The sequence below is a fragment of the Manis pentadactyla genome, chromosome 2, assembly GCF_030020395.1.
Source record: "Manis pentadactyla isolate mManPen7 chromosome 2, mManPen7.hap1, whole genome shotgun sequence".
In the NCBI taxonomy this organism is placed as follows: domain Eukaryota; kingdom Metazoa; phylum Chordata; class Mammalia; order Pholidota; family Manidae; genus Manis; species Manis pentadactyla.
This window is the reverse complement of record NC_080020.1, coordinates 183,658,921-183,731,009: the sequence shown is the minus strand read 5'-3', so window position 1 is coordinate 183,731,009 and position 72,089 is coordinate 183,658,921. Positions and strand designations below refer to the sequence as shown.

Genomic DNA, 72,089 nt, shown 5'->3' with positions numbered 1-72,089 from the left:
AATCTACTGAATCTGAGAAAGAATAGGAAAGGCTATGGCAGTTGAAACATGGACAAGCTCATTTACCCATTGTCCAAGATTTATGTTGTAGAAGTTTTACCTTGGACATTATACTCCATACAAGTACAGCCAAGAAGACAGGGGCTCCTTCCCAGAATCACTCAGTCTGGGATCACAGTTTAACCCCAAAAGGGGCAGGATGCAGATTTCTCACCATTTCCCACAGACCCTTATTGCAAAAGCTCTATAGCAAGCAAGCATAGCAGAAAGAATCTGGTCTCTCTTCTCCAACTCAGCCTTCACATCCAGAAACTAGATCACTCATACATTGCTGGAGGGAACTTTATTGGTACAGACACTCTGGAAATCAGTTTGGCAGTTTCTTAAAAACCTAAACATAACAATTGCCATCCTGGGCATTTATCCCAGGAAATGAACACATATGTTCAAACCAATACCTGTATTCATGTTTATAGCAGCTTTATTTGTAATAGTTCAAAACTGGAAACAACCCAAATGTCCTTCAACAGTTGAATGGTTAAACAAGCTGGTACATCCATACAGGGGATTATTCCTCAGCAATGAAAAGGAACAAACTGTTGATCACCCAACAGTCTGGATGAGTTATGCTGAATGGAAAAAAATAGTCCCATAAGGTTATATAATGTATTCTTTCATTTATATAACATTCTTGAATGGTAATTCTTCAAATAACAGTATCATAGAAGTAAAGAGTACAACAGTGGTTTCCAGCATTAAGGAGGGCTGGGGGCAGGAGGGAGGTGGGTGTGTCTTTAAAAGGGAACATGAGGGATCCTAGTGATGAAATGTTCTGTATCTTGACTGTACCAACATCAATATCCTGATTGTGATATTGTACTATAGGTTTGCAAGATTTTTTGTGGGGAAAACTGAGGAGGGATACATAGGATCTCTCTGTATTATTTCTTGCAGCTGTATGTGAATCTACAATTACCTCAAAATAAAAAGCTTAGTTTTTTAAAAGTTGGAAAGGATTTGAATAGACATTTGTCCAAAGAAGATATACAGATGGCTAATAAGTACACGAAGTGATTCTCAAGATCATGAGTCATTAGGGAAGTGTTAATGTAGACCTCGATGAGATAGGAGAGCTGTAACCAAAAGCCAGGCAATAAGTGTTGGAGAGGATGCGGAGAAATTGGAACCCTTATCTGTTGTTGGTGGGAATGTAAATTAGTGCAGGCACTTTCAAAAACAGTTTGGCACTTCTTCAAAATCATAAACATAGAGTTATCTCATGACTAGTAATTCTAATCCTAGGCATATATCCATGAAAAATGAAAATATACATTCACCAAAAACTTTTTTCAGCAATAAAAAGGAATGACTGATACATGCCACAACATAGATGAACCTTGAAAACATTTTAAATGAAAGAAGCCAGTCACAGAAAACCACATATTACATGTATTACATTTAAAATTACATTTATATGAAATGCCCAGAATAGGCAAATCTATAGATTCAAAGTAGATTAGTGGTTGCCTAGGGGCAACCTGTGTGACCGCCAGTGGATATGGGAAGTCTTTTGAGGAGAATGAAAATGTCTAAAATTAGATTGTGGTAATGGTTGCACAAATCTAGGAACTTCCTAAGAACACTAACGTTTTACCCTTTAAATGGGTCGGTAGTATGGTATGTGAATTGTATCTCAATAAAGCTAAAAAAAAAAAATCAAGCTTGAATCCAAGCTATTTTTCTTTCACACTCTTTTTTTGAAAAAAAAAAAAACTTTATTTGGAAAAAATTTCAGAGTCACAGAAAGTTGCAAGATTCACCAATTACTGATATTTTGCTTATTTTTAAGGTCAGCTTCCATCAGCTTTGGGCCAATGTATTCTTATTTTCAAAGTGTGGATTTCAGATTGTGTTGCTTAGTCAGGGCACTCGGCCATGTTTGGAGACATCTGGAGGGCAGCTGCTACTGACATCAGTGAGTAGAGGCCTGAGATGCTGCTAAACATCCTACTACACAGAGCAGGCGTCCTAGCAAAGACTTACCTGGACCGAACTGCTGACAGTGTCAGGACTGAGAACATTGCTGTATGCTGTTAGTATATTTACCAAAAAGAGAAATAATGTGGTCTGGTCAAACAGAGTGGGGATTTCACTCTCAGATTAGACTTTGGCAGCACATAGTGTATGCATCTCATATGATTTATTTATTAGTCTTTCAGTTGGTTCTCCCACCCTAAACATATGCCTGTTGCATGAGAGGGCAGGAGCCAGACCCAAAGTGCTACAGCCTCTTAAGAGCACTGTAAACAGAAGGGCACTGAAGTATTCGGAAAAGATGGTAAGGTGTCAGCTGGGGAGTCAGGTGGCAGCATTACCACAGCCTAGGGGGACAGGAAAGTCAATGGTTTGAGAGGTCTAGTCCCAGTTCCAGGCAGCCCTGTCATGGCACTGGGACAAACCACAACCACAGAACTTAAAGGATCCAAGAGGTCATTTCACATGTGACTTCTTGCTACTGTGTTTCCCTCATAAAATGGTGGCACTGTGGCCATTCTCAGAGACTGAATGTTTGAGGACAGTGGGCCTGTGCAGGGTTCCTATGGCCTCCAGAGTAGATGGGAACCACAAAGGGAGTCTTGGGTCTTCTGAAAGGGCTTTGCTTAAGAAGTTGAAGCTTTCCCCCTCTATTAGGTAGAGATATAGGCTGTGATGGACATTGGGAGGTTGTGTGTGTGTGAGTGTGCTTGTAATGAACTCCTGAATCCTTTATTTCTGCATATTTCCAGAATGTCTGAAAAGAGTATCTTGCTCAGAAAGGGCACTCAGTAAATTTTCAGTAAATATTTGACTATTTTGTCCCAGACACTGTGTGAGGCATATTAGTGGACAAGAGAGAGAAAATCCCTAACCTCAGGTAGCATATATTAACAGGAGTGTCTCAATATATTTTTATACATCAATTGATTTTTCTCTCTGAGAAACTGGTTTTATCACGTCTTTGCAAGTTATCATCCAGAAATTTTTAAGATGCATAATACTTGTGCATGGGAGCAACAGAGGGACCATCTGTTCATTTTTCTAGAAGAACTCATAGCCATTGGTTGGAGTCTTTAATTAGAGTACTGGAAAAATCCTTATTAGACTACTGGAACATCCTTAAGATGTTTATTTAAGTAGATACACCACTAAAAGCTCAGTAATTGAACAAAATAGTGAAATGGAAAACACACACATATAAATTATACCCAAAACTTTTAAGACATCATATGCAAAAGTCAAATGATTTTCTAAAAGTTGTTGTCGCATTTGAGTATTAGAAGCTAAGAGCATTCTTCAAAGGAAAATATAATCATTACGGTTAATAAATTTGGCCACATCTATTTTCTCCTCTTTTAAACTAGTTTTGTTTTTGCTTTCCTTTTAACTGTTTTATTTTATATAGGAAAATATTTTAATTTTTAAATTTCTTCAAAGCTTTTTTGGGGTAGGGTAGGGTATAAATAAATACTTTTTTGTAGACAATAGATGTCCCATGGGGTGAAAGTCAGGAAGGGCAGGGGTGGAGAAAGGCATCTAGGAAGGACAGAAAGTCCCCTGATAGCATTATGCCTGTATGAGTCTTGAGCACAGTGTTCCTTGTCATTCCAGACAAACTAACCTTTGTCTAAAGAATTATTTTTTTTAAGCCAAGTATTTCTGATACATCATAGCCCTCTCCTCCTTAGATAACTGAGATCCAGTAAACTGTACAGTAACATAGTTTTATCCATAATGACAACTGTCAGTAAATGGAACTTAATGCCCTAGGCTTAGTACAATAGACAGAAGTTGAAGAAAATGAGAGAATTAAACTTGGATGATAATCTAGCACTTCTTTAACAGAATCTGCTAGAAAGGGAGATGGTACTCTCTCAGGTCCCATTTTGCCACGGGGGGGGCCTTGGTTAGTTTTGTTCTATTTTTTTGCAAAACACATGGAGAATCTGAACTTGTTTTTGGAGACCCAGAAAGAAAATACCATTCCTTTTACTTGGAGTTTCAAATAGCTGCCTTTGGGGCTCTGCTGGATCCAGACAGTGATTACCTTCCCTAACCCTTCCGCAGAGATGCTGGGGTTTTTTGCCTCTGAGCTCCACAGAGATTTCGCTGATAGAGGTTCCTGTTAGGGGCTCAGGGTTTATCATCCAACACACATTACTGGTGAGCCCATAGGGCTCATAGGGATGACTTTGGAGGAACTGGCTGCTTCTTGTAGTCTAATTTTGCATCTCTAGTCCCTTGCATGCAGGAGCTGGGTCTGCTCCTCACTCAAAGAGCCTAACCTGGAGCTAGGCATACAGGAAACATTAGCTAGTTCATATTTGTTCAATTGTTTTAATGATGCTTATGGCTTTCCAAAAGAAAGTATGCACACATCTGTCAGAATGGTTGAAATAAAATTAGTGGCAACACCAAATGCTGGCAATGATGCAGAAAAACGGAATAACTTAGACATTGCTGATGTGAATGTCAAAGGTACAGCCACTCTGGAAAATAGTTTGGCAGTTTCTTACAAACCTAAACACACATGATGCCATATGACCCAGCAAGTGCACTCCTTGGATATTTATTCTAGGATAATAAAAACCTATGCTCACCCAAAAACATGTACATGAATGTTTATAGCAGTATTATTCATAATAGCCAAAAAACAGAAGTAACCCAGATGTTCTTCAACAGGTGAATGGTTAGATAAACTTTAGTATTTCTATACCATAGAATACTCCGCAATAATAAAAATGGAGCAAACTATTGATACATGAAACAACTTGAATGGATCTGAAGGAAATCATGCTGAGTCCAAAAAAAAGCCCACCTGAAAAGATCCATAATGTATGATTCCACTTATATAATATTCTTAAAATAACAACATTTTAGGACTGGAAACACATTAGTTCTCACCAGTGATTAGGGATGTAGAGAGGAGGTGCTGGATGGAGATGCATGTGGTTATAAAAGGAAATAAGAGACCCCTGTTGTTGTGTAACTGTTTTGTACCTGGACTGTGGTGGTGGACATACACAAATGTATTCATGTGATCAAACTGTACAAACACACATGAATGAGTACAGGTTAAACTAAAGAAATCTAAGTAAGATTGGTGGGTTGTATTAATGTCAATATTCTGGTTGTAATATTGCTTTTCAAGGTGCTAGCATGGAGGGAGATGCGGGTAAAATAGCACATGGAACTCTCTGCATTCTTGCTTAAAACTGCATTTGAATCTACAATTAAAATTTCAACAGCCATTGATGATAAAAATTCAGCAAACGAAACAGAGGGAAGAATTTTTCAATTTGACAAAGAGAACCTACAAAGGACCTGCAGCTAATATCATATTTAATAGTGAGAAAATGTATACTTCTCCACTATGATGGGGAACAAAGAAAGGATGTCCTCTCTCACAAGTTCTATTCAACACTGTACTGAAATTCCTAGCTAGTGCATTAAGACAGGAAAAGGATATAAAATGTATATAGATTAGAAAGGAAGACATAAATTCTATTCACAGATGACATGAAAATCCCAAAGAATCACCAAAAAACCTACTGAAACTCCTAAGTGAATATAGCAAAGTTGCAGGATATAAGATAAATACGTAAAAGTCAATTGCTTTCCTATATACCAGTAATGAACTATTGGAATCTGAAATTTCAAAAAACAATTCCATTTACAATAGCACCCAATAAATGAAACACTTAACAGGTATAAGACTAAAAAAATATGTACAAGACCTATATGGGGAAAATTGGAAGACACTGATGAAAATAAATCAAAGAAGATAAATAGATATATTTCAAATAAATGGAGGTACATTTCATGTTCATGGATTGGAAGATTTAATATTATTAATATGTCAGTTCTTCCCAACTTCAACTATAGATTCAATATGATCAAAATCAAATCTCAGAAAGCTATTTTTTAGATAACAAACTGATTCTAAAGTTTATATGTGAAGGCAAAGGACCTAGAATAGCCAACATGAACCTGAAGAAAAAGGACAAAGTTGGGAGCCTCACATTTTCAAATTTCAAGACTTACTATAAGACTTCAGTAATCAAGACAGCAGTGTATTATGAAAGAATAGACACACAGGTCAATGAAATAGACACATAGATCTGAACAGATAACTCACCAAAGAAGATCTTCAAATTATAAATAAACCTATGAAAAGGTGCTCAACATCATCTGTCATTAGGAAATTGCAAATTACAACAACGTGCAATCACTACATACCTATTAGAATGGTTAAAAAAAAAGAAAAACAGCGACTGAATACCAACTGCTGGGAAGATGAGGAGCAACAACTCCTACTTACTACCACTGGAAATCCAAAGCTATAAAGCCCTTTGGAAAACAGGTTAGCAGTTTCTTATAAAACTATACATAGTCTTACCATATGATCTAGCAATCATACTCCTGACTTGAAAACTGAGGACCAAACTGATTTGAAAGCTATAGCTACACAAAAACCTGCATGCAGAGATATCACCTCACACCAGTAAGGATCACCGCCATCCAAAAGACAAACAACAACAAATGTTGGTGAGGTTGTGGAGAAAGGGGAACCCTCCTACACTACTGGTGGGAATGTAAATTAGTTCAACCATTGTGAAAAGCAATATGGAGGTTCCTCAAAAAGCTCAAAATAGAAATACCATTTGACCCAGGAATTCCACTTCTAGAAATTTATCCTAAGAATACAACAGCCCAGTTTGAAAAAGACATGTGCACCCTATTATCGCAGCAGTATTTACAATAGCCAAGAAATGGAAGCAACCTAAGTGTCCATCAGTAGATGAATGCATAAAGAAGATGTGGTACATATACACAATGGAATATTATTCAGTCTTAAGAAGAAAACAAATCCTACCATTTGCAACAACATGGATGGAGCTAGAGGGTATTATGCTCAGTGAAATAAGCCAGGCGGTGAAAGACAAGTACCAAATGATTTCACTCATATGTGGAGTATAAGAACAAAGAAAAAACTGAAGGAACAAAACAGCAGCAGAATCACAGAACCCAAGAATGGACTAACAGTTACCAAAGGGAAAGGGACTGGGGAGGATGGGTGGGAAGGGAGGGATAAGGAGAGGGTGGGGAAGAAAGGGGGCATTATGATTAGCATGTATAATGTGGGGGGTGCATGGGGAGGGATGTGCAACACAGAGAAGACAAGTAGTGACTCTACAGCATCTTACTACACTGATGGACAGTGACTATAATGGGGTTTGTGGGGGGGACTTGGTGAAGGGGGGAGCCTAGTAAACATAATGTTCCTCATGTAATTGTAGATTAATGATACCAAAACAAAAAAACTGCATGCAAATGATCATAACAGCTTTATTCATAATCACCAAAAACTGGAAGCAACCAAGATGGCCTTCAATGGGTGAATGACTAAACAAACAGGTATAGTCATACAATGGAGTATTACACAGCAATAAAAAGAAGTGAGCTGCTGAAGACAGGATGAACCTTAAATGCATACTGCTAAGTGAAAGAAGCAGTCTGAAGAAAGTAACATACTATATGAGTCCAATCATACAACATTCTAGAAAAGGCAAAACTATAGAGATAATAAACATACTATTGGCTGCCAGAGGTTCAGGGTGGAGGAGGCTTGAAAAGGTAAAATGGGTGATTTTTTTTTTTAGTGCAGTGTAACTATTCTGTATGTACTATAATGGTGAATACAAAACATTAGGCATTTTTCCAAACCCATAGAACTTTACATCACAAAGAGCAAATCTTAATGTATGCAAATTTTTAAAAACCATTTAGGAGGTCAGAGACCCCATTATGGACTACAGTGTCACCAAAGAATATAAATATATCCAAATGTATGAAACAACCTCACTGAAAAGGGGTGGAGAAATAACTTTGGAAATGAGAGGAATTTACAAGAATAAAGCAAAAGGAATTGTATATAAGTATCATGAGGATATGGGTTAGCAATTCTTAAACCACTCTGCATATATACTGGTATTGAAGAATTAAGTGAATGATGGTGGTAGTAGCTAGGTTGATGTTGGAGAGGGAGGTTACAGACAAGAAAGGGGAAGAAGCTAGAATAATCCATGTTTTAATGGATTAGAGTTGGAAATATCAGTATCAACTAATGTTTATTTAATATAGGTACAGGTGTTTAAAGATAGAAATATTTATAGATATATGTATATAGAGATATAAGCATATATATAGCATATATAAGCATAGAGATATAAGCATATATACAGATATATGTATATATACATAGCTACATTTATTTGCTCTCTGAACTGACCTCTCAGTTAAAAGAAATGACACTCCAGGGGCAATGAACAAACCTAGAGCCCAAATCTTGGTTTCTAATACCATTCTCCAATAAAAGGAACCAAGGCTCCTCAGAGAAAACACTGATTGTAAAAATGGGATGGGAATGATATGATTGGAGCCTAGAGCATCTTGAAGTGCCAGGAATTAAAAAAGCAAAAACAAAAAACCCCCTCAATGATGGTCATATATCAAAGGGATATAAGAGTCAATGGAAAGAGCTTCTAATGGCCAAAGCTGGAACAGTCTGAGCAACAAAATGAATAAACTAGCATTGTATTATAACCCTAAGTATAAAATAAATATTCATGAGTCCATACTGATAGAAATAAGTGATTGATTGAATAAATAAATAAGTTGAGGAGAATTGATGTATCTCCTATTATAATAATTGAAGTAGATACTCTGCCCTTAAGAGGATAGAACATAATTTCCCATTTCTTAAATGTGAGTTGTGCATGGTGACTTTCTTCCGAAGAAATACCGAGACACAGTCCCAGCTTTAAGAGATATTGCTATTAGTGAAATAAACCAAATGTCTTTTCTTGTAGCCAAACTCTCCACCAAAAGCTGAATTGTATGTAGACATACTAACACCAAGCATTTACTTATGATTTTCACCATAATTACTTTGACTATATGTCATATTAATACCTAGTATTGAGATGTTGAAAAAGGTTGAGCTTCTCTTAAATTAAGTTCCACTAATATTATAAATATTTTAAAATATGAGTTATTAGTGGACAAAATAAATAAAATGCATTACAAAAAAGATTTAAAAATAAATAAAAAGAATGAACTATTGATGCAATAACTTGGATGGATCTCAAGGGAAGTATGCTGAGTGAAAAACTCCAACTCAAAAGGTTATATTTATATAACATTTTTTGTAACAGAGCAATTAAAATTTGAGATAACAAAATTATAGAGATGGAGAACAGATTGCCATGGTTAGGGATGGGGGAAGAGGGAGGGCATGAGTACAGAGGAGTAGCAGGAAGGATCTTTGTGAGGATGAAGTGGATCTGTATGTTGATTGTGGTGGTGGTTACATGAATCTACATGTGATAAAATTGCACAGAACTACATGCATGCACACACACACAACACACAAGTGCATGTAAAATTGGTGAAAACTGAACAAGCTTTGTGGATTGTACTAATGTCATTTTCTTGGTTGTGATGAAATGTATAGTTATACAAGATAACCATTGGGGGAATCGTGAGTAAAAGATAAATGGAATTACCTTTATCTCTGAGTACATTTTAAAGATCACTAGCTATTGTTTTTATTCATTTTTCTTTTATTGATGTATAATTCATATTACATAAAATTCACCTTTTTAAAGTGTACAATCCAGTGGATTTTTAATACATTCAGTCATGCAGCCGTCATCACTTCCAGAGCACTTTCATCACCCCAGAAGAAACCCCATGTTCATTAGTAGCCACTCCCTGTTCCATCATCCTTATTCCCTAGAAACTACTAACCCGCTTTCTGTCTCTGTGAATTTGCCTATTCTCGATATTTCATATACACGGAATCATACAGTATGTGCTTTTTTGTGCCTGGCTTCTTTCACTTGACATGTCTTCAAGATTCATCCATATGGTAGCATGTATCAGTATTTCATTACTTTCTGTGGTTGACTAATATTCTATTATATAGATATTCCACATTTTAATTTATCCATTCATTAATTGAAGGACATCTAAGTTGTTTATGCTTTTTGACTATTATGAATAATGCTGCTATGAACATTTATATACAAGCTTTTTTGGACATATATTTTCAATTTTCTTGAGTATATATATATATATCTATGAGAATTTTGGGGTCATAAGGTAAGTGTTCAACTTTTTGAAGGATTGACCCAGTTTTCCAAGATGCTGCACCGTTTTACATTTCCACCATTTAGTGTATGAGAGTTCCAGTTTCTCCACATCCTAACACATTATTATCCTTTTTTAAAATTATAACCATCCAAGTGGATGTGAAGTGATGTCTCATTGTGGTTTTGATTTCCTGTTTCTTAAATTGAGTCAGTTTCAGTAGCTTCTATCTAGGAATTTGTCTATGTCATCTATGTTATCTAATTTTTGGTATACAATTGTTCATAGTTTTCCTTTTTATTTTTTTAAGGTTAATAGTAATGTTCTCTCTTTCATTGCTCTTTTTGGTAATTTGAACTTCTCTCCTTTTACCTTCATTGGTCTAGCTAACACTTGGTCAATTTTGTTGGTTTCACTTATTTCCTCTAATCTTTGCTGTTGTTCCTTCCACTTGCTTTGGGTTTAGTTTGCTTTTCTTTTCTACTTACTTAAGGTGAAAATTTGGGTTATTGATTTAAGATTTTTCTTCTTTTTAAATATAGGCATTTATAGCTTTTTGCAACTTCATGCAAATCCATAATTATTTCAAAATAAAAACTTAGGGAAAAAGTATGTACTTATACTATGCCTGAGGAGCTGTGAGATGATGATTCAGCCATTGTACCTACCCTCAAGGAGTTTAGTCTATGAAGAAATATATCAACAGAGTGATTCAGAAAATGAGGAGATGGCTGCCTGCTACAGAGATGAGAGAAACACTGAAGGATATCCAGGAAAGCCATGAAGGCACAACTGAGGGCTTATATGAATTGAAGAGCTGTGTTCTATCATGGGAATTCCATACTCAGAGAGGCCATTCCCTATGGAGGTTGTCAATTTTTTGTCCTCAGTTCTTTAGGGAGCATAGCTGAAGCCATTTGGGACAGGGATGGAACCACACTCTGATTAAGGCTTCTGTTCCTAGCTGAGGGCTTTTCTCTGCAGCTCAGAATGGTCAAAGATACTTCCATCTCCTGCCAAGTCACTCAAAAGTGCTCAAAATGTCCTTTTTGACTTCCTTTATAAAAGATAGCAAGAATGGTGTTTAAATAGGAAGGGAAGACTAGAAAATTTGTTGAGGTCACTAATACTGAAAACATTTGAAATTCTTTAATTTTGAAATAATTCCAGACTCACCAAAAAAGTTACAAAAATAGTACAAAGAAATCCCATATAACGTTCACCCAACTTTCTCGTCTCTCTCAAACACAAACAACTTGCACTGGGTTTCTAACACTTTTTAAATGTTTATTTTTAAAAACCTTTTTTACTAGGTAGCACATTATTTTAGTTTAGAAAACAAAATAATATTAAGAGGTACACAGGTGAAAAATGTCCTCACCCCTGCCCTTTCAACCCTATCATCACTCATGCCTCACAGACCCTGACAGGTGACCATCTGCATTTCCTTTATGCAAACACAAACAAAATATTTTCATGCCTCTCCTCTTTTCTCACCCCCACCGCCCCCGAAAAAGCTAGTATCCTATCATACTGTTCTGGATTTATCATTTAACAATATAGCTTCGAAAGATTTCCAATCAGAACATAGTAATTTTTTTTTCCCCAGAGGACTTTACTATTTACCCCATCTCAGCCCCATTGCCCTCCAGCATCACCTCAGATAATTGCTCCTGCTCCCTCCCTCTCTTTCCTGTCTAACCGCTATTGTTTGAATCCCAGATTCCCCAAGCATAGTTCATGCCCTGTGCTGACAAGCTCAGGGCTTATACAGACCCCAGACACTGTGGCTGAAGCAAAACCACAAACACCCCCCCCCTCCCCCCGTGCACACAGAACCACAGGAACACATTCAGAAGTGACAGCAACAGGGTGATGATTGCTTAACATAAGCAATACCCCAAAGAGATCACTCTGGGCCAAGGAGAAGAGATGATCTGGAACAAGGCCTTGTTGCCAAGCAACCCCAGAGGGGATGAAATTAACACAGTCTGTTTTTCATGTAACTGCATCTCAAATGAAAGCTGAGGCTAGAGTTGATCCCATGCAAAATTAATAATTACCACATGATTCTCTTTTAAATAGCTGTTGCTGAAAGACTAGGGACTAAAGAAACCAGGGATGAGAGACGGGGGCACAAAATAGAACAAATAAATTCCAATCCTGTTTTTTTCCATTTCAGTCTTAGGTGGGAAATCAAGCATTTCTGTCTTAGACTGTTGTTGAATCCACCTGGTAGGAAACCTGTTTTAAAAGCAGATCCCAAGTAGACAAGATAATATGCACCAAAGAGCTGCTGAGGGAAGATGTTTTTCTTAGAGATAAGAGAAAGCTTCAGAACATTTGAGACCCTTTTTAGTCTCTGTTGTAGAGCATTTGGGATGTACTTTTCTCCATTAGTATGCTCAGAGAGGGCAAATTGTCATAAATAAAAATAGCTTTACAGATTCCACCCACTCTCCCTAATCCATCACTAAAGGCTGAAAGAGGAGCACAGCTTGATACTGCTCAGTAACCCTTGCTTTTCAGGGGCTCATCAATATTTAAAAGACAGTTTGACATAGAAAAGAACATTCTACCCCCTCTTCCCCCCACTCTGCTTCTGCTTTAATCTGGGTAAATTAACTATGTGGTTAGAGCAGAGAAACGGCTTCCTCACCAAAAGAACCTTTTTTTATTATTATTTTGCAGTTGTGCAGTAAAATGTAACTCAAAACAAAGCATTTTTAGCCAAAGAAACTAGTTTTATCTGAGAAGGAAAACTTTCTTGCCTGATGGAAGGTCAGACCCAGACTTCATTCTGGGGAGGGTAGTAGCTACCAAGTTCTCTTCCTCACTCAGCATTTATGCAATGTATTTACTGGTGTCGTGGCAGGACACTCCCTTTCATTCTGCCACTCCAGCACCCTTCCCTTATACTAGGCCAGTTTGAGCAAATGTCCTCCTGGCCAACTTGCCCTCTATCAGTCAGTGTCTTAACAGAAAACAGTACATTCCAATTGGGTGCTTTGAGAAGCTTTTAATAACGGGGTTATTTACAAAGTTTTGTGGGCAGACCACAAAAAAGTTGTGTTACCTTGGGATCATTGCCATGTCCAGGCCTGGAGAAGTGAGAGAATTGGGACGCAGTGGGTGGTATGGAGAGGGCTGCCTTATAGGAATGTAGCTTTCAGTTGGGGTGTGAATATCCCAATATTACTTGCCTCCTTCTCTGGTTTCTGGCTACGGTTCACCATTTGGCTGAAATCCACTGGAAGTCAGGGGACAAGGAAGCCCTTGAATGTAGTAACTATAGGTCAACCTCCTTGGGCATGAAGCAGCAAGGAGAGAGATCCTGACACATAGAAGATCCTGACACAACGCTAAACGTAAGTTAATGTTTCTGGTGCCCAGTCTATTTAATCATTCATTCAGCCAGCACTTATTGATCACCAGCTTTGTGCAAGCATTGAGCTGGGAAATACAGCAGTAAGCAAGGCAGCCTCATGGAGGTTTCAATCCCCGAGTCTGTGCCAGGCCTAGGTAGGTAAACTGTAATCTACATCCTGGCTGAAGGTTTAAGATCACAAGTCCTCAACTTGTTATCTCATCATTTCTCTTCTTCCTCTTCTTCCTTGGTCAAGCATAGAGATTCTCTTGTTACCATAAGGAGTGGTGGTGACGTGGGTGTCTATAGGTTTGTATGTTCAGGCATGGGGATTGAAAGGGTACAAGGGTACAGAAAAGAGTACAGAAAAAGGGAAACAGCTGAGCCTGAGAAAAGGCATGGACAGTGGTAAAGCCAAGTCATAGGAGCTTCTTTCTAGGGTGTGGCCTTTAAGGACCCATCTCCTACTGCCCTCTGCCTCCTCCACATGCACCCAGCTTCTAGCTCCCATTCCCACAGGCTTGGCCCAGCTTCTCTTTGCATGTCATTGCCTTGTGTATGGGGGGTGGCCCTTGGGCTAGCCCCCTGGTCCTGGCCCAGGAGGTGGCCATTACTGGACTTAGAACAGCTTGGTGCTATCAGATAGCAAAGGGGGCAGGCTCCCCCTCTACAGGAGACACTGGGTGTGGCAGAGCTCATAGCTGACATGCCCAGGGTTCCCTGGTACTAGATGATAAGCTCCTAGAAGTCAGGGAGCTAGGTCTTACATTGGTTTTCCAGTAGCATGTGCCATTGTTTCTTTTAAGTCAGCCACTCAGTCTATTTCCTGAAATAGACTGGCAAAATCACCCCTAAGTTACAATTAGGTATCTCAGACACATCTGTTCTTGGGAATCTTTTAAAGCATAAAGACATTTGACATTTGTTGAGCAAGGACTTTGTTGATCCTCAGAGAGGTCAACCTGTGTTGGGCTAACAAAGAGACACATTGGCAAAACATGCATCCTTTGGGGGACGATGTCTCCCTTTTTCCTGAAATGCCTCCTAGCTTTGTGTGACTAGGCCAGGGCAGGGCTCAGGTCCTTGCACTAAGAATCTCTCACAGTAGCCAGACAGCAAGTGAGATGGCACCTTCCTGCTATGGAACCCTCCTTCCATTTCAGTGATAGGAGCTTACTGAAATTGTACAGAGAGAATGACTCCATCAGTTCTTCCCAGAGCTAACTGAGCTTTTCTGACAGTGAGCATAGCGCTCAGTGCTGTGTATTACAGAGATGTTTCTTCCTGGGTGGATTTGAGGGAAAGAATGCCTTTGGCTGAAAATTAAGGGTATAAGCCATAGTAAAATCTGCTAGCAGAAACATCTTTGGGCTCTCCTACACTTCTGGCTTAGATTCTTTGAGATGAAAACAACTGTTTCCCTTGCAGGGACAGCTGGCCCTTTCTACATGGCACAACTTTCCAAACCAAATTCCCAAATCCTTGGGGGACTTGTTCATCCGGAGACTAGCTGGACAGCAACTCGAAGGTCATTCATGAATAGCAGGATTTGACCCTTGGAGCAGGGGAAGGTTTTAATTAACTTCATCTGAGAAATTTCCAAGGACTTTCCAGATGTTCTGGAATGTTGTGTTCCAAGTTATAGAGGTTAAAACTTATTTCTGGCACCCAAAAATGACTTTTAGAAGCAAAAGAAGAATAGCTTTTGACCCCCAGCATGGCAGCACATGCACCAGGCTTGGATCTTGTCACTAAATGGGGAGAAGCTGTCTCTGGGGTCTCCTTAGGGCCATAATGGCATGTTTGACCTTAGATATGAGGACTTGGCAGCTTTGGAGCAGACTGTCTGATCAGTTGTCTGCCTTCTTCTAGGTTCTAGGTCTTCCATTAATGCCTGGACTTTGGGGGACAGCCAGCTATTGTACTAGCCAGCTGAACAGTGTTGAATGTCAAATGGGGAAATGGTGGCCTTCCAGGACCATCCTGGAGCAGAAGGTACATACTGGGACTAGGATCTTAAGAAGGTAAGGAAAAGTATTTTTCCACCTAAAAGGATGTGCTGCACCTTTTCAAGAGTGGACATCTCATTCTTTCATTCAGGGAAGGTTGACTGAGCCCATTCTGCCCATCAGGCACAAGGTGTTGGAAGATAGAGTAGCCAACACTCACACGTTTGAAGGGCAAGGACCTTGATCTTGCTTATAACAGGCACTGAGGTAGTATTTCACTGAAATATTATTCCCCAAAGTCACAGGGCTTCACCCATTCTCCTGTTTCCTTTTTCCTCCCTTTCTCTCCTTTAACTGATCTCCCATCTCACCAAGTCGCAGCGTTCTTGTCTTCCGGAACTACGCTAGTTGCTGCCTTGCCCCACAGTTCACCTATCAGCCAAAACAAAAGACAACGAGAAGGGAAGGGAAGGTAGAATTGGTTTTCCTTAAGCCCTGCCTCGTTTTCATCCGTGACAACATGATTCTAAGTGGTGGCTGGTTACACTGGCAAAAAGCTTGTTTTACCCTAACTCTTCCTTCCCAACTGCCCACCTCTCATTAAAAAAGAAAAATAATAATGAATGTTTTCTGATTATAAAAATAATAATACTGTTTGGATAAGAGACTGTACTCCTCCCCACCCCCAGTACATTTTAAAAACGATTTTCCAGGGTGAACTTTTGAACCGGGCATGGTTCTTCCCTCCGAGGGGTCTCCAGAGGAGGTGAATGAGTAAACCCCTCCGTCTCTGACCTGATTCCGTTGTAGTGCCTCCTGCCCACTGAGAGTGCCTCAGGCCTGCGATTTCATGCAGATGATTACAGCTGCCCAGAAGTTCATTTTCACCAGATTTTAGTGATCAAAGTGTAGAGGGACAGGCAGGAAATGGGGAGAGCGGCCCAGGAGTGAGGTTTTATGTTTATAATGGAATAGCCCTGGACTGGCTGGGGCCTGAGCACTACTCAGTCTGAGCCCAGGCAGAAGCTATTCCCTTAAGAGAGTCTCACAGCCTCTCTGAATGTTTATTTTATCATTTGTGAAAAAATAGTTGATTTGATTATCTCTAAGTTTTTAAATATTGCCTGACCCATAGTCTAAGAATAAATATTTATTTGGTTAATCTACTTCCTCTCTCCACCAGGGTTCTTACTCTTCTTACCTCAGAGACCTACCGATTTTACTCTTTCTCAGTACCCAGCCCTACCCTTCTTCCACATAGTAAGGAGTGAAATGCTCTTTTCAGCTGTTCGTATCAGAGAGCAAACTCTTACTTCTTAGTCATTTCGTGGACTCTTTCTCTGGACTCTTTCTGTTGTCTTCCCAGCCTTTTATTTTAAAGGAGGCCTCGCAGAAGCAAGTTTGCCTCTCTGCTCTGTAGCTTTAACCAACGCACTCAGTTAACAAGTCTACAGTAAACAAAGCTCAGCTCAGCACTGTTAATAAGATAAAACAGGGTTAAGACGTATTCTCAGCCTCCTAGGAGACGGAGACAAGACCTCTGAGGCTGCACACCCTTGAGCTGCCTTCTGGTCCACCCTCTGTGCCGCCAGCACTGGTGACCAGCCCTCGGCGCTGCAGTGTTCCCTCCGCTGGGCCGCTGCGTCTCCGCACCCTGTTTTCCTCCTTCCACTCTCACTCCGTCCCTGCTCCCTTCTACAGATCGTCCTTCAGGCCCATTCTCTAAATTCAATCCTGCAGAGTCCATCCTAGGCGCTTCTCTCCTCTGAGTCATTCCCTGCACCATTTCAACCTTTCCCATGACTTTGGTTACCATCTAAATGCCGGTATTTCCCCCAAATATGTGTCTTCATTCAGATATATTAATGTGTCTGGAGCAGCACCCATGACCAAATACATTAACATATTTGTAGTGAAACATGGGCTAAATGAAAATTATAACCATCCTCCCAGAAGTTCTAGTCAGATTTTGCTGCCAACTTAGTTTTAGTGTCATCTTATGAAAAAACTTTCATTTTCCTGAGCTTTATGGACTTCAGAATTGCAGACATTATGGACCTATATGAGGAGGGGTGGCCTTTGTTAAATCTAGAGAGGGAAAAGGGATAGAGAAAAAACTGTTTTGTCTCTCCCTTTCCACAGAACAATGAGTATCTACAAGACTTGGGGTCTCTACTGCTAGAATCAAGAGTGACTAGAAATTTGTAAACAGTTTTTTGGTTAAAGCAACGTTTTGCCACAGCCGGCTCCCTGCTACAACAGGGTCAGTATCAGACTCAGGCGCCTCACGCCACCTAAAATTCTCACTTAGCTGAAATTCTTGGGGTTTCTGTAACACATAGTCTATGTACTTCCTGACTAGACATGCAGACACTCATGTGTATGGCTTTAATTCTTGGGTATTTAACTAGATATTTGACAATGAATAAAGTAAATTCCCCAGCTCCTTTCAATGACGACTATTTTCATATTCTAACACAACACTTCCTATGAGTTGGCCCAACAGCCAGATTAGTAACAGAGATAGAGAATTTCAACAGGCTTGGGGGCCAGAGCAGCATGGTGAGGCTGGATAAAACGTTATTTTAGTATTTTCAGTAAGACAAAGAAAAAAAATTCATGCAAATATCTCTACTCCCTCCCCCCACCTCTTTTTGTTTTGTAAAGCCTTTCTTTGTCCAAATCTCAATTTTGGATTAGACCCTTGTTGACTATGTCTGTTTAAATTCTAGATAAAGGCTTATTTGTTTGACCTGTCGTATCTTTAATTGCTCTAACTGCTCGTTTTGATTTTCCTATTGTGTAGACTGTGCTAGGAAGCTTGGCAGGAAGCACAGTATGGAAATGTGGAACTCAACAGCTTAATGTGTGTAATTTGGGAAGTTCAGCAGATGCCAGGGCTTAGCAGGAGGCCTGCTTGTTCAAGACTAATCCTGTAGAGTTTCATTCTTGTGGTTATCATGCTCCTTAAATTTGCGGACTGAGGTCCCACCCAAAATCAGTCCACACAGCTATCTCCCAGCTGTCCCACTCATAAACCAAGATGGTAGCCAACACTTAGAGGCCTGCTCTCCTGTCACTTCTTCCTAAGGAAGTGGAAGAGCAGTGAGATAATTGGGTTGCAGAGATGGTCCTGGTAAAGGCTGATGTAATGTTTTCTCTGGACGTGAGTGTGGACTCCTACTTGGTTCCTAGGAGACCTGGGTGTTTTGCATCCATCCACCCCTCCTATAATGGATGACATGTTGTGCCATTCAGCTCCTCCTTCTGAGACTGAAGCACTCATATCCCCATCTACTGGGAGTGTTGACAGCAGTAACTGTCAGCTGAATGCCTGAGACTTCTCTGCTGAACAGCACCCCTTGCCCAGGGTCACGCTCCCTTTCCAAGAGCAGCCCCACATGTGATGTCTGGTTGATGCAGGAGTAAAAAGGCCCAGCTCTCTCATCCCAATTTAGGAAAACTCTTAGCTATCCCAGCCCCAAACCTCCCTGAAAGACCAGCTAAGGCCTTTATTGTGATTGTATTGCAGTTCAACTTCTCTCTTTGCCCATTCTTGCTTACTTCACTTTCCCCTGGGAGGTTGATACTGAGAGCACTCCCCAGTAAACTTCCTACATACAAATGTCTCAGGGCTGGGGAAACCCTGCCCGAACATCCCCTTTATCCTGGTTGGTAGAGCACTGTGTTTGGGGGTCCATATCTTCTTCATGTGATGATTTAGGAGTAAACTGTAATTTCTGTAAGCTAGTCCTGGTGGTCCCATTCATTTAGCCAGTGATTGGTTTGGGAAGGGTCATGTGACTCCATCCTGGCCAATGAGATGGGATGGAAAATATGGGGAACTGTAGGAAAGGTTTGCTGTATCATTAAAAAAAGAGAGAGAAAAGAGTCCCTTTTATGCTGGATATGGGCTCTGAATGAGATGCCTGAAATAGCTGTAGAAAGGAACAGAAGTGGGAAGACAATGGAGCCAAGAGAATAGCAGAAAACTGAAGCAGAGCTCACCTCTGCCTATGATCTTTTTGTTATCAGCAGTGAATCCCCTTTGACAGCACAGAAGGGATTTGTCACCCAAGTACTTAATGCTGGAGTTGGGCCTACAATCTGTGATTTTTGTTTGATTCATGGTAATACTGTGCAAATAACTGATTTTATTTGGTGGGTTATACCTAAGCACTGCCTATTCCATTTTCCCACCCTTTGGGGGCCTGTGATTTTGAAATGTTTGATTGTCAGGATTCTTTCTTCTTTAAATTTTCCAGTGACCCAAACTTTTTTTCCCTGACTTCTGATGATCATTTATTTGACTTTGGTTGATCAATTAAACTCTGTTTCCTTTATCTGTGGTGTTACAGGCACGAAATGTATAGAGTTCATGTTATGCAATAATGTGTATGCACAGATAGGGATGGAGGGTGGGTGACTTCTAAAGGATGCTGGCTCTAACTGTGTCCCAGGATGGCTTTAGATGAGAAAAGAAGGCAATGTGGTGAAAAAATATTTCAAATTATAAAGGAAGAAGGGCTTGAACCTAATGTTTGGCCCAGAATAGGATATTCATTTCTTTAAAATGCATCCTCTCCTATCTGTAGTTTATTTTGAAATGTCAGTTCATAGCTACACCACAGTTTGGTGCTGGAGAACTGCCTGACAGTAGAGGGGAGCCCCCTTCTTTCTTCCACTTGCCCACACTCCCCTTCACCTAAGGACTGCTGTTTCCTTTTGTTTTTTTGGCTAGTTTAGTCTAAGTTACAAACAATAAAATGTGTGAATCCAAAGGGTACAATGTGATGAGTTTTGACAACGCTGTGCACCCATGTAACCATCATTCCAATCAACAGACAGAAAATTTCTCTCATCTCTCATCTCAGAAAGTCCTCTTATATAGTACCTCTTACCAGTTAATTCTTTCCTTACCTCAGAGGTAACTAGTGTTTGACTTGTATCACCATAAATTAGTTTTTACCTGTTATGGAAACTCATGTATATTCTTTTATGTATGACTTCTTTCCCTCAACATGTTTTGAGATTCATCCACATTGTTATGTGTATCCTGCTTCCCTTTAAGGCTATCAATGGGCATGTCCAGTATTTTCACCATAAGCATCTTTGCATTTTCACCACCTAACTAATTGGACATAAGGCAATTTTGCTATAAAAAATAAAATCACAAGAAATAAAAGAGGGACATTCACTAATAAGGACATAATGAAACACGAACAATGAATAACAAAATTAAAAAGACATTATTGTGAAACACAAGTATTCGAATACATTCAAATATAGTATTATATATATTTTTCTTGTTAATTCATCTCCTCCTTTAGCATCCTGCTTTTTCTTTTTTTGCTAAAATTTCTTTCTTCATTAAGAGAGGTATTTCCAAATACTAGGATGCATATTTGTAAATGAGCTTTGTATTGCATTGTGGAACCCTTCTACATGGTTTTTATTCTTGGGATATTTCTAAGGGAAATATGGGTTTCAAACTCGGCACCACTGTATAAACCATATGAGGGCTAAAACTTACATATTATAAAAATAGGAGTACTTTGTCAATGGAGAAAGGAAACCAAACTCTCAACCAGTTTGATGAAACTAAACTGTCAAACAAACCAACCCGTCAGCCAGCAATTTTTTATCTTTTACAGGAAAATCACTTAAAAGGCAATTAGTTATGTGGTGAAAATGCTTGTGGTAAAGATGACTATGGCAAAAATGCTTACAATGAAAGTACCTAGAATGGGGTTCATCACCCTCTGATTTCTCTGACTTTCATATTTAAGGAGGAGGCCCTGCCCCTCCTGGTGACAGTTTTGCTGTGAGATATGCCAAATGAGTTTCATATGTCACTGGGTCCTAAAAACCAAGCAGGTGGCTCCTTCCCAGGGAAGAATGGAGATGAACTTTCCATTCTTCATGGTGATGAAGATTGATGGTGTCACATGCTGATAATCCCCAGGATTCCATGCCAAGATACCACCTGTAGTTCATCCTGGTGAGGACTTGATCCCACTGCCATGGCCAAAGGAGAAATGAACATTTATTAAGCACCATGTGGCTACAGGCACTTGGTCATAAATAAGCTCATTTTCCCTTCTTGGCAACTCTTTGAGAGAATTGTCTTTACCTGTGAGGACACACAGGGCTTGTTCCCAGAGGGAGGTTTATTTGAATTGGGGTTTATAGACTTCCCTACCACGATTTTTTACCACTAGCAGCCAAGATAGCCATCTGAGATGATAGTGCCTATCTCCAGGTGACAGACCTCACAATTATTCCCTTGTCATAGGGTTGGAGAGGGCTCTGAGCTTAATGTACTTCCTTTCTCAATAATAGCTGACAGATGAGTTTTCATTTTCAGAAATGTTCTCTATTCTCCTTAGCCAGGCAGCTTTGCCCTTTGGTAAAGGCCAGTAGGTCTTTGTTATGCCTCTTGGAAATCACTGTTTTGTAACAGTTGTGTTTACAATTGAGATGGCTTCCAGACCCAGGGAAGCTTTACAGAGGATGCCAGCAAAGAGGCATTAACTTCTCTAATAGGCTTATGCCCAGATAATCAAATTAATGGCTCTGTTTCATGCTTGATGCTGCAGTTATGGGCCTCTCCTCTTGAATGTAATTTTGCAGTTTGATAATAAGTAGGAGTATGATTTTGCATTTCTCTTTAGTGAGAGTTCCATTTCCCAAACAATATGATGACCCTGGCAAAGATGACTGTTCATGTCCCTTCAAACTGTTGACCTTATACGCCACCAGAGTGTCACATACAAGCTGGACTTACTCACCTGGGATTCTGGATTCTTCTAGCATCAAAACTCTGCAGGCTATGGAGCAAATCCCCTGGGAATCATGACATTGGTTTCTAGTATCTGCATCTGATAATGAGATTTTATGTTTTTCTGCTGTTGTAATGTCAAAGTAATCTTGGGAGGAAGGGTTTGCTTTAGGAGCCAAGCAATTTTTAACCTGTAACTTAACTGTTCAACATTCAAGATGTTATCTTTAGTTTTAGGTGTTCGGCCTCCAAAAAGCTATTTTGGGGGCCTTTTTCTCATTTGTAAGTTCCAAGAGATTTGGACTAGAATTCTAAGAATTCCAGTCCAAGATTCCACACTTCCTATCAGTAATTAATATTTTAGCCATTGACAGAGGTGGCTGTTGTTTTCATGGCTCCACCTGGGACTGATTAACAGACTAGTAAAACGCTGCTGTCCTTCTGTAGCAACCCAAGTCCATAGCAATACAAGAGTGAGTATTTCTACTGATGACACTACTGGTGTGTGCTTGGCCTTGCATCACACTGGGATCTTTTCCAGGCCTGTGGTGAAGGGAGGATGGAGGTACAGGGCTGAGGCACCAATCAGGCTATAGACCTAGCCACTGAGGAAGAAAGCCTTCATTCTGAACCATGTCCAAAGGGCTGCCAGATTTGACTCCAACACAATCAAGAAAGTGGAAACCAGCTCTGGGCTTGCAGGTCTTGGGCTTTAGGGTAGCAGCTCCATAGGGTCTGTATCTGAACAGTGGGTTGGTTCACCTCCTGGACAGTGAGGCAGAGGCAGTAAAGAGCTAAGGAGGCAGGTATGGGAGCTGGCTCAGGGCTTCGGTTCTGTGGACATCCAAATGCCCTATGCCGGCCAGGTACAGAGAGGCAAAGAGCAGAAGGAGGGAGATCCAGAACTGCCTGCTCAAAAGCCTGCAGGCTGGCTGGGCAAAAATACCAAGTGTGTGCTGGTACCAAAGAGGGCACAGGAAACTTGCTGAAGATCAGCCTCTATTTCTTCATCAGGAAAATGGGTGACACGGCAACTCAAACAGGAAAGGCCCAGGGCAAAGCATATAGGATGTATTGTGTAACCTAGGCTGCCCAGCCACCTGGGGGAGCACAGGACTATGACTGAGAGGAGGCAGGGCTACACGAGTGACAACTGGGTGGGAAGCAGGGTTTCCAAGAGAGAAATCTGTGACCTAGAAAGTTTTTTGGAGACCCACGTCAGATGGACAGTCTTTACAGCCATAAAGGAATGGGCATTTTTGCAAATATCCCCCTCAGGATAAGTGACCAGTCTGGGCCCCTCCCACTCCAACTTCTCTAGGAAGTCTCTCAGACTTTCCCAACTCTGGCTGATTGTTCCTTTTTCTGATCTCAGAGCTTATTGTCTACACCTTACAATTTAGCACTTAATCAGACACAGCTGTGCATTCCTCTCTAATTGTTTTGGGTGTGTTTGTCTTGTCTTCCGGGCAAGATCACAGCTTTCTCTGGAGCAGGGACTCACAATCTTTTGGGGAGGGCTCCTGGGAGAGATATGGGTGTATGTGAGAGGGTACTAATCAAGGCAAATCACAACACTTTATAGCTTAGAAAGTGCTTTTATTTAACTTTTCTCTACTCTTTATAACTGCCCTGAGTGGTCTGTTTTAGCACCCTTATTTCACAGAATATGAAACTGACACAGAAGAGGTTAACAACCTGTCTGAGGCAGAGAGATCAGAAGCAGAGGGAGCTGAGCCTGGGACTCCTGGTGCCTGGCCAGTGTCCAGTGGGGGCTCATTCAGTGGCAACAAGGCCCCTTAGCAGAGAAGAGGGGGACAGGCGAGGGTGGCCTCCAGGCGCCTTTCCCTGATGGAAATCATGGTGTCTTGCCGATGGGTGTCAGTCTCTGCCTCTACCCAGAGCACTGGGCCGAGCTCTCTCTATAACACAATAATAGCTTATTGCCTAAAGGTGTGGAAACAGTAGCCTAGCAACAGGCCAGTTACATCATCAGGTGGTTTAAGCTCAGTGAGAATCCTGGCCATAGGAACCCCAACTTCCCCACACTCCACCCCTCCAGGATTCTCACCTTACAATCTACATGCTTTCAATTTTCCACAATAGTTCCTGTGGGAGAAAGCTGGAGCACTGTAACCAGATTCCACAATAGCAACAGAGGATAACAACAACTTAGAGATAATAAAAATTAAGATACAGCAAGATTTTGATACAGGTAACAAAAATTATAATAATCCTCAAGCCAGAGGAAGTTCCCAATCCACAAAGACTTTAGGGGTGATAAGACATGTTTTAATGCCACCAACATAGGCAAATCTTGTCCATCAGATAGGACACATGCAAGAGAGTGGTCCTGCAATAGGACTGTAGCAGGAAGGGGGGGGGTCCCAGGAAACTGCTTAGGGTTACCATGAATCAGTGAACATTCAGCCCCAGTGTCCACCAGAGCCAGGACATGTTGTATGTTCACTGGGGACCAATGGATAGCTATTTCCAGTCCTCCCTGGTCCCTCAGGGCAGATATCTTGACCTTCCCCTCAGTCAAACCGTGTTCCCCAATTATCTTCCTGTGTGGGCTCAAGTGAGGTTGGCTCGTTCTCCAGCAGGAAGTCTTGCAAACACACAGGCCAGCCTCATGGCTCTATCACTGACCTCTGCCTCTTTGGTCTTAATGGCTGGAACTGCTGCTCTGGTTTCAGCTGTTGCCATAGCTCTAGTAAGATCCTATTTGACTTCCTATCTAATTTCCTTCCATCTGCTCCTGCCCGTATTAAATCAACCCACATATGGGTCCTCGTAACCTTCATGGGGCCCTGTAAATTCTTGTAACAGGTCTTATTTCTTTCCAGATTCTCATTGCTTCAACCTCTTCTAAGTCTGCTACTGTATGTGTCACCTCACTTATGGGATGCCCTGTGTGAGGGGAAAGAAAGGCCACTAGAGACCCAAAGAGGGATGTAGGAGCCATTTGAAGTATAATATTTCTCATCCCAGTAGTGAAAATCTCTTCATCTGGGCCATGATTCTCTGGAATATAGATGGCATTTCTTATGCCTAGCTCTTGTAACACCTGTTGGAGTTCAGCATATGTCTGCCATCTAACAGGAGAGGATGGCAGATCACCTGGATTGGGCCACACAGCACGAAGTGCAGCCATAAGCCAATGGAGGAGGAAGTGACTCCCTGGGGTCTGATGTGCATTTTGTAATCGCTGCCATCACTGCCTCAAGGCAGGCTGCACTGTCATGGAAGACAGCTTTCCCATCTCTGATGGGAACAATTCCATCCACCCCTAGGTCCCACAGACGCAGGAGTAAAGCTGATATTAACTCGGAGGGCTTCTGCCTAAACCGGGAGCCCAAATCCACCTGCTCAGCCTGAGTATAGGGGTGGACCATAGAGTGCTCCACGACCTGCGGAGGCGGCTGCTCCTCTCCTTGGGGAACTTTCAGCTGCTGGGTCTTTATTTTCTTTACAACCACTGGGCGTGCTTCCAATACAGGAGGCACCAGTGCCTCTGGCACCACCCCTTCATCCTTCTCCAGCTCCTCCATTTCTGGGGCTGATGGCATCTTTCTCTCCCCTCCCCCAAGTGCCTCCTCTGCTACAACCTTTACCTTTTCTACTGTGCCTCACAGCAATGCTACCTCAGTCTTCAGAAGGTCTCTTACCTTTAGCTCAATGCTTCGCAGCTGATGTTCTCGTGCCACCTCCGCCTGTGCTTCCCTCAGGAGTTCATCTTTTTCCTTGATGGCCTCTTCTTCCTTCAAAGCACCTGGCAGCGCTGCCCTCTCGTCTCCAATGGCACCTTGCTGCCGGCGCTCTCATGCTGCCTCCTCTCGTATCAATGCCATCTGCTGCCGGCGCTCTCCTGCTGCCTCCTCTCGTATCAATGCCATCTCTTTCTTCAGGGAATCCACAGAAGTTTGCAGTTCACGTTCTTGTGCCACCTCCTCTCACATCAATGCCATTTCCCTCCTCAGGGAATCCACATAAGTTTGCAGCTTGCATTCTCGTGCTGCCATTTCTTGGGTCTCTTATGTAGACCTTACTGTGAGAAGCAGCCAACCCACAGTCCCCGCTGCCTCACGGGCACTCTGCTTCTCAAAGGATCTGCTTACTATACCAAGGGCTCTCCCTACTGCCTCAGGTGTCACCTCCTCTTGCCTCCAGTCCTGGGGTGGGGCCCAGTCCTCTAGGAGGCAAGCCACCTCAGACCACACACCCACTGAGGGACGATCCACTGTTTTCCCCATTCATAGGGGCAGCCTGCTGGAGCACCCCTCCCATAAGGGCAGCCTGTCTTTTTCCTTGGTCAACAATGAACCCTGTCCACTTTTGCCAATTGTCTTGCCAATGGGTCTCAGCCCCAGGCAAGTTCGCTATGGATTCAACATGACCAAAGAAATTGACAGCAAAACTTTCCTTGGGGTGAAAAGGTTTATTACCCGGCTTGCTCTCCCGGCAGGAGGTCCAGCACTAGCGTCTCTACCTATGCCCAGAGCACTGGGCCAATCTCTCTATATAGCCCAATAATAGCTTATTGCCTAAAGGTGTGGAAGCAGTAGGCTAGCAACAGGCCAGTTACATTATCAGGTGGTTTAAGTTCAGTGAGGATCCTGGCCATAGGAACCCCAACTTCCCCAAACACAGGAAGGAGAAGGTAGTGAGAGGGATGTGGCCCTGTTTTGCAGAGCTATTGGGTCAGGCTTCATAAAGAGACAACAGGGCAAAATCAACCGGCAAGTCATTTGTGTCCTTGGCCATTCCCTCACAGACCCTCTGTCCTGTCATCATCCCACAATGCTCTTCTCTTCCTGGTACCTGACCTCCTCCCTTCAACAAGCAAACTGAATTGAAGGTCACTTAATCAATCCATGCATCTTTCTGTGTATCCATCCTTCAGCTCTGCTCAGAATGGAATTCCCACCTTCTTTGCTTTCCCTGCGTGTCTTGCCAATGGGTTTCAGCCCCGGGCAAGTTCACTATGGATTCAATGAGACCAAAGAATGACAATGGAAGGTTCTTGGGGTGAAAGGGTTATACACAACTTTATTCCCATGGTGGCAGGTCAATCACTAAAATCCCGTCCACTCAGAGCAAGTCTGTATGCAGCAAGCTGGTCTCTGTCTCTGGGCCCCTCTGCCCCTGCAGCGCCCAGCTCAGTCTCTGTCCTTGGCGCTGCCACCACTCCAGTCTCTTCTCTGCTCCCCTGCAGCTGCGCAGTCATGCCACTGTCGCCCAGAGCACTGGGCAGAGCTCTTTATATAGGGTCGATAATGACATATTGCCCACACGTGTGTAGAGAGCTAGCCAACCAGGACCAGGTGAGAATCCTGGCCACAGGAATTTTCATTTTATCCACACTAGGCAATGAGGCTGCCTACTCTTTCACCTATGTGTCCCCCAGGGCCCAGGAATGGGGTGAGTCATCTCTTCCATCTCTTGCAAACACTCCTGTTCCTCTGAGGAGACTGCTGTCCAGCCATATTCCCTCTCCCCGTGCTGGTGGTTTCCATCTTCTGACATTCTGGTCACTCCTTCTTTCTCACCCTCTTAAGACTTTAGTTCTATGGCCTTCACACCATGACCTTTTCCTCAGTTCTGCCCACAGCCTCCTGGATGGTTTTCCTGTCCACACAGATGACTGATCCACTACCCTGCCCCTTAATCTCTTGACCTCATTCTCCAGCCACTTTCTCCTCTACTCCCGTCCTCACATCCTGGCTTTGCCATGGCCCTAAACTTCTCTGTCTCCTGAAACACTGGCTTAAGCATCCAGATCTCTGACCCAACCCCCTCTCCTTCCAGCATGACTGAGCTTGACCACTTTGACCCCTGCAGGCTGTTGACTTCTGTTTTTTCTCTCTGATCATGCATCACGTCAACCTCACTTTTGCCAAGGTTCTCGATTTCTTGGCAAAAGGAATTTGTTCCTTTGCTCTAGCAATTCCCTCACCTGAGCCTGCACCAGATCAGACGCTCAGCTATACTGGGGGAAATTACATAGGAGGGCCAAAGGGCACCTTACAAGTTCCAGCCATCAAGAGGGTTGCCACACTGCCTTGCCATCTAGCCATTTCTCTGGTCATCTCAGCCCTCCTACCTTCTGCAATGACTATGTCAAACTTTCTCCGCTCTCTTAAAATCTCTTCTCTCTTCTTGCCCCACTCCCATCCTCCTGCATGTCCTGGAGTAAGCGGAAGGATTAAATGTCCCACACCAAATCTGCCTGGCTCAGTCCTCCTCCAACTTCCTCTTTCCTGCATGAGGTCAGGTTTTCTACCCAAACTCGAGTTCCATCCTCTCAAAGAAACTTTATTGTCCATTGTCCTTTCTCTGCTGTACTTATCTTCCTCTTCTCTATAGGATCCTCCCTGTCTGCATTTAAACATACTAGTTATTTCATCTTTAAAGAAAATAATGAAAATATGTAAATTAAAATAAACCCATTGCTGACATAACATTCCTTTCCCTCCCTCACCACTCACAGTCAAGCCTTTCAAGGGCTGCCAGCACTTAGTGCTTCTTCATTTCTTCACCTTTCACTTACACATCAATCCGTTCCAGTTTCTCACCCCTTCACTCCACCAGTCACAGCTCTGTGAAAGTCACAATGGTCCCTCAACCAGTGGATGTTATTCAGTCATTTCCCTTGGGTCTCTCAGCCATTTTGAGTGTTGTTGACTATTGCCTCCTGGTAACATTCTTTTCCTGGGCTCTGTAACTCCACCTCTCCAAACTCCTAGTTTTCTTCCTGCCTCTCTGCGTGCTCCTCCACCTCCTCTTCTAGATAGTTTGCCTCTGTCCAGTCTTTAGATAAGGGTTCCTCAAGGCTCACTTCTAGGTCCTCATCTGGTTAGACTCTATACTCTCCTAGAAGACCACTTCTCTAGTGTCTTTATTACTACTTCTATCCCTGCTGCTTCCACCCCAGCCTCTCCTCAGAGCACCAAACCCTACAAGCAACCATCTACTCAACATCTCACAGGCATCTCAAAACCACCTTGACCGAATGGGAAGGTTTTCTCCATCCTCCTCTCTGAGGATCCCCCAGATCAGAAAATGGTACTCCCCTCCATCTGGTTGAGGAAGCAGAGACCTGGTAGTTCTGCTTGATTCCTCCCTCGCTAAGCAAGTCTTGTTGTTATCTACTTCTCTCTACTTGCTCTACCACTTAGACAAACAGCCCCTTTCACTTATAGTAACGGACTCCTAACTTTCCCTCCACTCCATTCCTCCCTCTCACCTATTCCTTCTTCACACTGTAGTCAGACTGATCTTACTGAAAATGGTATCCTAGGCCCTACATGATCTGGCTCCTGCCTGACTCTCCAATTTCTCCCTTGACAACAACCCCCTTTGTACCCTGAATGAGCCAGGAACTCTGTTCTACTCTCCTCTTTGCCTGGGTAAATCCTTCAGAGCTCAACTGAAATGTCCCTTCCTCTTGGAGTCCCCAGACAAACGGTCCTGCCACCTTCTACTCCCTTTGGCCCATATCACAATTGTATTAAATAATTGATAGTGCATTTAATTGTTAAACCCTCTCTTTCTAGCCAGACCATGAGCTCCAAGAGGGAAGAGTGTCTTCTATGTTTACCCATCCAGTGCCTAGCCCTGTGCTGTGTATCTAGTAGGTGGTCAAACATAGTTGTTAAATAAATGAATAGTACATCTTTACCTATGCCCCAACCTAAGAGTATAGACTACAGCCAAGTGGGTGTTGAATTTAGCATTGAGTAATTCCCCAAAGACACAGTGTAACAGTTACAGATACACTCCCAGCTGCAATAATTAATTGCAAGATGGAAAGAATGCTCTTATTTTTTAATTTCAGGGCCTGGGCAGCTTTTGGCAACTGCAAAGGACACAGCTTGATTTCCTTGTTGGTTGCCAGCTGACATTGTAGCAGTTCCTTTACTCAGAATCTTTTGGCTAGCAGTCCCTGAGAATATGTGGCTACTGGGAGTGGATTTAAAGGGAGGACACAGGCACAGAAAAAATACACCAATCTGATGGCATATAAAAGTCTCCTTCAGATGTCAGTCTTGTACCATCATAGCATTTCAAAATCAAAACAGCAGCCTAGAGATATCTTTACTTAAACCATGGAACTTGGACTCAGGATTAATTATTTTGGCACAGAATTAAAGACATAGGCTTCATTTGTTTATTAATTTATTCTTTCCATAAAGTTCTTAAAGAATTTCTAATTTCTACATTTCTTTGAAAATATTTTATTAGCCTTCTAAATTATGAAAGTTAATATAATTAGAAGAATACAAAATTCAAAGTCAGTAAGGGTATAAAATTCATCTCCTCACCTTCCAACATGCCAATCCCATATTTTGGGTAACTGGTTAACGGTGTAAAACATCCTTCCAGATGTTTTTCTAGGAATATATAAAAACTCGACTTGTTTCTCAGGCTTGTCTCAGGCTTAGGAGAATCATGTGACCAACATAAAAGCAAAAAGGTCTGAAGTGTACAAATCAAAACTTTCCCACATCTGACTCAAAGAGTTCTGTTTCTAGAGGCCCACGTTCCCTGGCTCAGTGCATGCAGCAGCAAAGTGCTGTTCTTGGCTCTGAGTTTAGATAGAAGGAAGGTCCTATAGTGGAGGAGGCCGAGTTCCTAAGTAGCTAGATTCCTACAGTAGCAATTCCTTCCTTTTGGGCTAATTCCATCTCAGAAAGCCTTCTGAAAAATGCAAATAGTTGAGAGTGGAGTGTCCTTAATTCCTCCGTGTGATTATCCAAAGGGAATCGCTTTCTTCCCAGCGAGATAAAGACGGAGGGAGGTGGGCGCTTTCAGGGCCAGGCTTGCCTGTCCGTGGAGCGCATGCGTGACGGGCTGGTTGCGCTGGGCCTTTCAAACCAAGACAACCTCTCCATCCCGTATAGCGGGCTTACTTGGGCCCCTCAAAGTTGTCAGCCGCGGCTGGGACTCACTTTAGAAGGCAGTGCTCTGGCGAGCCATTGCCAGCGCTGGGAGAGGAGGGTGTGCCTGAGGTCATGTGAGTTCCGGCCGGTAGATGTCTTTGGCGCCGAGTCCCTTTCTACCTGAGGGGCTGGAGGCGTGTGTGTCAAAGTTCAGCCATTTAGGCTGCACCTAGGTATCCTTCCTGACTCCTGTGCAGTAGCTCGGATTCCTGGCCCAGCGTCTGGGCGCTTTGCGTTTCCGGCTTCTCGAGATGCGGGTGGAACCCTCTGCAAGACACCGCAAGAACTAAAACTACCCCGTTTCCATGTGCTGGCCGTCTTCATAAACCCGCATTTGGGCACCTAAGAGGTGGCGGCAGGGACTGGGTGGGCAGAGATCAATGATCAAGTCCCAGTTCGCCCTGGTTATCTCTTCACCCACCTTCCACTATGGAGCCCCGGGTTTTGCGGGCGTGGTGGAGGGGAGCAAGCACTTGAGGGGCGGCCAGGTTCAATCCAAGCCAGCCACAAACTAGGTCTGTCCCGGAAAGGTCTCTGCAGTCCTCACCAAGGCCAGGTGTGCAGTCCCGCAACATCAGATGTACTACAAGAGAGGCGGCCTGCAGTTGGAGGGATTTAGCTTAAACGGGAGTTGGAATATAGTTCTTCTGCACTGGTAGCTGCCAGGTTTTTCCGAGAGGTCTACTTCCTGGGGTTCTCTTCCCTCAGCTTAACCCTTCGCTTTGCAGGTGTGCGCTTGAGGGCCCGAAGGTCCCCGGAAGCTAGGGGGACCAGTGTCTGGGTCCTCGGCGCCGACCGTCGGACCCACCCGACCCGCCTGCGCTAAACTTGGGACGCGGGGCGACGGGCCCAGCTGGGCGGTGACGTGAGGGGCGGAGCCAGGCCTGATTGGCGCGTCGGGCGGGGCGACAGAGGCGGGGGCGCCGGGAGGCGACGGCGGTGCGGCGAGCTGGAGCCAGGAGTGAGGCGCAGCGGTGGCGGCGGCAACAAGTGCGGGAGACTAGCGGTGCCGGAGCCATCCCCGCCGCCGACACCGCCTGGCTGGCCCGTCGCGGGCGCAACGCATGGAGCGTGAGCGGCGGCGGTCGCCGGGCTGAGCCGCACGGAGCGGCCGGGACGTGGATGCGGCCGCGCTCTCCGTCCCCGCCCCGCTGAGCTGGAGCTGCTCCCGGACAAGGTAGGGCCGTGCTGGTGCGCCCCCCGCCACGCTTCCCCCTCCTTGCCCCTCACCTCCCCAGGCCTGCTCCGCTCCCGCCCCTCATCGCTCCGCGACCCCCTCACTGGCTCTCCTTTAGGCCCCCAACCCGGTTCCGGCTTCGTATCGATCGGCGCCCCAGCGGAGGACACCGTGCCTCGGTGACTCCTGCCGCATTTAGGCGCCCCCACTTCCTTACCCTAGACGAAGAGAATGCACCGCGGCAGCGTGTCCTTTGAGTCTCTTGCCCCTTTCCATGCCCACGCCCGGGCTCGGGGGCACACCCCTCCCCGTTGCACTCCAACTTCCGGGGGAGCCGCGGCGGGGTCTGCAAGATTTGGGAAGGGATGTCTGGGGCCGGGGGTTCTCATCTGGGTTGCACTGGCGTTTTTGGGAGGAGATGGTGCGTGATTTAGCGCTCGCACCCCCGCACCCCACCCTCGCACTGCGCGGGTCCCCGGTGCCGCAAGGGGAGATCAGGTGTTTTGTGAGACAGAGAATCGCCAGCTTCCTCTCTCCACGCCCGACCGCCTGCCGCTGCCACCTCCGGGTCCCCAGAGGCTGGTTTCTGCGAAACTTAGGAAGGACCTTTCTCTTTGACCTCTAAAAAAATATTCCACGCGTTGAATGATTAACCAGGTTACTTGCCCGAAACCTGGGGAGGGGGAAGGGTTGATTCTGCAGGGAGGGCGTGAGCCTGCCTCTGCAAAACACCTCGCTGGGATGGTGGGAGCGGGGCGCTCGGCGGGGACCCCCGGGGGCTGCTCTGTCATGGCAGGAGGACCCTTCTGGAGGCAATAAAACCGAGTGACCTTAGTTTCCAAGCCACGGTATTTTACACCCTTCAAGTGGGGACGAGCAGCTGAGAGACTCCCCACAAGTGTCACAGCTTGGGAGCTCATCTCTGAAAATAATACATAACATTTCAAACCTGAGTTGACGAGGAGGCTCCCTCTCCTGCTAACGAAGGGGTGGTATGTTTGCTCTCGCTCGCCTATCTCCCATGGCCTCCTGAAGCTCCCCTACTTAGTAGAATGATAGTTTAGAACAACTGTACCATATTTTTCTGCCCCTCCCTTGGAGCCTTGCTGTAGATTTCAGATTGCTAAACTAGTTGGTGAATATTGGCTTCTACTTCTTACAAGTTCTTCCGTGTAACTTTGCCTCCAGGGGTGATGCGGTGGTTAAAGAGGTGACCGACCGAGCCAAGACTAGGTCTAGGAAGGCGGCGGGTACCAGAGTTGAACCCAGTCCTAAGGCTCTGGAGCCGGCCATCTCGTGGTCGGCCCTTGCGGATCTGACAGCTGACAAGGAGGGAGGACCAGCTGGGCGGTCACTACTCCCACTGTCCTAGTTCCTGTTTCTGTTTCTTTTGAATAGAGGTTATTAAGCCTCGTGGAATTTGGAATTTTGTTACAGAGTTCTGTGCTGTTAATCCAGATTAGATTTAAGGCCGGGGAAATGCGGGAGCACTGTAGAACAGTGCTTGAGAAAACCTTTCCTCCACTTAATTAACATTGTCAGATGTATTTAGCTTTGGGCCTTCTGTTTGAAATTACTTTTTCATTCTAGAATACTGTCTTGTCCCTTGGGAATGTCCCACACTAGGGGCTCACTGCTCTTCATTTAGTTTTTATGAAGATGGCATGAGTAGGAAAGGCCTAATTCTCCATAAAAGTTTTAAATTCCCAACCTCACTGTTCACTGATCTTGATTCTGCCACATACTGTTTAGTGACATGGGTAAGTTTATTATTCCAGCCTCATTTTCTGTATCTGACTTTGGGAATGGTAGTGCCAGCTCTGCAAGATTGTTTTTGAGGACAAATAAAATAATGTTTGCCAAACTCCTTTCTCTGCATCATGAGAGGTAAGAAGTGCTTAATAAGTAAGTGGTGGTCATGTGTAATCAATACAGAAGTTCATCCAGGCATCAACTTCCCCTTACCAAAAATGGGAACCATGTAGGAACCGTTTAGGTTTGAGACCAAAATCAACGACATTTGGCAGATGTAAATGAAGTTCTTAAAATCCAAGGAATGAGGTAATTTTTTGAGGAAGGTAAACATATGTTTGAAAAAATTATGAATTGAATTTTTTTCCTGGGTTTATGGAGAGCTGAGTATTTGGGTGTGTTGCAGTTTTGAAGATTTCCTTGTTGAAAAGAAAACCCCACAATTTAGATTTTTCAAATTATAAGATACTAAAGTATTTTGCTGAAAGTAGGAAAGTAGAACTGGTAATTCATGGTTGATTTTTCACTGTACAGTTTGTTCAAATGTGTGGCTTTTTTAAAAAGTTAATTAGGAAATGAATGAGAATCCAAAAACATTATTTTGCTTTATGTGATGCATTTTGGTATAAAGCTAACATATTCTGGATAGAAGTGTGTGGGGCTTATTCTTCTGATGCAGGGATAAGAGAAAATGTGAATCCTTTATTTCTCAAAGAAACTTTGAATCTAAGTTTTAATGTTTTCTAGTAATGCTGTTTTTTTTAAAACCATAATTTAGGGATGTTGACCCATGGTCGTGAATGTGCCTGAAGCACACTGTTCTTAACAAACTGGGTCAGTGCTTTTAATTCTTTCTAACTTGCTTAATAGCCACAAAATTTGTCTCTTTAGTTTTCATTGGAGTTTGTTAAAAGCTTTAAAAATTAATAAATGCAAATGGCTACTTTTATATACATGGAAATTCTTGCATTTGGGATAATATTGGTTGTGTGATCTATTGCAACATGACCAGTGGTGGTGCATTTTCAGTACTAATATTGAAAAATTCTCAGAAAGGCCTTTTGGTTATATATGCAAATGCCCAGGGGAAACCAAAGTTATTTCAGTCAATTGCTTAGCATTTTGGGAATGTACAGAACGTTAAAGCATGAGTTCACCTGGGCTCTGACAATTTGAAAGTCAGGTTGCCTGGCTTGCATGATCGAAAGCACTCAGTGAAGACCATGGTGTGGATCCAGCTGTCTCCCTCCAACCTCCCCAAGTGGGATAACTAACTGTTACTAGGTACTTGCCAAACGTGTCTCCAAACTGTAGGATGAATAAACTTCTCTCTCTGGAGAGGCAATTACTGCTTGAATAAGAGGTGTATGTATGTGTGGGTTAAGGCTTTGAGAGAATTGGTGTAATGATTTCATCATCACCTGCTGGCTGGTGGTGAAGCTTTGCTAGTCTGAACAAAGCTTTAGTGGGAAGGACTTGTTACTTGATGGAGAATTTGTTACTAAGGAGTATGTGGCACATTAGTTTACTGCTGGGAAAAGTTTGTGTTGAGTTTTCTATTTGTTACAAAATTGAGATTTTTGCCCTCACTGTGTTTGCCACTACTGTGTTACATGCTCTTTGCCCATCAGTTTTGTCCTCTTCCCTTGTCTTAATTTTTTAAACAAAATTCAGACTTCTTTTGAGCGTTAACGTTGAAGTTATAACATACTTTATGTTTTTAAATTTTGTGTAATTTTAGCTAGATATTTCCATAGATGATGCTAAGAACTTTGTTACAAATTATTTTCTGTGTATCTGTGAACATTCCCTTAGAGCAGGGTTTAAAATTGTTTTTATTCTGATGTGGCTACAGAAGGGAAGTTCCCAGGAGCCAGGAAATTGATGCTTTCTACTTTTTATTCTGTGGCATTTAAAAACAGGTTTATTGTTCCTGTGTCTTTACTCTCATTTGATTAAGATATACATTGCTTACCAAAATGGTTTTAAAAACTGATTATCCAAGGAAATCAATTTTAGAGTGTGGCCAGGTTCTGTCAGAGTGTTGTATGGTGATTTAGTGCTTAAGAGCATGAACTTGGAGTCAATCAGATGAGGATTTTTTTTTTAACTTTTGAGGTATAGCATGTAGTAGAAGTGTGAAGTGCACTAATGTTAAGTGTGTAGTTCATGAATATGTTCCACCACCTAGATCAAGAAATAAATGTCTTCACTACCCCAAAAGGTGCCCATGCCCCTTTCCAGACAGTATTTACACCCAGAGGAAAACGTTATTCTAATTTACATCATCTTAGATATGACTCATCATCATAGATTGGTTTCAGCTGTACTCGAACTTCAAGTAAGTGGAATTACAGAATCATATAGTATATAGTTTTTTGGGAAACAGACCTGGATTTGAGTTCCATTTTTTTCACTTACTGTGTGACTGTGGTTATTGTGCGATTAAGTTATTTAAGCTCTCTGAACCTCAGTTTCCTTGCTTGTGAAATGGGGGAGATAAAGCCCTATCTCAGATATGCTAAGAAAATTAATGTGATAGTATACCTAAAATACCTAACATTATGCCTTACATCTAATTTCTTTGTCCCCTTTTTATTTCTGTAAAAGACTGGTAACTAAAGTGTCTTACCAATGGGTTTCAGCCCTGGGCAAGTTTACTATGGATTCAATGTGACCAAAGAAATGACAGTAGAATGTTCTAGGGGTGAATGGGTTATACCCAACTTTATTTCCATGGTGGCAGGTCAGTCACTAGAATTCCATTCACTCAGAGCAAGTCTGCATGCAGCAAGCCAGTCTCTGCCTCTGGGCCTCTCTGCCTGCACAGCTGTCCTCTGGGCCTCTGTCCTCAGTGCTGCCACCACTCCAGCCTCTGCTTTACTCTCCTGCAGCCTTGCAGTTATGCCACCATGTCACCCAGAGCACTGGGTGGGGCTCTTTTTATAGAGTCAATAACAACACATTGCCCACACGTGTGTAGTGACTGAACCAACCAGGGCCAGGTGAGAATACTGGCCACAGGAATCTTCATTTTATCCACACTCCACCCCTCCAGGATTCTCTCCTCTCAATCTGTGTGCCTTTAATCTTCTGCAATGATCCCTCTGCAAGAAAGCTGGAACATTGTAACCAAATTCCATAATCTATGACAATATACAAATAACAAAAATTACAACAAATTATAATAACCCCCAAACCTGAGGAGATCCATTGCCACCAAGTGGTCATCCTCTCTCTATTCAAACCAGTTCTACTCAAATGAGTTGACCAAAAGGACCATGAGTGGGCCTTAAAATACCCACCATCTCCAGCTTCTCCAGCCTCTCCAGCCAGGTCTTGCAGACACACAGGCCAACCTTGTTGCTCTATTTCTGCCTTCTGCTTTGTCCTCAGCAGCCAGAACCCTGCTCCTGTCTCAGTTGTTGCCAGCGCTCCCGTCATCCAATTTCTTTCTGTCTGCTCCTGCCTTTTCAAACCAACCCACATCTGGGTCCTGGGGTCCTTTAAATTCTTTCTTTGAGAAGCAGACCATATTTCCTTCTGTGCTTGAGCCTGAGGATAGAAGCAGAGCATGGAGTCCTCCACGACCTGAGGAGAGGGCTGCACCTCTCCTGAAAGAACCTGCCATTGCTAAGTCCTTCTGGCTTTCCACCAGCTTTCAACCAGGTGGGGTCTCAACTGAGGAGGGGCCAATGCCTCCGGCAAGGCAGGCCCTCCACTCCCACCTGTTCGTCAAGCCTCCGCTCCTCTATTTCTGGGGCTGATGGCTCCACATCCTTCACCTGCCCCAAGGCACCTGGCAGCCTGCGCTCTCGTGTGCCTCTCCTTCTTGGGCTGCTGCTCCTTTTCGGGCCTTTACTATTTCCATAGCACTTCATAGTGATGCCATTTCAGTCAGCAACAGATTTTCTTTCCCTTGGGATGGACCCCAGTCCTCCACCCCTTCCCAGTACCACATGTCCACAGGGGGGACACTCGAGTGTCTCCCCGTCTATAGGTGCAGCCTGCTGAAATACTCCTTCCATGAGGGCAGCCTGTTCTTTTTCCTTGGTCACCAGTGAATCCTGCCAACCACACCAGTTGTCTTGCCAGTGGGTTTCAGCCCTAGGCAAGTTCACTATGGATTCAGTGTGACCAAAGAAATGATAGTAGAATGTTCTTGGGGTGAAAGAGTTATACCCAACTTTATTTCCATGGTGGCAGGTCAGTCACTAAAATCCTGTTCACGCAGAGCAATTCTGCATGCAGCAAGCTGGTCTCTGCCCCTGGGCCTCTCTACCCACACAGCCGTCCTCTGGGCCTCTCTGCTGCACAGCTGTCCTCTGGGCCTCTGTCTGCAGTGCTGCCACCACTCCAGCCTCTGCTCTGCTCTCCTGCAGCCTTGCAGCCATGCCACCATGTCACTCAGAGCACTGGCGGGCCTCTTTATATAGAGTCAGTAACAATACATTGCCCACACGTGTGTAGTAAGCTAGCCAACTGGGGCCAGGTAAAAATCCTGGCCCAGGAACCTTTGTTTTATCCACATAAAGCAACTATGTCTTCTATGTTTTATACACTGTTTCATTATAAAAGTTATGTAAGTCTTCTCTTCAAAGTTAGAATCCAAATCTTTGTTGATTCGACAGTTGGTTGATGTAGCATTTAGCTTAAGTGAGACATATTATTTGTTGATAGTTGATCCCCTATTATTTTTAACTAATATTTCCTCTGAAAGTCATGAAATGACAGTCATTGCAATGTCTCAGGGCTGATTGGTCACCTGTGTGATATGAGCTGGGGCACAGTGATGACAGCTAGTTTGCCCTTGAACAGCTTAGTTTAGGTAACAGGCATCAGTAGGTGGCCTTAGGATCCTTGGAACACATTTACTGCTTTCTGCTCTGTGAAATAACTATTTCATAAGTAAAACCATAGGGCCAGTTCATGTCATGCTCAGACAAGCCATTTAAAACATTTTCAGCTTTTATAATCTTCCTCTGTAAGTGGTATCATGTACAGGTGATCCTTGAACAACTTGGATTTGAACTGTGCAGGTCCACTTATATGCAGATTTTTTTTTCAATAAATATATTGGAATTTTTTTTTAGATTTGTGACAATTTCAAGAAACATTTTTCTCTAGCTTACTTTATTGTAAGAATATAGCATATGATACATATAGCATAAAAATATGTGTTAATTGACTGTTTATGTTTTTGGTAAGGCTTCTGGTCAACATTAGTAGTATTAACTACTGATACTAGGCTATTAAGTTTTGGGGGAGTCAAAAGTTATACTCAGATATTTGACTGTGTGTGGATTGCCCCAACCCCTGGATTGGTCAAGGGTCAATTGTATTTAGTAGTCTCATGTCTCCAGTGTTTTGGTGGATTCTTTTGGACATGTTTAATTTTTGGAGCCATTCTTTAGATGTAATTTGGGTGGTACTGGGCGTTTTATCTTTTTTTTAAAGATTTTCTTCTTCTGATTTAAGAAAAATATTTTTTTATTTAAGAAAAAAGTTGCAGTTATTTATAGAAATAAAATTTTTTTTTTGTTTTTTACTTAAAAGTCAAGTCAAAGTAAAGGAAAATAAAATTAATTCCACCATCTCTTAACGTCTCTTAACTTGGGTTTGGGCCCTCTTCAGTGTATTTTTCTGCATCTGAACACTTCTACAATTAGCTTAGGAAAAACACATTGCCAACACTTTGGGCAAACTTAAAACAGACTGTATGGGCCTGCCTAGAGGTACACGGCTGGGAGGACAGGAGGCTTTGAAGGCCTGGGTTCAAATCCATCCCCACTCTGGCCCATAATTGTGGCTGTACCATTGTCAGGAGTGCTGGGCATGCAGTCCCCAGAGGCTCCATGAGGGGGACCCTGGCCTCCAGATTATAGTAGCTGAGGGGGAAAACCCATTGTTGGAAGCCCCCCCATCCAGATGTTGTATAATGAAGTGAGCGATTTGTTGACTGAGCCAGCGTGCGTTAAATGAGCACTTACTGTATGCCGAGCACTGTGCTCAGCCCCATGTGTATTCCCAGATGGGTCAGGCACAGTTCTTGCCTACAAGGAATTAGCCTTCTGATGGGCACTCTAACCAGGAACTGATGGAAGAGTGCTCTGGTAGAGGTGTAAGCAACATGCCGTGTTGGGGGCAACCAGAAAGGCTTCCTGAGGAAGTGGTGTTTGGGCTTAGCCTTAATGGATGAATGAATAACTCTTCTGGGGCAGAGAAAGGAGAGCAGAGGCAACCAGGGCTGCAAGCTTATGGTGATGTGCTGGGTAAACACCAGGCAATGCTGTGGGTTTGGAGGGCACGGTACTTAGGAAGGGGTAATAGGACACAGCGTAGCCTTGACGACCATGCAGAGAAGTGGCACTTGATAGTAGTTATGGAGGTTGTGGGGGGCCACAGGACGTTCTGTGGAGAGGATGTGGTGACATGTCTCGGTCAAGCTTGTGTTTGAGCCAGAGAGGTTCAAGGCAGGCATGATCATGGGCCTGGGTCATTTTAGTCTCCTGATGGGGCTCCCTGCTTCCCATTTGCCTTAAAATAGATATTATTCTGGCTTCTTTCTGGAAATAGACTAAAAACTGAAATGTACAATTCTCTACTCAGATTCCTCCAGTGGCTTACATCTCAGAGTAAAGTCAAAGTCCTTAAGTTACCTACCAAGCCCTTGACTCAGTTCACTGTCTGTCCTGCCTCTCCCCCATCTCAATTCACTGCAGCCACCCTGGCTTTCAAGCTGTTCTGCCTCTGGCCTTTGCATTGGCCACTCCATCTTCCTGCAATTGTCCTGCCTCCCGCCAACTCTTCTCTGAGAAGGGAGGCTTTCTCTGACTGTCCTTATCCTTGTCCTCTCTACTGGCTCTTTATTTTGTCTGACTGCCTATCAACCTTATGATAATTGACCACATTAACTTTATCCTTCATTTTCTGTTTTAAGCACTGCTTGGCTTAAGTAGTGTTTGGTACTTGTTGAATTAGGCCACTCCTCAGCCTTGCTAGGGGGACCTAGGAGCCCAAACCAGGCCAGGGATGGTATAGGATTCAAATGTCTGTACAGTTTGAAGGGGACTGAAAGATAAGACGTTCTGGTGGGAGGGATGGGATTTGGAAACCAATTCAGGGAGGTGTGAAGGTGAGTTACAGATAAAGGTGTGTTGGTGCATTTTTTAATATTTGGGACAGTGAGGCTGTGGGGTATCTGCAAGGGTCCAGGGAACAGGAGTGTGGGGCAAGGGAAGATGCAGCCATAGGCCTGAGCCCAGAGACAGAGCCCACTTGGGGGGTTGAGCCCAGGAGCAAGACTGCCAAAATGTGTGAGAAGCAGGAAGACAGTCAGGGTTGGGGAGTGGTTTTGAACTTGGGGTAGGGTAGAGGGTGGGTGGCCAGCAGTTTTAGGTGCCCTGGGAAGTCAGGAGAGGCCAAGGATTGAAGTTTCCAGAGGATGAAGGGGGCTGGGAATGTCAAGGCATGACAAAGGGGCCTGACCAGGGGAGCCTTTTCAGGAAGTTGGTGGAAAAGGGAAAGGGGGGCCTGTGCTGGAGCCACTGGAGAGGGGGGCTTTGAGGTGGAGGGGAAAGTGGACATCGCCACTGATACAGCACCCCAGGGGGGCAGCAAGGGCTGTCAGAGGGGATGGTGACCTTGTGGGGACTGGGGAGGGACTTACTGAGAAGGGGAGACTGGTCCGTGTGGAGAACTTGAAGTAGATTTTGGTCCTAGAGCTGACAATAAAAAGAAAAACAAAACCTTTGTAACCATGGCAACTACTTAGGTTCTGTCGCCCACCCGCAAAATAGGAAAAACCTGTGCATACAGTCCTCACATATTGATTGTTTGAATCTAATGCAGTCATGAATATGAAAGTGTTAACACTGCAGTAAGGTTACTTCTATGGACCATACACTTGCTAAGGCTTATAATTTATCTTCAGATTTCTGTTGTTTATTTTCTTTGTAAAACACTTAGCATCCAAATGCTTCTCTGAAGCACCTGCTTTTTTGAGTCCTGATCAGGGAGTAACACAACTGTGATTTAAGAACAAAACCTTTAAGTCTGGCTCTAGATTGTGCAGTGGGAAGCCTAGTGATGCTTTCAGAATAAAGTGTATTTGTCTAGCCTTGAAAGGGTCAAAGTGGGTTTGTTACGGATACCATCCTTACTAAATATTTAACATTTGAAACTAATGAAATGTACTTTACATTTATTATTTTATGGCTGAATGTGACCTTTGTGTATCAGGAACTTAATGTAGCTTTTATTCTTTAAGTCAGTGAGATGCAGCCATTTTATTTTTCTTCTCCTTTCACCACATAAGGAATTATTTTCTTCAACAAACTTAAAATATCTCTCATGAAAAATTCTATTTTTAACTGAATGTTTCTCTACTTTGAATATTTTTCCCTCAAGCGTCTGATGGATTCTCATTAAAGAAACAAAACCCAAACCATCTTTACAATGGAACATTTCAAACAAGTGCAGAAAAGAGAGTGATACAGTGAAGCCATCACTGGTTTCAGCATGATGGCCTCTTTTTTCCCATCCCTGCTCCACCCACCAACTAGGAGGCTCTGGCAGAGAGGGAGAGTAAATCTCCCAGACCTGTAGGTGTGGCAGTCGTCAGCGGTGTAGAGGTGGTAGAAGCTGTGGGAGCGACTGGACCCCTGGGAGGAGGGAGCAGCGGGCAGAGTGGAAACAGAGATTGCTGTGGTCCCTGATGTTTCCAAGTAGGTTATAGCCTAGGGTATATGAATGTATATCACAGACATACTTAAAATTAGTATTTAAACTGCTTGATATAAGAGGCCCATTTTCTGAGATGCTGAGTAGCGTAACTATATATTGAGCAAACGACATGTTCTCTTTCATTTTGACAACATGAAGTTTTCTTGGCAGGTGGCCAGAGAAATTGAAGTTGTTTCATCTCTTTAAATAGGTCAATAGGTAGACAAGTCTTGGCTGAACAGCTGTCCTACCTTTAGTAGAAGATTTAGGTAAAAGGCCAAAATATCACTGTTTTGAGGATATGTATTTAAATCCTTATGCTATCCTTATTTTGATATTAAAAAAAAAAGTACAAACAACAGTCTTCAAACACCTATCAGTAACTTGTTGAAATTTTACAACATTTGAGAAGGAGACAATCAGGAAAGGGACCTGGGAGATGGGGGCAGGGCAGGGGTTGCTTCCCCCTTCTGAAGTTGCGACCCCAGGGTCTTTTGTCACTAGAAAGTTGTCTTTTGGGAGGAGGTTGATCTCTGCCTTCAGAGAAGAGGTGACATCCTGGGGGAGCCTAATTTAATTGGATTGTCAGTATGTGTGGGAGCAGTGCCTGGTGCCCAGGGGTTGGGGTGCTCCACCTCACAGCACCCTGCCTCCCTCAGGGCTGAGAGCGGGACCTCAGCCCCCCGGAACCATTTGGGCTGGGAAGCACAAGGGAATTGAGGCTGTCCTCGTAGAGCAGGAAGCAGTGCGATTTGAACCTGGTTCTTCAAGGAGGTTTGAGACTGAGAAGAGAGCGGACATTTCAGGCTGGGAGAAGACGATATGAGCAAAGGTGCGGGTAAGGAGGACAGCACTTGTTCTTAGGGGGTGCTGGTGCCTGGGAGGCCTCTGGGAGGGGATTTTGAGGGTGGAAAGCTGGGAATGACGGTGGGGATGTCTACCTCCCCTCCCTGGCTGTGCCAGCACACAGCTCCATGCTCTGTCTTCAGGTATATCAGTAGCTGGGATGAACTTATGGCCTGGGAGTGGCCTATCTGGGTTCCCAGTTGCTGCCCCCTCCTTCCACTCTCCATTTTGGGAAGCTCAGACAAATTTTTGGAAGCAGTCTGCTCAGATGAGGGTACCTCATTAACCACTTCACAGGACACTGTATCCAGTTGGGCCCTGGGCACGCTTCCTGGCACATGGACTAGGCCTCTGTGGGTGGGTAGGGGTTGGTATGCAGTTAATTTGTCTTGTTATAAGGAGTGACCCTGGTACCTCCATCCCATTTCTTCAGTTCTTGTCTTTTTTCCCTCCTCCAAGGTATTAGACCTGTTGATTCTTTTTTATTTTAAATCTCTGCACGTGCCAAGTCTGTCCAACTTGCTGTGATTTTCATGCACATTTTTAGAAGAGGGAGTCAGGCAGTTATCTCCAAGTTGCTCCTCTAAGGGATCCAAGTGAGTAAGTAGGAAGTCCTGAAGCCGGAGGTGTAGTTCCTCATGCTCCTTGGTGTCCCCTTCATCGTAACCAAGGCAAGTGCTCCTGAAGAAAATGTGTCGCTGGAAACCTTCATTCTAACAGCCAAGAAATTGAGATCTCGCAAAGCCATTTATTAAATTACTTAAGATAAACATAATGAATGCCACTGATATTAATTTAGATATTTACTGAAGTTAGAAGGCTAATTTTAATATATGCAATCCCAACTTGCTGTGTATTCAAACAGTGTTTTCTTGATTTTAGGAGATTGTATTTTTATTTTGGAAGGGAGATAAATAGAAACTTCCATTTTGCAAGAAGTTGATGGAAATGCTCTCAAACTACATTTCATGGGGACAAGAATCGCCAAATACAATTAAGAAGGGCAGTGGTTGATTTCAAAGACTTGGTCTGTAGAGTAGAAATTGAAAGTGATGTAGATGAAATCTCTGTCAGAGAAACTGGCAGATTGGATTTGGCTGCCCACATGTGTCACATTAAAGTGTGGGTTTAATATTTTTATTTTTGTGTTACATAAATTAACCCATTTATTAGTGTCCAGCAATGCTTCAAGTAGTGGCGCTACTACTGCTCTTTCAACTACTTCAGTCTTCTAATGGCCAACTTTTCTGTGATAGCAGAAGTGGGGTTACAGGTCCAGGCACCACCAGCTGCTGTGGTCATACAGGAGCTACAGAGCCAGATCCCTACCACTCAGCTCTTCATCTTGGTTTTGCTATAAAAGGAGCCAGTGTACTTGGCGTGCTGCCTTATTTCAGTTTTCTTCACCTGAGGGAGGCACCAAAATGGGTCCCGTATTTCCATATTTACCCACGATTCTAACCATCTTAGTGCATTTCTCTGTGTCGCCGCCAACTAGGTGCAAGCTGAGAGAGCTAATGTGATTGTTTTAAAATCTAAAATTTCTACTTCTGTTTGTGGTCTGTTATCACAACCTATGGAATTGAGTGGTGGAGAATGAGGTAATTTTGAAGTTTTAAAACTTTCAGGTAAAGTCAACTTTACATTTGTCTTTTAATTAAAATTTTCATGCATTTTACTATGCAAAATGACAATCTCTTTTTCAATACCTATATGAAAATATTCTTTTTTGGGTTCCCTAACTTTTCTCTATAATGTCTGTAGACACAAGTAGCCCACATAACGGGCACCAAGTTTACCTCTTCCCCTCATCTCTGTACAGCAAGGCTGCCAAGCCATGGCTGATGGCCTGCTTATTTCCAGAAGCATTCATACAAGGACAGTTTGTAACTTAGTTTATATAATGGGATTTGTTTTCTAGTCCAGTACTGTAATTTATGCTTGTGCATTTTTATTAAATTTTAATTGCCTTCTTCCTCCCCTTCCCCCTTCCCTTGGGTCTGTGTTTGTTGACAGATTTATTTACTTGCAGGAGACTATTTCCTGAGGTATTTTTAGGCAGTGTACTGCATTGAGATGATACCAGGTAATGCTGTTTGATGGGTGTGAGGGGTGAGGCTCTAGGGGAAAGCATAGAATTAGAAAAGGCTTGTGACATTTATGAAGAGGAGTGGCCTGGACTGACAAATAGATAGCTGGGGGCCAGGGACGGTGCTCAGGGGGTCTGGAAATGTAAGGTCTGTGTGTGAAATTACTCAGCAATGACTTGTTTAGAGCAGTGTTTGAAGACTCTTGATCAAAGGTTAAAAAAAATAAAAATTTTCCTTCAGCTTGTCCTTAGTCCTTTACTTCTCCTCCCCTTTTATGTCCTTCATGTATTCAAATTTATTGACTGTCATATATATTGTTTGAGTGGCAGATACTGAGATACAGAAATAAATATGGCCCCTGCCCTGAGCCCCACATGTCTGTGGGTGTGTCTTGTCAGACTTGTTAAGAACAAGGTGTGAGAAGTCAGATAAGTGTGTGTGTGTAAACTGTTGTAACAGCAAGGGGGAAGTAATAAAAACACACCAGTGAGAGAATTCAGGGAAGGGCAGTTGGCATTTTTGGCCTTTGTTTTTTATGTTGCTGGCCTACAGTTGAAGCTGTAGATGGGAGAAAAAGACTTTGTCACTAATACTCCTTCACACCGCTGGACTCACAGCCCTGGTGCAGGTGAGGCCCTGTGCCCCCCGCGCCCTGGTTTCCTCGTCTGTGTGTGAGGTGGTTGGAGCAGGTGAGCTGTACAGCCCTGGAAGAGAAATCCTTGGAGCTTCCTTCTGGTAACAAAATTGGGATACGATCTGTGTGTGTGTGGAATGCCTGTGCATTTTATAGGGAAAACCAGTAAAAGGGTGAGAAAGTAGAGTTTGTGGCCCCTACTTGCTCTTTGGTCATCTTTCCTGACACAGGCTGGCCTCCCCCACCCACCACCCCTCAAAGGGCTGAGCTCCAGGCCAGCTCTGCACCAACCTGGAGCAGTTTGGGGCTTGCGCGGGGGTCCCTTCCCTTCAGGCTCTCGTTTCAGGGGAGGGGAATGAAATGGCAGCATTTTTCTCTGGGTAAACAGCCTGACAAAAGGGTTTGCCTGGACCGGTTTGTGATTAGGCTGGTTTAAGCCCTTGCCAATCTCCCACTCTTTAGCGTGGATAAATACCTCACACGAATTTGCAGGCGCTCTACCTATGGCAGGGAAGGTGCATGTGTTACCAGACCAGCACCTCTGAGCACCTTAAATCCATGAAAGGTTCCCAACTGGTGACTGGGTCTAGATTTTTCCTTTCTCTTGCAGATTTAAAAAATGTCTTGACCCCCTGGCTTTCCTCGGAATTGTCTGAGTCTTATGTGTGTCCACAGATGCAATGACTTTTGTTCCTTAATTATTTTTTAAAAGTATAGCTTTATCTGAGGATTCTTGAAATCCTTTTTGAGCAACAGTGTTGTGTGGTAGAAAGAGAAGAGTTTAGACTTGGGGTTGGCATCCAAGTGGCAGCTCCACCAGAATTACTTCCATGACCTCAGAGTAATTGCTTCACATTTTTTAGCTGCTTGTGACGATTGAATGAGGTGAGAACATTCTGACAGGGAAAAATGGACAAACGGCATGAGGAGTAGGAAAATCAGGAAAGAAGCATATGAAAAGATGGTATAAATTTTAAAACTTGGAGATGTCCCTTTTTTTGTAAAGATTAAAATGAAGGACAGTGTCCACAGTCGGTGGGGATAGCTGCATGCTCTTGCGTGTGGGTGAGAGGATAGATCAGTCTGGCCTTTCTTTTTGGTAGGGGGATGGGAGGGAAGGGAGTGGAATAATTTGATTATATTCTAAATGACTTGAAAAATTCATGTTCTCTTTGTAATTTTCCCAAAGGAAATAATAGGACAGTGAAAAAAGACATGTGAGGTTAATTTTTTTTGGTTATAGGGAAAATGAGAACTTGTTGGTTAGTATTGGTAAGCCAGACCAAATACCTGTTGTCCGTCAGCGATGCCTTAACATCTGATGGTAGAAGACAGACTGCTCAGATCATGCCCTTTTCCCCTGCGAACCGAATCTGCTTTACAGCAATAAAACCTCAGTGAACACAAAAGCCAACTATATTTGTAATCAACATGGATGTCCAGTTTGGAGTTCCTTTATTTTCCCTCATTTCATACTCCTGTGCGAAGTGGTCAGTTTTCCCCTCCCTCCCTCCCTCCCTCATTCCTTCAGTCTCTCCAGCAGCAGCATTTGTGAAGTTAGACGTGGGCATGGCGCATACTCTTCTAGAAGACAGGTCCTGGGCCCACCAGCACATAGCTCCTCTTCCCAGCGCAGCCTCAGAACCCCTCTGCCCACAAACTGACTGTGTTGGTCTCTGCCTGCAGACCCTTGTGCCCTCCTCCCCACATTTCTGAAATTACCCTGTTTCCAGCACCACTTGGGCCATGCCTCATCCTCAGCTGCTGACTAGTGGACTGCCATGTGTTTGCTGCCTGTTAAACAATTCAGTGCAGCAGACCCATGTTTTATCCTCCTTCCCCTAACTCCAGACTCAAATAAAAATGTTTATGGTTGGACATGACTTTGGGTTGGTGATACAGAGATCTACAACTTGTGCCAGTTTTGGACTATTGCCTCTCAGGTCCAAATTCATCCTTTGTGCCTGATCTGTGAAAATGAATCAGGGCCTTCAAATATTTTTCCTTTGCCTTCTCCAAGTTGAGGGCTCTGAAGAATGTGCTGGAGGAGAAAGGAATTTTCATTTCTGCTTTCCAGTGTGTGGAACCAGGCTCCCATAGAGCCTGATGTTTTTCCTGCACTCCTGGATGCCTGCTGCATTTGGCTGCTGTGTGCCTTCTCCAGCCCTGACAACAGTGGTAGGATGGGGAGCCTGGGCTCTGCCCAGGTCACTGCTTCCTTGCACCCTCTCTTCAGCTCCAATGTGTATGCACACTGGGGACCCCGTGGTCCTGGCCATCTAGTAAGCTGGCCACCCAATCTTTGTCCTGAGCGGTGGCCCTGAGCTACTCCCCTGTGAGCCATACACTGATCTGCTAGGCCCCCGCAGAGGGAGGTTCTCTAGTTCTCAGTTCCAGCACCGTTGACCCCCAGTGTGTGCGTGGCTCCTGCTGCACCTTTCTTTCTCCACACACTCACTCAGCAGACTCCAAGGTCTGTGTCCTGTCACCCTCCTGTTGGGGGTGCTGTGTGTCTCAGTCTTTGTGCCTATACTGCAGAGGCTGTTATTTTTCTGGGTGACTAGACTATCTCTGGCCTGGGCATGCAGGAACTTTTCTGCCTTCTATACTTTCTTTAACAAGCTCTGAACCTCCCTTCCACATTGGTCCTTTTTTTGGGTACTTTTCATCTGCCACAGGGTGCCCTTTAGAGTTCTATCCCATCTTTATAGTTACTAGATTATCATATTCGTAAACCTACCCTGCTTAAATTACTGTGTAGTTTCTGCCACCTGGTTGGACTGAGACTGAAATATATCCCATGCAACCTAACTAAGCAAACAGAAGAATGACTGAGGGAAATCTTCTAGGGGTTTCTCTGAGGCCTCATCGAGAGCCTGCCAAACTACATTTGTTTGTGTGTAGGTCCTGGAACTTGGGGTGAAACATTGACCAGGCCACAGCCACATATAGGTTCTTAACAGGGGCTTCCAAAATATGTTAATAAGCTCCTCAGGAAGTGACTGCCTGCAATTTGGCATTTTTTTTCTAAAATGATTTCCCACCTTAGTTTAGTAGATGTCCTGAAGTTATGTAAATTTGTACTAGAGGCCTTCCTTCCTTTAGCCATGTTCACCCTGTCCCTCTACTGCCGTGGCCTTGGTGGGGGTAACAGTGTTGGAGATTCTTCTTAACCATGAAGTGGGTGTGGAGGCTCCTCTGCTTTGGCCTTGGGTGGAAGAGGGGTCTGCTGCAGGAGGAGGACTGCTCAGTCCTGCGTATTGCATCTGTGTGTTGCCTTGGGCAGGTCTGGGGCTGACTGGGAAATGAGGGGTGGCCTATCTTCCTACCCCAGTTTACCTTTTCATTATCTTACCCCCATCCTCCCAGGTCTTACATGGACCTGTTACTTCTGAAATTCTTGTGTCCCCCAACTCTAGAAAATCCTTTAAATTTTTTCTGTTGTGCTTTAGTGCTTTAGAAAGTGAGACAGATTTAAATAAATACATATGTATATGTGTATACAGCACACATATAATGATTTTCCAGTGTCATCTCTTTGGAGAAATGGTGTATATGTTTAATCCAGTTTCTACTGAACACTTCACTGTATTCAGTGAACTAGACCAGGTGACCAAACTATCCGTTCTTTCAGCATTTGCTGAATGACTCTCAGGTGCCCATGCTGGGGTAATGGTGGTACAGTGCTTGTGGAAGATGCACCGGTATAGGCCTGAGAGATAAGGAGAGGATGTTCTCACTCCTGGGAGGTGGGTGCTTCAGTCAGGGGGTGACACTTGAGCTAATTGGGAAGAAGTACCTCTCCAGGAGGGCATAACAGAAGGAAGGCACTCTGCAGATGGCAGGGAGAAGCTGGGATTTTTTGGAAGAGGAACATGTTTGCTGAGGTTGGAGGTTAAAGCATACAGGGTGTGGAGGTGGGGGGTGTTGGCAGGAGGCGGTGGGAAGGGAAGCACAAATCACCATATAGGGCCCTGGCTGGGCCAGAAGGGCCTGTGAGTGAGAAAACTGGAGGAAGGAGGCTGGTATTTAGGCTGGGGCACACTTGGGTAGATCTCCTAGAAGAGGCCGTGAGGCCCTGAGCTTGGCTCTGGGAATGGGGAAGAGAGGCGTTTTAGAGGACAATGCCCTCAGGCTTTGAGGGAGCTGTAGGGTGTTGGTGGTGGTCTGACCAACTGGGGGAACAGCACAAGCAGGGAATGTATCTACAGGGGACTGAGGACTGGTTGGGGAATAGGGCATATTTGGGAGCAAGGTGGGAAATAAGGCATTAGGCTACTGTAGTAACCAGTAACAGACCGGAGTGGAATAGAGGAGAGGTAAGAAGGTGCTATAAGAGACATCATGGAGGTGGAAAAAGAAGACTCAGCTCTTGTAGAATGTGGAGAAAAGAAGCAATTCATGATACTGCTGGGATGAGCAATGGGATGCCTGGGAAGTTGATCCATTGCAAATGGGGGACCCAGGAAGAGGGACTCCACATAGCATTTACAGCTGACCCTTAAACAGGGTGGGGGTTAGGGGCACCATTCCCTACGCAGCAAAAAGTCCACGTATAACTTTTGACACCCCCAGAGAATTCAACTACTAAGAGCCTGCTTTTGACTGGAAGCTTTATGGATAACATAATCAACCAATAAACACATATTTTGTATGTTGTGTGTATATATCATATACTGTATCCTAACAATAAAGTAAGCTAGAGAAAAGAAAATGTTTTTTCAAATTGTCTCAAATCTCCAAAAATATTCCAATACTTTTATTGAAAAAATCCACATGTAAGTGGACCTGCTCAGTTCCAACCGGTGTTGTTCAGAGGTCATTGCCATATTTGGACCAGAGGCTAATATTTGGAGTTACATGGGTCAATTTGTGATTCTCCTTTTGGAGGTAATATCTAAGGTAGTGGATAGATGAGTTTCTAGAGAGACACATTTTTAAAAGAGACACATTTATAAAAGAGTGAGTGACAAAGCTTGAGAAATGTGCTTAGTGTTTGGAGGACTTAAAACCCCTGAAGGACAACTATTGATGCCCATTGTGAGGTAGTCAACAAACCAGTGGGGTACGTTCCATCATCTCCATTTTACAAAGGAGGAAAAAGGCTCCGAGAGATCAAGTAACTTGCCGCAGTCATACAGCTAGTGGGTAGAGTAACCAGAATTTAATTCTGAGCTGACTCCCAATGCTAGGCTGACTTTTGAAAATTAAAATGGATTTGGGACATTTTCATCCTCACCGACCAGTCTTGTTTTACAATTACATAATTTTTTACACCAAAGATGAGGACTCTTGTCAGTTTTACTAAAGGCAGGGCAAGATGGCCTCTGGGAGGGCTAATTCCCTGTTGTTGTTTGCGAAGTTTTCTTCTTCCCCCACTTCTGAAAGTTCTATATGTGTTTATTTGAAGAATGAGCTTAGTGATTGATTTTATCTTAAATGACGAAGTACCATTTGAGAAAATCAGCCACACTGGGCTTTGGGGGAACTGTACTCAAGGAGCCCAGAACATGTCCTGCCACTTTGATATATCATGTCACCTGCGGGGGTGTGTGGGTGAGTGGATTCATGTATGTACTTTTCCCTTTTAATTTTGAACATGAAGGATGCGACTAATGACTACAAACCAAATCCCTTAAGTTTAGCTGGCAGTTGTTCCATGTTTTATAGACCAGAAAGTTATTCATGCTAGCCTCTAGGTGGGGTCGTAGGGGGAGTCCTGGGGCTCCCCTGCCCCAGCCCTGGCAAGAACTCATGCCAGCCTGGCTCCTTGCTTCTATTAAGGAACAAGCTTCTGGTCCTACCGAGCTGCTTCACTCACCCCGTTATCACTTCACCGTCTGCCATGAGTGTTAGAAGCTGTTCTCTCCCAGACCACTTAGCTGCAAACTGTCCTGTCTCTGTGTATCTGAGCAGAGCCTGGAAAAGATGGCAATGATCAGGCACCAGATGGGAGCAGCCTGGGAGGTGAGGACTTAGGACAGCCGCTCTCGCCAGGCTCCTGGAGGATGGGAAAGAAGAGGGCAGAGTGGGGTGCAAGGTCTCCAGAGTAATAAGCACGTTTTCCCCGCGCCCAGGATAATGGCAGTGGGCTTGGGCTCTTTGTTTGAGGATCTGTGTGTCCGGTTTGTGCCGGAGAGTGAGCAGGAAGCAGGACCCCCTGCACACAGAAGCTGCTAGTTCAGACTCCTGTGGTTGAATCAGGAGCTTGGATTTCCAGCCTCCTTGCCTCAGCCTGACTGGATGGGGTGGTGATTAATTTATTTAATGACTACGTGAAGGTCCTGCCGTTTTTTTATCCCTACCCTTGGTAGTGAAGGGAGGATGTAGGGCAGTCCTGGGCACAGGCTTTCCATTGGGCCTGGGTGTGCTGCAGCTCTGCCTGTGACTGCCTGTTGGCTGCCCCCTGCCCAGTTTGCCCCAGTCCCTAGGCGGTGTGTCTGTCCCTGACTCAGAGCTTTGTGAGAACGAGTCCTTGTGGCATTGGTGGCTGTGTGAAAATGTCTCTGGCCAGCCCTTGGCTTCAGTGTTTATGGGGCTTTCAGACCAGGAGGGAGCCCTTTGGGATCACCCCCTTCAGTGGCCCCCACTCCCTAGTGCCCATGCAGAAGCGTTGGGATTGTTGGGATTGCATCTGTGTTCGGAATTAGGTGTGTGAGGTCCCTGGAGCTCAGCTGACAGAGTCAATACTCAGTAGGTGTTACTTATGCCACCACCCTGCCTTCCATGTCTGACTTTGACTCAGGCTAGTTTTGTAGGTTAAAATATATAAATATAAACCTTTAAAATACAGAAGATTAACTGTTGAAAGTAAGATTAGTGTCCCTTCAGTTCCTTTAGTCAGAACCCTGACCCATGGCATTCATTCGCATCACAGTTTAAACTCAGACTCCAGAGCCCACTGCTTAGGTTGAATCTTAGCCGTGCCATATACCAGCTGTGTAACGTTGGGCAAGTTAAGTCACCTCTCTGAGTGCCTGGCAGGTACCTAAGTGTTTATTACAATAAACCAGATGTGTTCATATTTTGCTGTTATTTTTAGGAGCCCTTTCTAATAGATGGCCTCAGGGAAGCAGCACGGGCCCAAGTAAAGGCGTGCAGGCCATTGAGGGATGGCTGTTGTGACAGCCTCTGCTGACCACTGCGGAATCTGGCACAGTGGTGGTGGTGGTGGGGGGGTGTCCATGGGACTGTGAAGCCAGGACACAGGCTGGTGATTGGGGCTTCAGAAATGGTAGCCCAGCATCAGGAATTGTGTGTGTTGAGCTCTTCACCTGCATCCCCGGCAGCTGTTGTGGCAGCATTGAGTGTTAAAATAGCCTGTAATCCTGCCACCCTGATTAAAGCTGTTTTGGTTTTTGGGTGCTATTTTATGTGGATTTTCACAGAGTTTAAGCATAGCATTTGTACCATTTTGTAATCCATTTTCAGCCAACAAATATTTTTTTCCTCTTTATACCTTTTAAAATATTTTCATTGCCAAATAAAGAAGGAAGTTGCTTTCCTTTAAAACCAACTGAAGTGTTTTAGAAATTTCAAAACTGTTCATTCCCTTTGCAGAGACTATCTCCAAACCCAAGGTGAAAAGCTAAGGTTATTCTCTGTTTGCATATAGGATTTCCTCCTATTTCTGTTACAGTAAAAATTACGTGTTTTATAAGCTTTGGGGTAAGTTTTCTTACTCAAATTCTTTTTAAGCCATGTAACTTCCTGCTCAAAAAAGAACATGGAATCGGTTTATGTCTGCAATGGGAATATTTAGTCAGATATTCAGAGGGCTTTTTCCCACAGATATTTTTATGGGGGTCACTACTTTATCCTCCTTTCCATGAACTACAGTTTGTTATAAAAATCTGCCAAAAGCAGAATTCTCATGAGGGCCTGTGCCCAGGTCACTAATGAAAGATGTCATTTAAACGTGGTGGCGATGTATAATTGAGATTCTTGGTTTCCCACCCTTCTTTCTTGAGTCGGACTGAGAGCAGAGCCCTTTAACAAGCAGTGTAAGAGCCCAGAGAGCTGTCACACTTGGGAATTCAGACAAGGACGTTGGCTTATTCTCAGAGTGGGGGCTGGGAGCCTCTGGGCACTTATTCCTGTTTCCTTTTCTTTGGAGAGTCTGAAAAGGATCAGATGTACTGTGACCCCATGCCTTGGGTCTTCAGTCTTGAGCCTGCCCTCGAGACTTCACTTGCATCAAGTTACAAGAATGTGGTTGTGTCTTGTAGAAAAAGAGGAAGATCCAAAGAGCCCTAGAATGGGAGCCAGAAGGCAGTGTCACCCCAGCCTTGTTACTACCTATTAAGTAATAGTCAGGCAGCTCGGTTAACACCCTCTGAGCCTTTGTTTTTCTCACTTGGCTCCGCGCTGGGGCGCAAATGAGAAGTGGGCAGGAAAATGCTCTGCAGGTGGGCATCCTTGAGCAAATGCAAAAGGTGAGGGTAGTGTTCCTTTGACGGCTCAAAGCTCTGTTCGGCTGAGGAGGTGTGGGAGGTCCTGCCTGGGTCTTGATTGTGAAAATAAAAGCCTGAGTTGCATTGAATGGAACAAATTGGAGCTATTGGCCATGGTCAGTAAGCGCAGTAAATTCCTCAGAGAATTCCCAAAAGGATTGATGCTTCCGTGACACAAACTTCAGACCATCACTTCAGACAGTTCTGACTGATTCCAGAGAGCTGTACCCCTGCCCCATGGCCTGGCTGTGTCTCCCATATTACTCACCCTGAGTCTTTTCCTAGGAAAATGACCTTAGAGGTTCACAGGCTGTGGTGTAAAGTACTGTGCTTCCGTTTCTTTTTCCTTAATTGTCCCCTTTTACACTAGAGATTTCAGGAATAGTCTACAGACCTCCACATTCCTTTTATGAGTTGAAAAATCTGCCAGGTAGTTAGCTGTTCACAGCGTGTGCTGTTTTTTCCCAAGTGCCTTTCCAAATCTTTTTCCTGAGTCTTTCTCCATTCACCCTAATACTTTGCCCTGTGGCCCATCTTTCCGCCTGTTCACATGGAGGGCTCAGGACCTAGGGGTCAGAGGTAACTGGGCCAAGTGCTCCTGTAGCTTTATGAGAGGTATCCCAATTTAAAGAGAATCATTTGTTTTTGAAGAGTGTTTTTTCTCAAATCTGGAAGAAAAAAAAGCTTAAAACTGATCTATTTTTAAAAAGATGACTGTTCTTTTTTAAAAAGATTATCTGTATCAGATATCCAAGCAAATGCATTCTAAATGTCCGTTTGGGCTCTGTTGTCCCTGCCGGTAAGGCCCAAAGCAAAGGGGTTTGGTTTGTGTCGACCTTCAGTTTTCTCATAAGGTTTGCCCAAAGCTTGTTTGGGAAGTGCTGACTCAAGGAAGGTGTGGGCCCTAGAATTAGGTGGGGGCATTTTGAATTAGTCAGGTGTGTATGACCTGGGGCCCTGTGAAGCTGTAATTAAGGAGTGAGAACTGCCTTGCGGGTTTTTACTGCCTTCTTAGGAGGAAGCTTGAGAAGGCCCTTTCTTGGTGACTCAGCAGTGGGATTCTAGAGGGATGGAGGGGAGAAATAGGGTTGTGATGGGAGGTTGCTAAGGTGAGTGAGCAGGTGGTACCTGCAGGACTTTATCATCCCCCTTGCCCTCTAGGTGTGCAAAGGCCTTGGGGTAGTGGGGCTATGAGGAAGGGTCTGGTTTTTAAAATACACCTTTTTATTTACATGTCCATAACTGAAACTATTTAGCTGTTAGGATCTACTAGATTAGGATCTACTAGACAGATTTTTAAGAGATGTAAAAGCATTTATGCATTCCCGTGGATTTCCAACATGGAATAACTTCACAGCATTCTCAGCATAATAAACTTTCCTACCTTGGAACTATTTATTAGAACCCAGTAAACTTAAAAATCCTCTTATATTGAAAAAAAAGGTAAACACTACCCTTGATTAAAATAGTCACACAGCTTTGTTCTAGAGGTTGAAGAAGAGTGGCTGCCACCTGAGATGGTAGCCTTGGAAATGCCATTGCCTCGGCTGGGATTCTAGCTCTGCCCTTAACACAGTTACTTCTTCAAATCTGTTTCCTTAGGTGTACAATTGGGGAAAAAGTAATAATACCTACTTCATTGGCTCACGGTGTCAAGAAAGGTAATGCCCAGTACCTGAGACACAATACGTCTTTGGGATTCTTTTCCAAGGATAAATTCTCAGTCATAGAACTAAATCCCGATAAGGAAATTCTTTACAAACACTAGTGTATTGCCATCCCACTTTTGTGGATTGACTACTAATGTCAAGCTTATCTGGATGGTTGTCCTTGGGTAGGTCATCCTTCGCAACAGTGTTAGGACTCTGGAGTTCTGTCCCCAGCAAACCATGTCATTACTCTTTCTTTGTTCTTCTCTTGCTCACAGCCTGAAATCTGAAATCTATTCCTGGCCTTTGATATTTCACCAAAATGTCATTTTCATTTCTCTTTCTTTCTGCTATAAACAACAGAGATCTCAGTATACGGTTTAAGTTTTGACAAGTGTGATACAGCCATGAGACCCTCATCCAAATCAAGATGTACATAATACATTTCTATACTCTAGAAATTCCCCATATGCCCTTTTCCAGTCCAGTTAATACAATTAGATAATTCCCTCTACCCCTATGACTTTCAGATTTCTAGGGCCTAGATTAATTTTGTTTTCTTGAACCTAACATAAATGAAATTTGAGGCCTGTCTTTTGCACACGATGTACTGTTGTGGCCAATAGCAAGAGTTTCCTTTTATTGCTGGAGGTCTTTCTATGACTATACCACAATTTGATAATCTATTCTTTCATGATGATATTTGGCTTTTTCTCAGTTTCTGGCTGTTAGGATAAAGCTGGTATGGCTCTTTTCACTTTATCTCTCTGAACACTCAGGTGTGGTTCAAGGCTCCTCCACCTCCTAGAGCCCTATTAGCTTAAGTCTTAAACTGCCTTGGTATCTTTATCTGTAAAACGGTGAGCTGGAGAACAATTCAGGGTGGGGAAAATAATTTTTTAAAAAGTGAAAGAGAATAAAATAGGAAATCACAGTGAATTACATGGAACTGCACATGTATCATACATAAATACAGTTTTATGTGTGTACACATGTATGTGCTGAATCACAACATGCATTTGTTATTATGAATGTGGGCAAATCAGTTTGCAGTTCACTGATTTGTATGTATGTCTTGTAGGCCAGTAGACTGAACATCTGTCAGGTTATTAAGTACATGCCTGACCCTGCCCTTGGGCGTCTAAAGTAGCCACAGTGCTAACAGTCACCCTCATAGTGTTTGTTATGGGCGAGCCAGAGCTTTAAAAGCTTTACATATAAAATGCAGCCTGTACAACCTTTCCATGGAGTGAGTTATTATCCCCATTTTGTAGATGGAGAAGCTGATAACATTGGTTATACAACTTGCCCAGGGTCACAGAACTAGATTGGTAGGGAGGGCTGTGATGTGAACCTGGACAGGGCAAGCCTAGATCTGTGCTCTACCCCACTATCCTAGGGGAGATAAAGATAGAGGTAACTGGCATATGATAGCAAATGCAAATTAGTAATTATCTATTTAATACAATGCTCTTTCCTTTTGTTTCAGATATGAGAAATGAGTGTTGGACGTCGAAGAATAAAGTTGTTGGGTATCTTGATGATGGTAAATGTCTTCATTTATTTGATTGTGGAAGTCTCCAAAAGCGGTAGCCAAGAAAAAAATGGAAAGGGGGAAGTAATAATACCCAAAGAAAAGTTCTGGAAGATATCTGACCCTCCTGTGGCATACTGGAACAAAGAACAAGAAAAGCTGAACAGGCGATACAATCCCATTTTGAACATGCTGGCCAACCAGACGGGGGAAGTGTATGGATTTTCTAATATAAGCCATCTGAATTACTGTGAACCTGACCTGAGGGTCACATCAGTAGTTTCAGGTTTCAGTGATTTGCCAGACAGATTTAAAGACTTTTTGCTGTATTTGAGATGTCGAAATTATTCACTGCTTATAGATCAACCAGATAAGTGTGGAAAGAAGCCCTTCTTGTTGCTGGCAATTAAGTCCCTCATTCCCCATTTTGCTAGAAGGCAAGCCATTCGGGAATCCTGGGGCAGAGAAACCAATGTGGGGAACCAAACAGTGGTGCGAGTCTTCTTACTGGGCCAGACGCCTCCAGAGGACAACCACCCCGACCTTTCAGACATGCTGAAATTTGAGAGCGAGAAGCACCAAGACATTCTTATGTGGAACTACAGAGACACTTTCTTCAACTTGTCTCTGAAAGAAGTGCTCTTTCTCAGGTGGGTGAGCGCTTCCTGCCCTAACGCGGAGTTCATTTTCAAGGGCGATGATGATGTTTTTGTGAACACCCATCACATCCTGAATTACTTGAATAGCTTATCCAAGAACAAAGCCAAAGATTTGTTTATAGGTGATGTGATCCACAATGCTGGACCTCATCGGGATAAGAAACTGAAGTACTACATCCCAGAAGTTGTTTACACTGGTGTCTACCCGCCTTATGCGGGGGGAGGTGGTTTCCTCTACTCTGGCCACCTGGCCCTGCGGCTGTACAATATAACTGACCGGGTCCTTCTCTACCCCATCGATGACGTTTATACTGGAATGTGCCTTCAGAAACTTGGTCTCGTTCCAGAGAAACACAAAGGCTTTAAGACATTTGATATAGAAGAGAAAAGCAAGAATAACATTTGTTCCTATCTAGATTTGATGTTAGTACATAGTAGAAAACCTCAAGAGATGATTGATATTTGGTCTCGGTTGCAAAATGCTCATTTAAATTGCTAAAATGTATACATACTAAATCTTACATAGAAAGACATATCTTGAATTGTTCCCTGTTGTATTCTCTCACCTGAGGGGTAATTTCTTTGTTAAACCATCAAAATTGCCTTTGTTAAGTAGGACTCATTTGAAGGCCTCTAAACCCTTCAGTGTGATACTTTCCGAAGAGGGAAAGCAGATCACAATTTTTTTATGGAGGATATAATGGGACAATTGGTTTTGATCCTTCCTACTGGCTAGTGGTCATTATTTTCTAATTTGGCCCCCTTCTCGTCTGAAGTCATACATTTCTGGAATTTGACCATTTTAAGTTATTTTTGTTTTGCACTCGTGATAATATTTCTGCATTCCATTAAAATGAGTGAATTATCTGTGTTAGTATAAACCAATTGGCTACAAAGACTTTGTTATATATGACTCAGTAGTTTTTGTTAAATGGAATTACATTTATTTTCACTAAATTTGGGTTTTTTAAATTGTCTAGAAAAGTTGACTTCTGTCAAAATTTTCTGCCACCCAACAGTGTTTTCTTGTTTTAAGCTAATCAGTTTAATTTTGCAAAATGAATCACTGTGTGACATCTATCCAGTTTATCTTGTTATGGTCCTTATGATCATAATAAGGAGAAAGTTTAACTGTTCTTGTAATTGGTTTCTTGGGTGGTATCATGATAGTTCTTTCTATTCTTAGTATTTGAAAATAATGAGTGTGATTCCATAATGGCCAACTGAAGATTGAATTGACCCTGGTAACTATATTGTGTTTTTGGTTTTTCAATGTGGACTAAGAAAACATATGTAACTTCTGAACTTTAAGTGAAAACATTGAAGTTGCAGACCTTTTCATGAGTGGCTCTTCAGTTGAAAAATTCCAGGATTCTATTCTTGCCATAGTTTCACATATTGCTTATTCAATATTATCACTCTGAGTAGTGACTGCTTCCCTGTCTCAGTGTAGAAGTGCCTGTGTTTTTATTTATTGTTCAGATCAAAGACCAAAACATTTTCTTAAATATATTTTGTGTAATATTTTATTTGTGTACAGTGTTGTTGATAAAATATTTAAATAGAGCATGGTATTTTAAGTGTTAAGATGTTACCTATGTTACAGAAAGCTAACTGTTATTTTTGAATTTTAAAATTTGTTTCTTTGGGGGGGGGTATAAACTATTACAGTTCATAAAAATTCTGCCAAACTATTGCTTATATATATATACAATCTTGTAACATGCTTTCTTGAAATATTTTTGTGTTTGTAGAGATGAGGATGCCTATCCGATGTAATACTGGAGACTGTAAGAAGATGGAAATAAAGTCACTGTATTTTTAATTGTCATGTGTGATGTGTAATAATCTATTATCTCTTTTGTATCCTGTATTTAATTATGTTTTTCCAAAAGAGGCCATTTTCCCCCCAGAAGCTATTTCAGTAATACTGAACTATAGCTTTTTTCGGTCTCAATGCATCATCTATCTTTGCATTTAAAATTCTTAAAAATGCTTTCCTACTTGGATTCTTTAAAGTGGAGTATGAATATTATTTATGTTTCCATTTTCACTGAATATAAAGAATTTAATTAGGAAATGGAGCAGCATCTTAAAGACTGTCCTAAACCATTTGGGGCTTCTATCCACAGAGAAGAAATATAGAGGCAGCCTTGACCATTCGAGTTTATTTCCAAGACTCACATTGAGAAGATATTGCTAATGTTCAACTAAAAACAAGTAGACATTTGATGAAGCCCCAAACAGAAGGATTAATGTTAAGAGAATGTTCAGCAGATTGTTGTCTTCTGGGTATATGGAGGCCATGTGAGCAAGTACAGGGGTACAGATAGTTGGTGTGGATTTGAAGACTGTTGTAAGCTCAGTTCTTCTAAACATTTCCCAACATTTCCCATGCCTGCATCTGACCCCTTTACTCCAGCTAGCACGTCTCATGGAGGACTACGTTAGCTTTAGAGAAGAATAATGAAGCTCTAAGAACATTCCCAGGTAACTGGTTAACAATTTGCATGTGTCCATAATAACTGGACCATGCATTCTTATGTCATAAATTTCTGCTCTGAAGAGAATTTCTTAAATTTTTTTCTTCTAGGAATTCTCTTTCGCTAAAGTTCAAGTCTGCAGAGAAAGAAGAGATGTAGCAAGTTTTGAAACATGTTTGGAGAGCTACTGAGGATCATTTGTGAGCCTCCGCTTCATGTGGGCCATTGTTTGAACATAAGTCCTTGGTGCTGATGATGTTTGATGGGTGAGGTGATCTCTGGCTGTTCTTTATTTGGAAAAAATTCTCGTGTAGTGGTTATTGAGCCCGTGACAATGGTCACTGACCTCATGGGCTTTTCACAGAGGGTTCTAGGATTTAGAGCTTTACATGTGCTTGGGCTCAATTATGATGCTAACTGATCCTTAAATTCATGAGTTGCTCTCTTGGTGCCCATCAGATGGATTCTCCCCTGAGCCTCCATCTCATGAGTGTAAGTATCATAGTCTAATTTGTTCTTTGAGAACTGCTCAGGAGTTGAGGCTCTGAAGAAACTGGTGTTTGGACCTTTTCCATGGTTATTCCCCAGTCATGTTGATTTTGAGTTTGAAGGTCAAAAAGACTGAATGAGCATTGCCAAAGTTTGGACTTTTCATAAACTCAACCAGGCCTCAAGAGGAAAAGGACAAAAGACCAGAATAGATCGTTTCCATCTTAACCCTGGTACCTTTCTTGACTTGGTTGAGGGAGAGCAGAAGTGAAGGGCAGGTGGTTGAGGCGATACTTTGAGTCACACTTGGAAACTGAATCCAGAATTAAAGGTACCTAAAGTACTGCCATCCTACTTTTTTACTCCTCATTGATGATGGTCTGGAATATTTGATGTTCTGGATTGTCTTGGCTCCTTCAGATGCAGAAAGGGAGAATGTGTTTTTTAAGGCAAAGGATGACTTATTTCCACTTCCAGGAAAGCTGGAATAAATGAAGCCTTTACTTGGGTCAAAAGTTAATGCATGAAAGAAAGTTTTTTTAGCCCTTGATATATCTTGAAAGGTAGAGGCCAAGAACTAGGCACTTTTATCTGTAAGGAACCCCCAAATCTTGTCACATTGCATGTGAATTACCATATATTAATTTTAAGATGCAATACTTCTATATAATGCCACTAAATAAACACTGCCAATTAAGTGTGATTTAATCAATTGAATAATATGCCTCAGTTGCAGAGATATTAAAATATGAAAGGTTATATCTTAGAATAATTGAAATACAGCATTAGTGCTATGTGTGTGTGTTTAAGTTTTTTTCAACTTAAAAACCCTTAGATTGAAAGACAGAGTCCTGTTTAGGTGTATTTCCTGCTTCTCTCCCTTTCTGTTTTTAGGAATGTTTACCCAGACAACCATGGTGTGTTTTGAGCTTTGGCACTTGCTTTTTTCTGTGATGTGTTGTGAAAAGGGATGTTTGGATGTGCTGAAACAGCATAAGTAGAGTTCTTTATTTGATTGTAATCCAAGGCTTATTTTTATTTGTTTGTTTGTTTGTTTATTTACGTATCATTAGTATACAATTGCATGAGCAACATTGTGGTTACTAGATTCCCCCCATTATCAAGTCCCCACCACAAACCCCATTACAGTCACTGTCCATCAGCATAGTAAGATGCTATAGAATCAGTACTTGTCTTCTCTGTGCTATACTGCCTTCCCCATGCCCCCTGCCCCACATGATGTGTGCTAATCGTAATGCCCCTTTTTCCCCTTATCCCTCCTTTGCCACATATCCTTCCCAGTTCTTCATGAACATATCTCCCTGGGCAAGGGAAACAAAAGCAAAAATGAACAAGTGGGACTATATCAAACTAAAAAGCTTCTGTACAGCAAAGGACACCATCAGTAGAACAAAAAGGCATCCTACAGTATGGGAGAATATATTCATAAATGACATATCCAAGAAGGGGTTGACATCCAAAATGTATGAAGAGCTCCCACACCTCAACAAACCAAAAAGCAAATAACCCAATTAAAAAATTGGCAGAGAATATGAACAGACACTTCTCCAAAGAAGAAATTCAGATGACCAACAGGCACATGAAAAGATGCTCCACATCGCTAATTAATCATCAGAGAAATGCAAATTAAAACCACAATGAGAGATCACCTCACACCAGTTAGGATGGCCACCATCCAAAAGACAAACAACAACAAATGTTGGTGAGGTTGTGGAGAAAGGGGAACCCTCCTACACTGCTGGTGGGAATGTAAGCTAGTTCAACCATTGTGGAAGGCAGTATGGAGGTTCCTCAAAAAACTCAAAATAGAAATACCATTTGACCCAGGAATTCCATGCCTAGGAATTTACACCAAGCCTGATTTCTAAGTGAGGGGCCAGCAGTTGAACAAAGGGGCCTGTAGCTTCCCGACAGCTGCCCCGCATCAGGGGACTGTGCTTTCATCCTGCTCGAGCACTAAGCCAAAGGAAGAGCTTGCATCCTAAGTGTTTGCAAGCCTCCCTCGTGGCCCTGGAAGCCTACCATCCTGTGACATGCCCTTTCCTGACCTGGCTTCAGCTGACATTCTCTCCCTGCTCCTCACCCAAGCCCTTTCCCAACTGGCTGCCTGACCGTTCTTTTGAAGTGCCATCAGTAATCCTGATCCTGGCACCAACTTCAGCCACCTCTTCTGTAAAAATGACTGTCAAAAGAGTCCAAGTGAAAAATATCCTGCTGTTGGTTTGTGTTCTTCCAGAAACAGACCTTAGGAGGAGAACTCCCAGCACAAGTAGTTTCTTGGGTACATGGTTCTGTGGGGAAGTGATGTTGGGAAGGAAGGCAGCTAATAAGGAGTGTATGTTAAGCCAACTGCTACCACAGAACTGGAGCTCGGTCCCATGGGGCATCTCTGGAGTAAAGTGCAAAAAACATGCCTCCGAACGATCCCTCCTGAGGCCTCGGGGCTGGGCTACTTTTTATAACAGCTTTATTGAGGTATCGCTTTCCCAGCATGATGCCATGGTTTTGAGCAGACGGCAGCTGTGCTGTAACTAAACGTGCTCTGACCCACCACAAAAGTAATTTGGTTTTCAGGTCATAACCATTCTTTAACTTAGTTCCTCAGAAATTTTTTATTTGGGCCATCTTTTTTCTTTTAATTTCCAAAACAATACTTGTTCTCTGGTTACTCCTCCTCCCATTGCAGGCTGTTCTTTATGGATGTAATGACTTCTTGCAGGAAGATGAATTAGACTGTTTCATTTTGGTAATTCTTAACGAATCATCTCAGGCCTTAGTTACGGTGTTTTCACCCTGAGTCTCACGGGAGAGAGTACTAAGTGATCCTTGGTCTTGTCATGAATGAAGGACAAAGCTGACTTGTATTAGTTACTGGAAAGGGTTTCTTTTTCAGGGATGTTCACCCAGTAAGGCCACTTCCCTGCATTGGAAGGCTGAGCAGGGTCTGTACGAGTGTGTGTCCTGGTTTGGGCTGATGTCCTTTCAGGTGCTGAGCAGGCAGGGGACCAGTAGACTGGTCCTTAGATGCTGGGGCTGCCTTTCCTCTGTTTTGTTCTGGGTCTGTTTTGGGGTGTCTGTTCAGCTTCTCCCGACGTAACGCTGTATCTCACTGCACAGTTTAGGGAACATTTCTTAGCATGTAAGCATCTGAGCTCAGGCTCACCCAACGTGTGTGTGTGTGGGGGGGTGTTCATGTACATCTTTGGGGGGCTGGTCTAGCTGTTGTGTAGCCAGCCCCCCAGTATATCACCCCCACTCTGGAAGCTTTATGGGGCCTCCGGATAGGCTGACTCCATATCCTCTGCAACCTTTTCTCATGCATGTCCTGGGCTATGTTTCCTTCTTCTAGTTTGTGCATTAATACAGTTTAATGTTTCCCATATTTGAGCTGGTGGTGCCACCTTCATTGCCCGCGCTGACTGGGGTTTCTTTATTTTTGTGTATCTGCTGTCCTTTCAGGGTGATTTAGTAGGGGGTACAGTCCAACACTTCTGTCTGCCCACCCACCCACCTGCGCAGGGCTCCCAGCTCTGTTCCGCGTGCCTGAGCACTGTAGCATTTCTCCACAGTGACCTCCAAACCCCAGCATTCTCTGCTCTGTGTGGCCCTGCAGCACTCCTTGTCCTCCCGGGTGTCTTCTATCCTGTGGGTGACAACTGGAAATGGCCTGAAAGGACCTGAGATGGGGCTGCCTCACTCTGTGCCGTCTTCCACACTGCCCCCTGTGAGAACTCAGGAGCCAGGGAGGCAGCCTTGGGAGTGGGGCTCAGACTCATTCACAGACACCTGACCCCACTTAGGCTGCACCCTACCCCTGCAGAAATGCCTCGCAGCCCCAGTCTGGCCCTGTTCAAGTTCTCCCTGATTGCTGAGAAAGGTCCTGCTTTAAATCAATAGCCCTCTAGACTCCTCCTCCTCTTCAAGGACTCAAGGCACTGGGGTCAGAATTCCTTCTTCCACTCATCCCACCTCATTGCAAAATGTGACAAGAAAGGAGGTGTCAACTAATCATCAAATTATTTATTTCCAGTATGTGACAATGTGTTTCCAACACAGAGACAAGGCTCCCTTCCTGCCTGTTTTGCCCTTTGGAACCTTGACCAACATACCGGCTCCTGAACTGCAGTCACCCAGGAAGCCAGAACTGCAGCATCACCCGCAGCCACCTCTGCTGGGCTGCCCGCCTGGCGGTGAGGCGGGAGAAACCCGAGAAGCAAATAATCAAACGTGGCAAACCAGACCTTAAATAGCAATAATCTCACATTGATTTTTCCTCCTGTGGGATATGAGCAATAGCAGTGAGCATGGAAGGTTAACGTTGTCAGACTTAAGTTGGTGGAAAATGCCTTTATTTGATTTTGAAAGCCCCCAAACGTGAGTCGCTGTGGAAGGAATGAAGAAGGCAGGGTTGGGTCAAGAAAGCTAAGAACTTTTGCACTCACTGAGTCCTGCTGGATGAAAGAACAGGACAGACAAGAAGATGCAGAACCATGCAGGAGACCCGTCAGCCATGCAGCCAGTAGGAGCACTTCATGGCCAGAGTCCGCCGGCCTCGCTGGTCCTGCCTCCTGGAACTGCAGGGGTGTTTATCGAAATGGGCGCTAGTGCGGTCCCTGTAACTGGATGCCTGCTCAACACATGGGCCCTTCTAGCAGTAAAACATCCAAACCAAAAACCTTATCCAGCTATGGCAAATTTTTAACAATATGGTAGATAATTTTAAATATTTTCTGCTTTATCTGAAGCCTGGGTATTTTTCATTACTGGCAGACCAACCCAGTAAGTGACTCTTCTCAGATGAGACTGATCTGTTTGGAGAATCTTGCACTTAGAAAATTTTAAGTTCAAAAATAATAAGAAATTTTTAATTTTGAATGAATTTTTGACTTGTAGAAAGTTGTAGTACAGACAGTACCCATTTACTTTCCCCAATGTTAAAACCTTACATAACCACATTGCAACAATGATCAGAGTCAGCATTGGACCAACAAGAGGAAATCAACATTGCTGTAGTCTATTACCTATAGACCTTATTTGAGTTTTCCCAATATTTTTCTACTAATGTCCATTTTCTGTTCCAGAAGCCTGTTCACTTCCCACATCACAGTCAGTTTTTTTTCCTTCATCTCTCCTGATATATTAGTTTCTCATTCTTTCCTTGCCTTTCATGATAATATTTTTAAAGAATACTGGTTATTTGTAGAATATCGTACATTTTGGTGATATTTTCTCACAATTAGATTGAGGTTATGTATTTTTGGCAAGAATACCACTGAAGCAGCGATGTTTTGCCTTCTCTGTGTTGACCTAGGGGGTTCTGGATGTGCATCTGTCCTAGTCCTGGCAATTTTAACCTTGTTCAACTGCATTTCTCCCCTGTAAGGCCTCTCTTTCTCTTTGCAGTTAGGAAATATCTTGGGGGACATTTGTACATTTGAAATGTACAAATAATTGAGTTAATGAACGTAAAGTGCCTGGCATTTAATAAAACTGTTGCTTTTTTCCATCATTATTATTGCTGCCAGTGTGTCAGTTCTGTCCCTGGTTGTCCTCCTCTGCTGTTGGTTGCTTTTATGAGCCTTCATTATCCTCTGCATCCCATGTTGATCCACTCCTGACTGGTCACTTCCTCAAAAGGCCTCAAAAAGGGCACAGAAGGGTTGAATGCTTCCCCGTACAGGGAGGTTGGGGTGGGACGAGAGCGTCTCTTACACCAGAGTCAGGGCACAGCTGAGCTGACAGGAGGAAGGGCACTTCTGTCTGCAGAATGTGCTAACTTCAGAGGTGAGTTTGTGGGGGACCCAGCTGGCCCATAGCCCTCCTCATGGAAGTCTGGACCAGACCAAAGTAGCCACAGTCACTTGTCACATGGACCTGGGGGCAACAGGATGAAGAAGAGCCCACCTGGCTGAGGCCTTGGAGCAGGAGTGGGCCGGAGATGGACCTCCTCCTGTGGGAAGCTGTGGAATTTCCTTAGAGGAGAACGGTCAGTCGGCTGCTGCCTGGAGCAAACTTTCAGGGTCACGCCGGAGGCAGGGAGTTGGGACAGGAGTCAGAGAGAACTGAGGTCCCATGTTGGGGAGCCTTGCCTTCTGTTCCCATGCTGGGCAAGGATGCCCAAGTTAAAGCGACCTTGGGGTCGGAATGCTGCTGTGCGCCAGGGCAGCCTGCTACAAGTTGCTTTCCAGGAGGTTCCTTGTCCTACTCCAGTGCACAGTGCTTTATTTACAAAATGGTTGTTCTTGGCAGCTTCTTCGGCCTCCTAACTCTTCCCTTAACTCTTACTTTAAAGCATTTGGGCTTTATTTTTACTCAGAGATGAGAAGTTTCCCATGTTGGAAAATAGCTGCCCCGTAGAGGACTGCTGGAGCTACGATTTTTACCTGCCCAGCATGCTTTCCTCCACCCTCCCCCTTCTGGAAACAGCCCCAGGACGGGAGGGTGGACATGTGGCCAAGGAGGGTCTGTTGAGGTCCTCTTGGGGATGAAAGAGGGGACCTCTTTCTTGGGGTGATGAAATGGGGCTGACAGAGTTCCTCGGCTTGGCCCCATGATAGTCTGCAGAAAGTTTCCCACTGGTGGAAGAATAAGGGCAACATGTGGAAGCAGAAAGGCAGGGGTGCATAGCGTGATGCAGACACGTGGGAGCCTTTGAGCCCGGATGGACCTCCACCCCTGGCCTCCCAGCTGTGTGAGCCACTACATTCCCTTTTTTTGCTCAAGCTCCCTGGGAGTTGGGTTTCTTGTCCTGGCTGATACCATGAAAGCCTAGCTCCTTCCCAGGGTCCTAGCTTGAGCCCAGCTGTGAGTGCCTCCAGATTCCTACCCCAAGACACCCAATTTCAAGTCGGTTGCTCCTGGTAGGCAGCTGGGGATGGAAGTTGACATACTTGTCTTAGGCCAAAGAATTTGGGTAGAAAACTTTGGAAGCAGGACTAGTCCTTCCCTCCCCCTGCCTGTGTTCAGGGTAGGTCTGGAGATCCCTGGGTGAGACAGTTCACAGCTTCTCTTCCAAGATCAGGTTTATAAGGATTTGCTATGGTGACATGTGAAAAACCGAAAAAAAAAAAAAAAAAAGGGGGTAGAGGGGTGTGTGTGTGTGTGTGTGTGTGTGTGTGTGTGTGTGTGTGTGTGCATGTAAAATCCAGTTCCTCAGAAGAAGATGGTGGTAGGTTGGGGAAAGATTGGGTCGGGGCAGAGCTTAGCTGCCTAAACATGTGGGATATGGATCTTCTGTGTGGGGTGGTGGTCAGGGGAGAGAGCTTGGGTGCAGACCCTGGCTGCTCCATGGGGGGGCTGATGAACAGCCTGGCTCAGTGGTGGGGGAGAGGTGGATGAAGGCTCCTTAGAAGGTCTGTGCTCCCGATGCCTTGGGTTCTTCTGGGCCAAGCTGATCTGGGGCCGGGCAGCACACAGCCGCTGGGGTTGAAACAGCTAACAGGCGGTCCTCTGCTTTCATAATCATGTGTGATCTTTCCTAAGGCCATGTGTGTGGTGTAGGCAGGCCTGGGGAGCCAGGACTTGCACGCAGTGTTGTGAGGAGTGTCAGGGGTCTGGCTGTATGGTAGACACTCCTGCTGCAGGAAGGGGAGTTGTGGGCCTGTGTGCTGTTACCCACCTGCACCAGGCCTGGTTTTCTCCTTTGGTTTACAGATGAGGAAGGTGAGGCTTAGAAGTTACATCAACCCAAGTTCACATGACTAGCAAGTGGGGAGCCAGGATTTATACTTGGGTCACTGACCTCAAAGACCTAGGGCTCTCTTCTCCTCTGGCACTGTGTCCCTGGGCCTTCCAGAGGGGATGTGGGAGGCCTTCGTGGTCCAAATAAGTGCTGCCAGCACTTTGACATCTCTGTGACAGTCCGCAGCAGTGAACTTGTACTTGCCCTTTGACCCCATGGTCCAGAGATGTCTGCCTCCACCGGCTGCCTCATTCAGGCTGCCATCCCAGAGTCCGATCCAAGCCCCGCCTTGGGCCTCGCTGCACAAAGCCTGGTGTTCTTGTAACAGACCTATAGAGTTTGTTGCTGAAAGTGTGTGGACACTGAGAAGACGTATTAATTAGGTGAGAAAACGGAGGCTCATAGAGCATGTGGCCTTTTGATTTCAAGTAGGCAGTGAAAGGTAAAGCAGGCTAGTGGTTGTCTAGGGCTTGGAGGTGGTGGGAGAGGGAAATGGAGCATGACTACCAGTGGGATGTGGTTTCTTTTGGGGATGTTGAAAGTGATCTAAATTTCATTGTGTCAGTGCTTGCGCACACCTGTGAATATACTGAAAATTATTGAACTGTACTCTTTAAATAGGTGAATTTTATGGTATGTGAGTTATAGTTCAAAAAAGTTGTTACTAAAAAAGCAAGATGTCCCAGCATCTAAGAGAAAGAAAGGTAAGGCAGGGCCTCCATTCCAATTCTTGCAAAAAAACAGCCCAAGTTGATTGACTGCAGCTGCTTCTCCATTCCAGCTGCTTACCAGGGAAAGACAGGACCCTCACATTAGGCTCCACCAGATTCACTGCCCACTAGAAGTATCCTTTTAAAGCTCTTCCCCCGGATGGGGGCTTTCTCTGAGTTGTCCGTGTACTCCTTCCCAGTTCTGGTGATGAAGTAAAGGCCTAAAGCCTCTTCTGAGGCTGAAACTCTGTAATTCTAATTCTGTGATGCCAAGAGAGTCTGTGAGCCGATTGCCTGGAGTCTGGGGTGCTGTCTGGGTGAAGGACTGTAGTTCCCTGGGCAGCCACTTTGCTGCCCATCCATCTGTCACCCCATTAGACTAGACAGGGCAGAGGCCAGTTCTGTCTGTTCTTCCCTAGTCCCTGCTGTCCTGTTACTCCCTTTTGCTTTCAAAGCACTGCTGTCTTTGCTTGATGATTGTCTTCCACCCACTAAAAAGTTCCACAGGACAGAAGCATGTTTGTTTCTTCTCTTTCATACCTTGCCCATGACAGGAACTTAAAAGGTAGTTGTTAAATGAATGCATAAATTAAGATAGTAATATTTGTTGAAGGAAGAAGCATGTGAATGAATAGATAAAGGTTTCAGATTTCCAAATAGGTTTTCCTAAGATTTTGTACTAACCAGTGTGACTGATTTGATTTGAATTTAATCTTTGTTCTCATCTAGTCAGGTTTCATGCAAAAGTAGATGAAAAGTTCCGTAAGGACAGACTTCTGTTGTGTTCACCTTTATACTTTGTCCGTAATAGGAGCTCAACAGAGAATAGATGAATAGATGGGAATGGTGTTTGTTGAAAGAAGAAAAGCTGGAGTGGCACTCACAAGGTCTCTAAAGAGGGGAGGTAGACAAGCAGGGCAATGTTTATTGCGTGTTTTCTACCAGTCTAACCCAAACCACCTGTGCAAGAATAACCTGAGACTATGTAAACACCTGTCCATAGGTGCTAGTCACTTACTTCAAGGACTACCTGAACCACTTCTTGTCCAGTCCTCCAGCTCTCTTTTGCCTCTGCTCTTAGCTTTGATATCTGTCCCAGTCCTGCATTTAAGGGCTCATCTTGAAACCTGAATCTCAACAGGAGCCATTGGACTGGGACCTGGCATACAATCTCCAGCCCTGCCTATGGCCCCAGTGAGTAAGAGACACTCCTACTTCCTGCCCCACTTGTAAGCCATCCAGGTCAGGTTGTGTCCTGCCTGGTGTCCCTGCCAGTGGAGGGATACCAAAAACTGCTCGGGAAACCAGCCCGCTTCTAGAGACTCCAAGTGTCTCAACTTAGTGACTTGCTTCTAACCATTAGAATACAGCAAAGATAAGTAGATGTCACTTCCAAGATTAGGTTATAAATAATTGTGACTCCTGTCTTGTTAGCAAACTCTCAAGTTTGTTAGTTTTAATGAAGCAAGCTTCCATGTTGGAAAGGCCTATGTGGCAAGGAACTGAGAGTGGCCTCTGGCCATCTGCCAACTAGGCTTTTTGCTATATTTAACACTATTTCCCACCTTCCTACCTGTTCTAACACCTTTGTCTTGCCACCCATTACCACCATCCCTGTCCCCTTTGCTGAATCCATGATACTCCTGTCTTTGCAGGGCCTGCCTGTGCTCATACTTTTCCCTCAGCCTGAAATGATGTCTCCTAAGCACGTCTATATAGATTCTTACCAAGGTTGTGCTGTCTTGATATGAAATACTGACATAACATAAAACTCATAATAAGCCACTATGAGGATGCTGGTGACAAAATGGATGATGAATGTAGCAAATTAAAAAAATATGATGAGTAACTGAACAAGAAAACTTGAAAGTCCCTGAAATTATATATAGCTCCCATATGAAAGGAACTTGATAGTTTACCCCAATTTGGGAAAAATCCTAACAGTAAACATGAC

At 43.7% G+C, this 72,089-nt stretch overlaps 1 protein-coding gene across 2 annotated transcripts; it reads left to right on the top strand.

The window, feature by feature from the left end:
- The first annotated feature begins 32,141 nt into the window (after positions 1-32,141).
- Positions 32,142-60,582, top strand: B3GNT2 (UDP-GlcNAc:betaGal beta-1,3-N-acetylglucosaminyltransferase 2). 2 transcript variants are annotated; one of them, XM_036890408.2, is made up of 3 exons: positions 32,142-32,410; positions 56,512-56,570; positions 58,048-60,582. In XM_036890408.2, exon 3 carries the CDS (start codon positions 58,057-58,059, stop codon positions 59,248-59,250), a length of 1,194 nt encoding a protein of 397 aa, XP_036746303.1. In that variant the 5' UTR covers positions 32,142-32,410; positions 56,512-56,570; positions 58,048-58,056; the 3' UTR covers positions 59,251-60,582. The 2 variants fall into 2 exon arrangements, with proteins under 2 accessions (XP_036746303.1, XP_036746302.1); XM_036890407.2 differs by lacking the exon at positions 56,512-56,570 and having other exon boundaries at positions 32,143-32,410.
- The last annotated feature ends 11,507 nt before the right edge of the window (positions 60,583-72,089 follow it).

Excerpts from the sequence above, each read along its gene's own strand:
- B3GNT2 (XM_036890408.2), top strand. The coding sequence starts at position 58,057 with ATGAGTGTTGGACGTCGAAGAATAAAGTTGTTGGGTATCTTGATGATG.